The sequence below is a fragment of the Medicago sativa genome, chromosome 1, assembly GCF_051527215.1.
Source record: "Medicago sativa cultivar Bolivia chromosome 1, Bolivia_mono, whole genome shotgun sequence".
NCBI lineage: Eukaryota > Viridiplantae > Streptophyta > Magnoliopsida > Fabales > Fabaceae > Medicago > Medicago sativa.
This window is the reverse complement of record NC_140749.1, coordinates 94,042,703-94,099,731: the sequence shown is the minus strand read 5'-3', so window position 1 is coordinate 94,099,731 and position 57,029 is coordinate 94,042,703. Positions and strand designations below refer to the sequence as shown.

At 34.2% G+C, this 57,029-nt stretch overlaps 4 protein-coding genes across 4 annotated transcripts; 1 reads left to right on the top strand and 3 right to left on the bottom strand.

The window, feature by feature from the left end:
- Window positions 1–1,328: 1,328 nt before the first annotated feature.
- On the top strand, window positions 1,329–2,918 carry LOC146959393 (uncharacterized). The gene is made up of 4 exons (XM_085753664.1): window positions 1,329–1,579; window positions 1,961–2,036; window positions 2,397–2,610; window positions 2,746–2,918. Exons 1-4 carry the CDS (start codon window positions 1,329–1,331, stop codon window positions 2,916–2,918), a joined length of 714 nt encoding a protein of 237 aa, XP_085609790.1.
- Window positions 2,919–10,295: 7,377 nt separating this feature from the next.
- Window positions 10,296–14,133, bottom strand: ITN1 (Ankyrin repeat family protein). Its single transcript, XM_085740933.1, has 4 exons — window positions 13,896–14,133; window positions 13,284–13,793; window positions 12,094–12,503; window positions 10,296–11,427 (listed from the first exon to the last, which is right to left on the bottom strand). The coding sequence occupies exons 1-4, from the start codon at window positions 13,918–13,920 to the stop codon at window positions 10,594–10,596; spliced, it is 1,779 nt and encodes a 592-aa protein (XP_085597059.1). The 5' UTR covers window positions 13,921–14,133; the 3' UTR covers window positions 10,296–10,593.
- Window positions 14,134–16,444: 2,311 nt separating this feature from the next.
- On the bottom strand, window positions 16,445–21,147 carry LOC146959391 (putative protein phosphatase 2C 45). The gene is made up of 8 exons (XM_085740934.1): window positions 20,762–21,147; window positions 19,101–19,243; window positions 18,238–18,336; window positions 17,953–18,102; window positions 17,623–17,709; window positions 17,442–17,533; window positions 17,261–17,332; window positions 16,445–16,843 (listed from the first exon to the last, which is right to left on the bottom strand). The coding sequence occupies exons 1-8, from the start codon at window positions 21,010–21,012 to the stop codon at window positions 16,694–16,696; spliced, it is 1,044 nt and encodes a 347-aa protein (XP_085597060.1). The 5' UTR covers window positions 21,013–21,147; the 3' UTR covers window positions 16,445–16,693.
- Window positions 21,148–43,793: 22,646 nt separating this feature from the next.
- Window positions 43,794–45,622, bottom strand: LOC146959390 (3-ketoacyl-CoA synthase 19-like). Its single transcript, XM_085740930.1, has one exon. The coding sequence runs from the start codon at window positions 45,565–45,567 to the stop codon at window positions 44,113–44,115; it is 1,455 nt and encodes a 484-aa protein (XP_085597056.1). The 5' UTR covers window positions 45,568–45,622; the 3' UTR covers window positions 43,794–44,112.
- Window positions 45,623–57,029: the final 11,407 nt, after the last annotated feature.

Below are 57,029 nucleotides of genomic sequence, written 5' to 3'. Positions count from 1 at the left end.
TTTTAAGATAATATACAATTGAAATACTCCCTCTGTTTCAAAATGAGTGTCGTTTTAGCAAAAAAAAAAATTCAAAATGAATGTCGCTTTCAGTTTCCAATGCAATAATAACTTTTTTCTTTTCAATTGTACCCTTCAATTAATATTATGTTACACTACTTCCAAAGTATTATTTTTTTTCTTTAATGAAAAACAAACCAATAGTTGATTAGGATAATTTGGTAAAATTGCTATGACATTTGACTACTTTATTCCATTCCTTAATATGTGTGCAATTGACTGAAACGACACTCATTTTGAAACGGAGGGAGTATTAAAAGAAAATTCTTCGGTGACAAACATCTTTTTCAGGTGCTTCTTTCTTTATTTATTTTGCTTATGTTTTGGATAAACTAAGTGAAGATGTTACTCCTCCGTCCTATATTAGATGACTTAGTTGATAATGTGTAATATTGACCTGACACACTTTGATAATATTTTTTTTGCTAATATACAAAGATAAATAATATCATATAAGATGTTGTTGGATTCGTCTCGTTAAATATTTATAAAATATTAAATTTTCATAATTTTTTCTAATAGACAATTAAAGATAGTAAAGATAAAAAAAAAAATATGCATTGGTATGTGTGGCACAGTGAACTGTGTCACTTAACATGGGACGAAGGGAGTACATGATGTTTGACAACTTCCGAGCCAATTAAGGAGAAAAGGGGCAAAAGAAAAATTGTGAAATGTATTTGAGATAATACTAATGCCTCCTCCTAACCCACTTAGGTTGGCGTGATAGTGTTGACTTGAATCGTTGAAGTGTGCTCCTCGTCAAAGTTCGAATCTCTCTGACGGTAATTTTAGTGAGCTAGTTCTTAAGAAAAAAAAACTAATGCCTCCTCCAAGTGCTAAATCACAATAACCTCCATGATATTGAAAAGGATTCTTCACAATTTACCAAAGTTTTTCTTTTAAAGAATGTTTATTGTATGCCAAACAAGAGGGAACCTATTTACCAAGCAAAATCAAATACATGTCAATCTCATGATTTTCATTTTTCTTTCATGTATGTTTGAGTTTGCAATTTGTTCATTTGTTTCTTTATTACCTTTATGCTTGTACTTCTATAATCCAGATTAGGTTTATCGTTGGATGAATTGCATTGCTTATATTCAAGTATCTCTTAGTGTAAAGAAATAGGTTTTTTTTGTCCAAACCAAAAATGTGTTCGTTGCTAAAATGCAGGGAGATGGTTTTTCGATGGAGAGGGGTTGAGACAAGGTGATCCATTGTCACCTTTTTCGTTCTTATTGGCGGCGGATGGTTTTAATGTTATGATGGAGGCTATGGTGGTGAATAATATTTTCTCTGGGTATATGGCTGGTACTTTTGCGCCCATTTCTATCTCTCATTTGCAGTTTGCAGATGACACTCTTATTTTGGGTGTAAAGAGCTTGGCTAATGTTCGTGCAATGCGTGCTTTTCTTAATTTGTTTGAAGCTATGTTTGGGTTGAAAGTTAATTTTCATAAGAGCATGTTGGTAGGTGTCAATGACTCCATGTTGAATGAGGTTGTCGCGTTGATGGGGTATAGAGTGGGTGGCTACCTTTTGCATATTTGGGTCTTACAATAGGAGGTGATCCTCGGATGTTGAAATTATGGGATCCATTGTTGGATCGGATAAAGTCCATATTTGTCTGGGTGGAAAAGCAGGTTTTTATCCTTTGGTGGTCGTCTTATTCTTCTAAAGTCTGTCCTGACTTCTATTCCTGTCTATACTCTTTCCTTCTTAAAAGCTCTTTCATGTATCATTTCCTCTATTGAATCTCTTTTTAAAAAAAAAAAAATTGGAAATTGAGGATTTTAGGAAAATGCCTTAGGTGAACTGGAATGCCATTTGTATGGATAAAGAGCATGGGGTTTCGGGGTTAGGAGAATTTGGGAGTTTAATATTGCTCTGATGGGTAGGTGGTGTTGGAGGATGGTTAATGATAGGGGTGGTTTGTGGTTTAGGATGTTGGCAGCTAGATATGGTGTTGATGGGGTAGGTTGAAGGAAGGAGAAAGGGAGGTGTTGGTTTGATGGAGGGATTTGGTTAAACTTCACAATGGAGTTGGTTTAGACATGGGAGGATGGTTTGAGGATAATATTCAGTGTGAGGTCGATTAAGGGGAAAAACACTTTTTTCTGGACGAGTAGGTGGGTTGGGGGTGACCCTTTGTGTGTGAAGTTTCAGAGGTTGTTTGAGTTGGATGACACACGGGGGAGACAGTGGCGGAGATGTTTACTTTAGGGTGGGGTGGGGTGAAGGAGGAGAGTCTGGAGGTGGAGGCGGAGATTGTTGGCTTGGGAGGAGGAACAGGTAGATGAGTGTATGCCGTTAATTTTATCTGTGACTTTACAGGTTGATATTAAGGATCAGTTGCTTTGGATTTCGGTGCCTACCGAAGGATACACTGTTCGCAGTGTGTATACTATGCTTACTACTACAGATGTCCTTCCTGGTTCAGCGGTTTCAGGCATCATATGGAGTAAATTGATCCCTTTGAAGTTGTCTATCTTTGCACAGCGACTTCTTAGGAATTGTCTTCCCACGAAGGATAATTTATTTCGAAGAGGTATTGTATCTTTGGATTCACGACTATGTGTCAGCAGGTGCGGAATTCTGGAATCGGCACAACATTTATTTATGGATTGTTCTTATTTTGGTGTGTTGTGGTATATGGTGTGAGATTAGCTTGGTTTTGATGTAGTGGATCCGCTTACTATTTCTGATCAGATGATACAATTTTGTGACTTGGCTGGTGTTTCTAAATCACGACGTTTTGTTATGTTGCTCATTTGGTTTGCTTATACTTGGGTGATATGGAAGGAAAGGAACAACAAGACTTTTATAGCATTGCAAGCACATTACTTCAGCTCTTAGATAATATTAAGCTACTTTCTTATAGGTGGCTGAAGGCACACAAGTCAGCTGGTGCTTTTAATTATCATAATTTGTGGCTTAGTTCTCTTTTGTGCTTGGGTTTTTCCTAATTCTTGTTGTCCGTTTTGTTTTCCCATGTGTTTTAAACTCATGTTATTTTTGTAACTGTCTTGTTCTACTACTGAACAACTTGTGCTAGGTAGAATGAACATGTTGTGGTGTTAATATATTTCATTTTGACGTTTTAAAAAAATTATTGTTTTCAAAAAATGAAGCTAAATAAAATAAGGGTCATGTTAACGAGTGCCCCGGGGGCACTGGTTAAGGAAACTAAAAAAATGAAGTTTTTAAATGAAAGTAACACTTTTTATGCTTTTGAAGAGTTGACAATACAAGTTCCAATGTAATATTTACTATATTTGACTCCTTAACCAGTGTCCGGGGGCACTAGTTAACATTGCCCATAAAATAAACACAAAGTAGGAAAACACAGGGGAGAAAGATGTGTGTATTATTAAGCTCTTGTTAACGAGTGCTTTCGGGGCACTCTAAACAATTATACTTTAAAAAGGTTAAATATTTCGATTTCCAAAGCATTGATTATACATATTTTCATAAATACTTACTACTTATGGCCTTTAAAAGGGCACTTGTTAACATTTTCCTTATTTATATATGTAATCTAGTTATCATACTATACCATCATATTTATAATACAATGTGTATATATATGATGGGGTGCTGGAGATCTATGATTAGTATTGTATAGGGTGAATACCGAGAAACCAAAAAAAGACAAAGCCAAATATATATTTGTTCTCAACTAAAATATTCACCTAGAAGCTGTCATGAGCCAAATAAAAAAATTAATAAAATACAATTAATATATCATTAAATTTAATAAAAAAATCAATTTTTGATATTAAATAAAACACACATAATTGATCATCTCTCATTTACATGAATTAAATATGACTCACAATCATTTATAGTTATAAAAAACAAAGAATGCATTATTTCTCATTTTTCATGTATTACATATGACAACGAGAGTCATGCATATAATGTGAAAATGAAATAAATACAAAGTAGTTGTGAATTTTAAACTCCATTAATACTATGTATATATTACTTACCAGATAACATCCTCTTTTTAAATAAATAAAAACTAGTATTGCACTTTTTTTTAAACAAAAAAAAAAAGATTTGGATTCTCTCCTGCACTTTCTCTGCCGTTGTCTATCCTGTCATCATCTCAGCCACTTATCTATGTTTTTCTCTCTTTTCAAAACTGTTCTTTTTCATTTATTTATTTGTTATGAATTTTCAGCTGTTGGTTGAAACACATGAGAGATGGCTGAACAATAAAGACGGAAGAGGATCCATTTTAAAAGAAAGAAAAAAAAACTAGTATTGCACTTGTTGGTTCACATGTATCAATTTTTCTCTTAAAAATAAAATTATCACTTTTTCTGTATACATCTTAAATAAATGCGTATGCATATAAAAAGTAGTATAATTATTTAAAAATAATAATATATATGTAAAAAAACAAACAATAATGTACATTAGATTTATTTTTTGGTGGTGGTCGGGGTTGACCTTGCATATATTATGCATTGTCTCTACCAACTAAGCTAAGCTCACAAGGACAATAATGTACATTAGATTAAAATTATTGCAACTATGTTATCTCCACATTAAATTATAAATTGAAATTATTTCATAAAAACATAAAAGAAAAATTCAACTAGTTTTAAATTTTTTGAGGGAATTCAAATCCTTTTAAGTAAATTATTTTGTTTGGATGATAATTTAGAGAATTTTAAAAATGATGAAAATTTACGAAGTATTTTGTCCATGTTAAATTTAAAGAATTTCAAATGACACTTGAAAGTTAGGAATTTTATATACCTTCCTTCTAATAATATTTTTGGCTAGATATTGGAATTCTTACATCGAAGTTAAATTTTTTTGTTACCATATCCATTGAACTAATAAATAAAAATTGAACACAACTTTGGTATAAGAAAACAAATATTTTGAAATTGTATAAAATAAGAAAAATACTTGTAAGGTCACTACCCTAAATAAAACTCATGGTACACATGTAACAATATGTCATTTAAAAATCTCCAAAATATACTTTATTACATTCTATTTTATTTTTAAAATCTCAATTTTGTATGAGTGTGTCTAAATAATTTATATTTGGATTTATGATCACACAAGTGTTACTTATAAAATAAATAATAGAATTACATAAATGTGAAAAAAAAGTTAAATTTTTTGACCAACAATATAATTTTAGGTATCTAACACATGAAATTGAAACAAACCGTTGAAGTTTGAACTGAGAGAGGGAGAGATGAAGAGAACAAAGTTAGAGAAATAAATTAACTAGCTACTGCTATGTCAAATGAAGCATCAACCTCAAGAGCAACCACTTCGATGTTGATTCGTGGGACTCCCATGATGAATTTTGAAGTGGGTAGGCGTCGTTCAAGAGTTATAGAGATGATTGTTGGCTTTGTTATCAAAAAATCCAACCATGTATATTGAAGCGAGTAGGCGTCATTTAAGAGTGATTAAAATAATTTCCATGTCACAATCATCCAAACGTCATCGTAGACGAGATAGCTATAACGGAGAATCCACGTCAAGACCTAAAAAAGGAAGGGACCACTATCATGTGGACTCGTGGGATTCTTAAGGGTTAGAGGCATTTGACAAAGAGATGTGAATCACTTAATCACCAAAAAGAAATTGTATTCATGTAGATTTTGTTTTAAAATAAAAAATGTGATTTTTTCGAAAAACTATTAGAGTGCCTTTATTTTAAGTTATATTCGTGGGTTTTAAGAATAAAATGATATAAATATGCATGTCTATGTTTACTAAATTTTATTTTCGGATATAAAATTATCTTGAAAATAGAAAAACTATCTAAAAGAAAAACGTGGGAACAAAGTTTCCATCAAGACGAGAATAAATTCATGTGTAACTAATTATTAACCTCCTGTTCCCAAAAAATGTTAACTAATAAGTGTCTAATCACTGTTATTTTCCGTAACAATTACCAACTTGTTTTACAAGTAATCTAATTAAAACCCCCCAATTTATATAAATATAGTTTATATAGCAAAACTATGCCAGAAAGTTATTATGCCTGTTTTGCACACATTTTTGTACCTTTTGGACACGACTACAACATTGCGGGATAAAGCAATGAAAGTACACTTGTCAGAAGTCAAGCCATTGCATCACAAAGACATCTGAGAAACCATGATTAACTAGACGAGCTAATCGAAGTGAAGCAAGGAAAAAGAAAGAGTTCCATGGACAAAAGTCAAAGGTGGTTTGCTAGGCGAGATTTGGTCCGTAGGCGAACTAAAGAGGTTTCAAGAAATATCTGAAGATATATGACTTTTTCCTCCAAAGAAGAAAGCTCGATTCGCTAGGTGAGCATCACTGCGCCTAGCGAACTTACTCTTGTAGAATCACTATAAATAGAGATGTAGGTTGTTTCATTCATTTTTATCACTTGAATTATAGACACAATAGACAGAAACATAGAGAGGAAGGCGTGAGGAGCCATAAGAGGGCAAAGGAGCTTGATTCCAAGCTTGTTGATGGTTCTTCAACATTTATCAACCTTCTCTTATTAGTTATGTTCTCCATGGTAACTAAACTCTCTTTTGTGATGTAAATAGCTAGAATTCTATGTAGTTCTGCAAAAAAAAAAAAAATCCTTTTAATATGCTTGGTTGTATATGATTTATGCATTCAATATAATCTTTGGTTTAAATTATGAATGTTGTAACCAACCCGTAAACGTTACCAAGAAACAAATGGTGATAATAAGGTTACTTATCAAATTTCTGTTGGAAAAATCATTGGAATAATGGTAACTAAGCATACTGATGTTAAATTGGTTAATTATATGAATGACGATGAAGAAGTTACTAACAATTTTGAATCAAGTTTTGCTTATGACTTGCAAGGTATTTGTGGGGTGAGTATGATTTCTGTGCTACCAACGGATTTTGCTCATAGGATCTCAGGTTTAGAGGAACTCGAGGAAGAATTTGAAAAGATCAACCATGTATACGGTCCAAGCATGATTGAAAAAAGTTTTAATATATGGTGGGGTTGCTGTGAATCTAATGCCAGAATTTGTGCTAGGGAAATTCAACAAATTTGAAAAGGATTTATTGCACCATGAAATGGTTATCGGGTGATTTTAGTTTGGACCACTTAAAGTTTGGGTCCAAGTTGAACCAGTTTTTTGAACCATTAGATTAAATCAGTCCATCAAATTTTATCATGGTCTTTCCACATCAAATCCCTCTATCTTTGTCTCATCTCATTGTCTCTTTCTCTCAAAGAATCATGCAGCAAAAACTTGTTATTTCAATAATTTTTTTATAATGGGCTATTTGTTTTTTTGTGAAATAAGACATTAATGTAATGTATTTAAAACATTAATGTGAAAAAAACTGAATGGGTGAAAAGAGTTTGAAAGAAAAAAAAGAACTTTTATTAATTTTTATCAAGTTTTTTAGCTCAATTAAGATTTAACTAACTTAATTAATCTTTATTTTAACCTGGGTTTTGATTAACAAGAAGGAAAAAAAATGAAGATAGCACTATCAATTATCATTACTCTTTTGTTTGGTAAAGAAGTGATTAGTGTTTGTTCAATAGTTATTTTTTTTAGGAAAAAAAAATATTAATAACACTAACCTAAGCAGAAGCCAGAAGGCATACACAAATTAGATCAAAACAAATTTACATTAAAACGCTCTTTCACAGTACAAGCAGATAATACAAAAAACCAAAAAACAAAACCACACTTCAGCTGGTAGTGTCAGTGTAATAAAATCTTTGGTGACTAGTGTAAGTAGTTTACTCTAATGGTGAAAGATGAGTTTTTGAACAAAGTTGAATGTGGTGTGGACAGGGACACAAATTCAATAAATCTTTATTTAGCTAAAAAAAAATATGTGTTGATGATTTTCTACTTTCTCTCACTTCCATTTCTAAATTCTGATAGAGACAGGAATGAGAGAGGGGAGAGATTTGGTGTAGATAGACTACCATTAAAATTGATGAGCTGATTTAATCTATGAAACAAAAACTGGTCCAACTTGAACCCAAACTTCAAGTGGTCCAAACTAAATGCACCCTGCAACCTCATACACAACAGAACAAATATGAGGGAAAAGACTTGGGACATAATTCTGGGGTGGCACTTTGGTGCCATTAATAACACCATGCCATTAGATCTCCACCACACACACACACATCCACAATGTTTGGGTGCCATCAATGGCCAGGATGTAATGGCATGGTGCCATTAATGGCACCCAAGTATTTCCCATAATTCTGCCAACAATTGGATCCTTATATGATTCACTCGAGCTTCATTTGCTTGAATTTTGGCCTATATGTGTCCAACCCCAATTAAGAGCGGCTTTCTTGGCCGGAGAAAAAGAAATTGCTTTAATAGCCAATTTTGGTGAACAATCTAACATACCAAAACCTCGAAATAATTAGTTTCAAACGAAGAATTAGAAGACAATAGTAGTGATGTTAATGAAGAACAATCAGACTCGTAAACTTTTCAAAATAAAGATCAAAGAAAATTCTCAAGAGTACGAATCATTTTACCATATTTTTTATAATTCTCTCTTGGGATTTAAAAATGGATGGTCTCATGAAATAGATAAACTCGAAGTCCATGATCCACCTGACAAAGTAGATTGGAAGGCTGAGAAAGGCAAACAAATTAGTGTGTATATACCACTTGTAAATTTACTTGTCTTTGATTGTTGGATAAATTATTCATAATTTTTTAAGGTTAAACTAGATCTCACCTTTATAAAGAAAAAAGAAAAAGAAAAGAATTTTCTCTTATATTCAAGACGGAAGGAAGTGGCTCTCTTTTTAGTTCGGGACGCCAATTTTATTTTATTTTTGTGAAAGGAGTTTTGGACGCCTATTGTAACTCTTGCATCTATATATATATATATATATATATATATATATATATATATATATATATATATATATATATATATATATATAGGGGTTTGCTAGAACACACCCACTAATTTTTATGTGGGAGTGTTTTAGCAAAGCTACACCTTAGGGTGTAATTAACCACTTTTTAGTTATTTACTTGCTAAAACACTCCCACATAAAAACTAGTGGGTGTGTTCTAGCAAATGCCTATAGGATTTGCTAGAACACACCCACTTGTTATTGTTAGAAGGTGTGTTATAGCAACATACACCTTAGGGTGTATTTAACCACTTTTTAGTTATTTACTTGCTAAAACACTCCCACATAAAAACTAGTGGGTGTGTTCTAGCAAATCCCATATATATATATATATATATGCCAATGCCATTAAAAAAAATGTTTAGATGCACACACGATGCCGTTTTTTTTTTTTGTTCAAGGAACACACGATCCAAACCTTAGCCTTCACAACACGGATTATCAACTACAGTAGAAACTCTTTAATTTAATACTCGGTAAATTAATAAACTCTCTAAAATAATAAATTTGTCCGGTCCCGACTTGGGCCAATGTAAAAAATTGAAAAACTCGATAAAATATTAAGATAATAATTTTTCGGGAGATCCCTTTATAATTTTCGGTCCCAAGAAAATCATAAATTAATAATTCATAGAAACTGAAAAAAAAAATATATTAAGACTACATTGAACACATTTGTTCCTCTTGATTATATTTACTGTACTTCAAAAGTCATTATTGATTTCCAATGCATATGAACACAGTAGTTACTAATTTACGTTGAGTCCCAAGGTTCGCTGCAACGTAATTCTAAGAGGCATAAACTAATTTGCCTTTTTGTTTGGTATGTACAGTATAATTACTTAAAAACTCTTTAAATTAATAATTATTAATTTATCGATAAATTAATAACTCTCTAAATTAATAAATTTCTCTGGTCCTAACATTATTAATTTATAGAGTTTTAACTGTATTAATTATTCATTGTTATTATTAACACTATCATTACTAGGTCAGTGGTGTTGATTCGGCACCCTCCAAGACATTTCTTGTAGCAAAATTCTCAGTAACAGACTAGGATAACATGAGCAATGCTATTTATCAAGAAAAAAAACATCAAGAATTCTTCAAGAATAAAGAGTAGCCAATCACAATGCACTATTTGCCACAATTCAAGGAGGTGTGGCTAAAAAATAGGAAGTGGACAAATAAATCATGCAATTAAAACTTGCCACATGTGTCTTGAAAAATTCTTGATGCTATTTTTCTAGATAAATAGCATTTTCCGGATAACATATAGACCAGGAATATTTTTGTGTTACAACACACGAGTTGAGAATTAAAGCAACGTCCGTGTTATTCTTCTCACAAATCGTAACCTGTGATTTATACAAATGCATACTTATGTCATGCTGAAGTGCACAAAACTCAACACTTACAATAGTGATCAAGCTTTCATTCCAATTTGTTATGATCATATAACAACAACAGCAGCTTACAGAAGAACTGTATGTACTATGTGCAGTGTACACTTGCATTACATCTATGTAAACTCTTGAAGTGGTAATTTGAAGAGAGAAAAAAACTCTAAACAACTATTATCCTTTCCAACGTAATTTGGTCTTCAAACTTATAGCGCGTAAATTCGATCAACCTCGGAATTGGAGAACTCTGAATGATGCCATGAGTTGGATCCACTTCTCCTGGCTAGCTGCTTCTCTTTCTTCCTCATGGATCTTGTTCTCTTAGACCTCACTACATAGTAAGTCATAGTGCCAATAACTCCGGATATTATCACTCCTCCAACAACTGTAACCAGAATTGCAGCCCACTCGTTCCTCCGACCGACGACTATGTACGAAGAGGCAATAAATGCCACCGAGGTACAGACAGAAGCCAACCACATGAGCTTGTTAATCACCTCAACTACCCTTTTCTCTGCTTTAGTTTCACCTCTAACAAGGGTAATTTGAACAACCACAACAGCCAAAGATGTAAAAAGCGCAATAGCATTGAATATGAAGAAAATTTTAAAAGCAGAATAACTCGCTACCACTCCTGATCCATCATTGTTATCCCCACCAGGTACGGTGAATATAGCAGCAAAAGCAACTGTAGCAAACAACACAGCCACCACTGTCACCGAGTTTGTGGCATTGTTAATTCCTTCCCTGTGGAGTTTCCTCAGCTCTTTGGATATATTGTGGACATTTTTGTTGGTTCTCTTGGTTTGTTCCAGCTGTGTGTGAACATCTTTCTTAATTTGTGTAACCGTTTTCCTCAGTTCGTCCCTTGGTTGGTTGAGCTCGTTAGCTCTAAGTGCCCCATATCGAGAGAGGATGTCCTTTATATCTGATGACTCTTCAGAGAGAGGAAGATTTTCAGCAATGTCAAGGGCTGTTTTGTGGTCTCGTGTTAATGCATTTACGTTTGTGTCTGGCAGGAGTAACAACTCATTCACTATCTGTCCAAGAAATTGAGAAACAACAATATTAGATTTTTCATTCAAGGAACAATGACATGCTCAAAAGTAACTAGGGGAACAAGTGTTTTTCATGTATAAAAATTAAAAGAAAACAAGAGGCCCAAAACTTCTAGACAAAATTGAAGTTACATCCCTTGTCTCATGTAACATGTTTCATTAGTAATGTGCACGCTACTTAAAAAAATGGTTTACTTATACCAATTTTCAAAGCAAAATAACATGTTGAGACTAAAATATCATTGTACTTCATTTATTATTTGTCCACCTTATACTTGCAACTACTTAAATAAATAAAGGTAACTTTTGAAAAAAGTAATAAATATTGTATTGATATTATAAAATGACAAATAATTTGAGACAAAAATTCAAATGAATTATGAGACACATAATATGAGACAAAGAGAATATAAAATATAATAACAAATTAGCAGCCTCGTTTGCATTTTTTGTAGCATAATTAGCTACCTGTTTTCAATATTGGAGACTTGTTAATCATTCTATAACTAATACTACTGCTACAAATATGGCATATTTAGGTATGTCAAGTGAGCCCGATTTGTTCGAGTAAGTTAATTTGTTTTACTTCATCACTATATGTACTGTATGGTGCTTGACTACTTGTAATGCTGTGCTAATGTTACATACCTCTACTCGCTTTTTCCTGGTTGCCACATGCAATGCTGTGTTGCCAAATTTGTCAGGAAGCATAACAATAGCAGCATCTGCATCAAGAAGCAATTTCACCACGTCACAGCTCTGCCCTTTTACAGCCATATGCAATGCAGTTTGCCCTTTCTTGTCAGTCCTCCGAGCCAATTGAGGGTCTTTGCTGAGCAAGGCTTTCACGATTTCTGTATGGCCCGGACGAGCAGCTAAATGCAAAGCATTTTTTCCATTGGATCTTGCAATTTCCAACAAGCTGCCATCCTTTGACAGAAGTTCATTCACCACTTCGACGTGACCTCTCGTCGCTGCTGTTATAAGTGGAGTGGCGTTGGATGGACCAATAGTTTTGCTTAAGCTTGGGTCATAATCTAGTAAAACCTGAACAATGGCTGCAAATGAAAATTCACAACAGATTACTACAAAGAACAGAAGGCAAAGTACTCACATTTTCAATTACATCAAGACACAAGAACACCATAACCAACAAATTGAAGCTACTCAAAGTCTAACAATTGGAATCCAAATAAGACAACATTGATGTTTGGCAGACTTGTCTACATAGCATTAACTCTACTACGGATTAATAATATTAAAACTCGTGTCATAACATTTCTCTTAAAATTTCCATTAATAGCTTCTTAAAAAAAAGTCCATTAATAGCATCATAATTGAGTTTCTTTATTGGATACCTTAAGCAAGATAAATACTCAATAGTCAGCTCATAACTTAATAAATTACAAATTTAATCAGATATACTTCTGGTGTTCTTCTACTAAAGTTTTTTTTTTTTTTTTTTTTGAAAGGTTCTTCTACTAAAGTTGAAACCAAGAATATGTTCCAAAAAAAAAAAAATACAAAACTCACTCAAACATCCTGATTTTGTCTCCATAACTGATTCTACTTGAAGCTAGAAATTGTAGCTTCTTATTCTAGAATTGATTTTTAAACTCAAATTTATTGTTCAACTCGCTTAGATGAATGTACCCAAACATAAATCGTTTTACCTTCAACTCAATTTTAGCCAAAGTCAATTCATTCAAAATAAATTTTTCTCACCCATTTTTACAAAAAGCAAAATAATGAAATTTCCAAAATCCCAACATCAAAACAAAGGAAAAAGGTAATAAAAACAGAACATCTGACAAGACATTGAATACAAGAAGTCATACCATGATGTCCTTGACTAGCAGCAATATGCAAAGGATCAAAACCAGATCGATTCTTTTTAGAAACAGTTTGAAGAGTTGAATGTTTCAACAACTCCTTAACAACATCAAGATGACCCTTTTCAGCAGCAGTAAACAAAGCAGTTTCACCAAGTTCATTCTCTTCATTCACAACAAGAGCACGAACTTCAGCAATCTCAGCGTTAAGATCAACATCATCATCACCACTCAAAGTACCCATTATTTGAGAATCAATATCAAGAAGGATCTGTCTCACAGCACCAACATCACCTCTTTGAGCTGCTAGATGAAGCTCTGTGTCGTTGTGACGACCCGTTACTTGCTTCACGTACTTCTTCCCTGCTTGATCGATCCGTTTTCCTGAGTTTGAAAGGACTAGAGCCGGCGCCGTCGCGGACGACGGAGATGGCGACGGAGATATTTCGGAAAGTGGGTTCTGTGTTGGTGTCATCATCGTTCCTTTTTCTGAATCTCTTTGAGTTTGAGCTCCACCTGCAATAAACGTAAAAGCGTAGTAAAAAAAAAAAAAAACTGTAAAATTTACAGTTTACAGTGAAGTAAAAAGATGGGGGTGCAGATAGAAGAAGAACCAACCTGGAAGGTTGAAATTGGAGGTCATGATAGAAGAGTAGAGGGGACAGTAATTAGTGATATGTATCTAACTCTACTAAAGTCTAAAGAATCATACTAATAATTAAGGAAGGAAGGAAGGATGAAAGTGAAGGAAGTAGCATGAGTCATAATAAGTGTTGGCTTTGATTGGATTTTTTTGATGATAAAGAGAAAAAGATGAGTGGAAAGAAAGGAAAGAGGGAGGAAATGGGAAAGTCGTGAGAAAGAGGGAGGGGATTGAACATGGACAAATTACATTTTGGATTTTTCCTTTTTTTTTTTTTATAGAAAAAAGAAATGAATTTTACATATTTTTATTTAAATAATCCTTTAAAAATATTTGTATTAAATTTACAGCTAGTAAGAGGTAATCAAAAGAAATGCAATGTTAGTTTAAAGGAAATGTTCTGTTTTTTTTTTTTTTTTTTAACAAATGGGAGAGGTTGGTTATTTAATGGTAACTGTAGTAAGAGAGACTACGTGTGTGTTTGGTTCAACTTTGAATATAATTGATTCTGACAGAATTGATTCTGACAAAATTGATTCTGAGAGAATTGATTTATGTTTGGATACAATTATGTAGAATTGATTAAACAAACTGATTTATGTTTGGATACAATTATGTAGAATTGCTTTTGAATGTATAATTACTAAAATAGACATAGCTAAAGGAGAATTGATAAAGAATGAGAATTGATAAAGGGCAATAAAGGAAAATAATATGTTGTAATAATAAAATATAAAATTTACTGTTTATAATTGATTCTAGAAAAGCTAGAAGCTATGATTTGTAGCATGGAGAATTGCTTTTGGAGGATAAAAGCAATTCTGAAAAGTCAAACCAAACATGTTGTTTTTGGCTAGAATTACTTTTGACACTGTTTATAATTGCTTTTGGCAAGCCAAAAGCTGAACCAAACAGGCCCGTACGCTTGCAGAATTTCACTTAAAAAAATCTAAGATCCGTACGCGGAGTTAATGTGAGAGTTCAGTTTCTAATTTTACCAGCATCTTTTTTAGTAAACTATAAGTAAAACATGATTTTTCTTTATCAGGTCGTTAAATTATATTAAATCCCACTTGGGTTGGTCTAGTGCTATTTATTTGGGATCTGGGAGTGTGTTCCTCTTTGAGATTTAAGGTTCGATTCTCTTCGGTATCAATTTAGGTGGGTTAATTTAGCTTCTTAAAAAAAACTATAATTAACACAAAACACAAAAAAAAATTATAATTATTTATATAACATCTTATTAAAATTAAATATAACATCTTATTAAAATTAAATAATGATAAAAATGAAACTAGGTATATTTTTCATACAAGAAATTAAATATTTTTAAGTTAATTTAAAAAATTAGTAAAAATTACTTAAATTATCCGTTTTATTAGACTTTCTTCAACCGACGACCAACTCATTTATGGCTTGTTTGAACTTGTTAGTGAGTTTGTCCATTGATATAACTAACATTTATAAAAGAGAAATGATATTTTGACAACCACTTTTTGACAACTTTTGGACAACTTTCTCTCTCATACTCACATGATGTTGTTATCCTCTCTCTTCTTTTTTCTCTCTCCATTGTTTTTGACCAATAAGAAGTGAGAAAAGCAAGGTTGTCAACAAAGTTGTCATCAAATGGATGTCAAAATATCATTACTCTTTATAAAATTGTTTGAAAGAACTTATGAAAATAACTTACGATATGTTCATAAGTACTTTCGGCTTATTTTCTCCATGATTGCTTATTGTGTTATAGAAATAGTTTATTTTCAAACGTTTATATGATAAGCAATTAAAACTTTAAAACAAACATTTTTTATGCATTCATTATATTTTTTTACTCTCTCTAATATTTTGTCCCGGGAAAAAAATTGTTCCAAAAATTGATACAATTGTACAAATATCAAATTGGTATCTAGATAGGAATTTACTCGAGTACAGGCAGGCTGCAGCCGTCACAATGAAACTGTATTTTATTTTATTTTTGCAAAAACAAACGTTTTTTTAATGGCAAAAACAAAGGATTGGTTTGAATTTTGACACATGTTCAGTTGAAGAGTTGACCATGGTTCCATCCGACCATCAAACATTATAATGAGAAGAGAAGCAAATCAGAACGATTACATTTTTTTGACAGGAAAGAAGGACAATCAATTTGTATGATTGACGATTGTGAACACCTTTGAATTTAGTTAAAACATTATGAAAGGTTTTATTTATTCTTTCTAAATGATCGAAGAGCACTAAGGAGAGATGTTGATGATTTTTAATTAAAATTGAGAATTAAATAATTCAATAATTTACTGAAAGGACGAATTTAGATTAAACCTCGTATTTTGAATATCCGAGATACGTTTTTATTGTCGATCTCTTCAATTTTATCTTATTTGAACAAAGAAATAAAAAAATAGTAAAATTTATTACTTCCTTGGAGAAAACCAAGCAACAATGATATGGTGTGACTTTACCTAGTGCCTACTAAGGAAGATTGAAACTGTAACAACAACGAAACAAAAAAAGATCACGGACATCAAAGAAAAAAAAATCCTGTAATTTATCTGTTCAGAGGATCACAATAAATAGCTGGATCCGAGATATGGAGCCTTCATGTGTAAAACCAAATGCAGATGATATCTACAAGTATTTCCTTTTTCCAGATAGGAGTAATCAAGAAGACTAAAACAACTTATAAAACTATAATATCAGAACTAAAATAAATTAATAGAAGTAATTCATATGAAAATAAGGTAAGACTTCCCACACATTTGTCATTTCTATTTCAGTTGCCAGAAGTCGCATTAGGATGTGGATCAAATCGAACAACAACACAAGTGATGTTGTCTGAGCTTCCTCGGGTATAAGCTTCTTTAATAAGTTCTCTAGAGGCCACTTCTGCATCAGTGAAATTTTGTACCAAAGACACCGCCTCCTGAAAAGATATATAGTGCATTATTATATGCTCGGGTTTCATCAAATACTTTTGCTTGCCGAAAATGTACCAACACCATGTTGCCGGAGTATAAAATTTAGAATTCATAGAGCTAGAAAATACAAAATAAAATTTCACCAATATTTGTTTATGCGAATGAGTACAACATAAAAAGACATATTATAAGTAAGCATGAAGACCGCCAAGTACAAGAAATATATGTATTAAGCACACTGAGAATGACAAAAAATAAAATAAAACAATGCTGATATGGCAATATTAATATGTAATGGAAAAGACTATCTATTAAAGTTTAAAGAAATATTAGCTATACACTGCTTTAAACATATCATTATTAGGTGAAATTCATGTGGGTCTGACTCCCTATTTGTTGGCCCATAATATAAATAGTCTCACCTCGTTTGATATAACATCCCAAAGACCATCACTAGCAATTATTATAAAATCCACGCCTTCAACTTCTTCCTCCTAAGCCAAAAGAGTATCCAAAGAGGGGATAAATTAGTAGATATAAGATGTATAAAAACATATACACAAAATGGGTAGGCGATCAATCAATCTTAAGATTTTAGCCAACCTGAATTTCTGGGTCAGCAACAACATATGGTCTAAGAAGCTTGTCTCCAAATGCACGGGAAACAGCAAGAATGCCGCCAACCCTCCATGTTCCTGTATAAACCAGCAAATTATTCATTGTTATAATTAATTTATTAAGAACCATAAAAACAAATGGCAACACCCATATAAATGAAATTTACCTGCCCATATTACGAATCCCCCAGCCTGTTCAATCCTTTGACGCTCATCAGACCTATTAGGTTTGTGATCAACAGATAAAGGAACAGCTGCATAACACATTCATTCGTATCATTGAAAAGAAGAAAAACACAAGGATGAAAATAGGAAACTATTATGCTTCTTCAGTTGTTTTGTATATCAGACTAATATAAGCAATTTGTAGCATAACTGCAAAACTGAAGTAAACTAAAGGGATATATGTTGCATATCCCTTTATTGACCGCTGTATTAAAAAAATCCACATTGTGTCCAATCTAATTCTTCCCACACGTAATTGACATGGAACTAACCTAAACCAGCTCTCGATGCAACTACTCGAGAATCACCAACATTTGCAACAAGAATTCGGTCGCCCAACAACACGGCTGTTGATGCCGTGGACCCAGCGTGTCCCATTTCCTCTTTGAGGTAATCAACGTCTGTTTGTTTAAATGCTTCAACTGCCATAAAACAAATAATTAAACATAACAAAAGTTCATATTTAGAACATCCAGGTAGCAGACCAAACCACACAACTATAATGTTATAAGATAATTTCACCATGTCCTATAATTTAACGCAAATGAAGTACATACCAATGGCTGTCTTAGTATCTGTGATAAAGTTGGGGTGGCTACACAAATTCTTGAATAAATTATTTTTCAGATATTCTGCAGTTCGCGAACCTCCATGGCCTAAAAAGATTAAAAAAATTAATTCAAAAAGATGCATGAAAAGGACGTGTCAATATGAAATAATCTACATTCTTTTCAATTTTAGAATGGAATTGAAAGCCATGATCTAATCAAATCTTAAAAGGGTTTGGTATCACTGATTTGCACACTCCCTCTTTGCTGTACAAAGCATTGTGAATTTCTTTCATGTTATAACGATAGTCCGTCAAAAGATTTGCATATACTTATTTTGAGTAATTTGTACGCCCTCCCAATTTTATAGGAATCCTTGTTGAGTTGAGAACCATGAGCCTTGTCTTCCCCATTACACAGAATTCTTTTGCTCCATAAAACCTTAACCAAAACCATCCTACAACTCGTAAGCCTGCTGCTGCCTAATAATTCCAAACGGTGAATATCGTCTACCAAGCTCATTTCTGATGCTCTACTCTATCATCTAAAAAAGTCTAACCTAGTAATTGAACCCAAGCATATTGGAAAAAGCTCTTCTAAAGTGCGTTCATCTATTAAGTTATCAAGGGTATATCAAACATCAAATAGCAGTGCGTAATAAGATCATGGTATACTATAAATTATACCAACAGTGAATACTGAATACACCTTTACTTGTTCGGCTAAGAGACAATCTTACTCTATAGGAGTCTTATCCTGGCAGATTGTCCTATGACGAATAGAATAAACCATAAAAAATTGGGGAAACCAAGAGGAAAATATAGTTAAAGCATTAATATTAAGAGGTACAAAACAAAAACCCTAGGACATACCATCAAAAACACCAAAAAAGCCAACCATCTGACCATCAACCTCTGATACTTTGGTCTCAAAGAAATCCTCCATTGAAGATCTTTTACCCTTAAAACTGGAATATCCATAGCTGATCCTTCCATTCCGACTTCCAGATAGTAAGCTAAAAGTAAAAAAAAAAAAAAAAAATGCAATTTAATCATTTTCAAAATTTCAAAGATTTGAGAGTTGAAGGCCGGTATAAAAACATAAAATGATTGGGTGACATTCGAGGGTTTTGCTGGCTGTCATGCGTGGGATTCAGCAGGTTTAACCATTGCATATAATGCCAATGGGTGCAGCACTACAAACGCTAAAGCTAGACGCGACTCTGAGAATCCTTAAGGAAATAACATTGCACATTTGCATTATTGCCATCAGCTATAGATTTTGGCCTGGAGGTAAGCACTTGATCCAACACGGCAATTTCACATGTCCCAAATTTTTCTTTTAATGGAATTTTATAGAACAGATGATTATGTCATTCAAGATTGTCATGATCGAGTTTCTGACCAAGATCAGGAGGGCGTAGCAAGATTGCAACACACAAAATCACAACTAGGATCGAAATAACCTAATTAAGTAGGATCGAGAGGGAAATAGAAAGATCGCAAAACGTAATTACTTGTGTGTGCGCGTCTACCACACACACACACACACACAGACACACGCGCGTCTACCACACACACACACAGACACACGCATATCGTGCATAAGTTGATAAAATTAAAATATTTAAAAAGTCTAGACCAGACCGCACATGACTCGAGTAAATTCGAGTCCATAAACACTCAGGATAGCACACAATCGTGTGATTTCATGATCCATAAATAATTTTGCTATGATCAAGCATCAATCTTGCACGCGATTCAGATCGGAAGGGGTGAGTAGGATTGCAAAATTGCAAGACTTTACTATTTAAATCTAGATCTTCATAACCTTGAATTGTCATTGTCAGGGACAAGATTATTGTGCAGATCAAATAGCATTTAACAGGGCAGACATTTCCCAAATTACTATATGCTCTGTCGTCTATTTCACTTTAGAACTCACTAAATCGTCTCTTTTCCTAATTTTTACATCACACTTCCCTATTCTGGGTTTCAAGCTACACGTGTCATTTTGCAAGCAAAGAAAGTAAAAATTCACTTTGGTCACTTATTTATTATCCTTTACCTTTTGGTTTGAACGTCGTAGGTTAGAAGACATTTTTCCTAATACACTCCTATTGTGATTATTGTGATTGTGAACATATAGTTTCACAGATATTGGCTTTCTATTCAAAGTATCAATTCTTTAGTTTTTTGACTGACCTGTGAATTAATAGTTACAAAGTCCAAGCATCAAGTGGCTAAAAAAGTTGGTGGGAGGGGAGAAACCAGTGTTACTCATAAGGCAAGTCTTAGAATTATCATTAAATATTCGATCAAGGTAGTTTAAAATCAAGATTTTACACAAAATTCAGAAAACTTATATGTAGCATATAAATTCATGGATATTCATTCATATAAGATAATAAGACAAAGAAAACCTTAAATCACTTGTGTAAATTTAAATTCATAAGCATAGCTTAAAACCTTAAATCACACTTCAAATACTTATATAATATTTAAAATAAAAATAGATGAACAAAAGTAAGTACCTGATACCACCACCACTGAAGAGAGAATCGTGATCTCTAGAAGGCATCACAATAATTGGAGCTGACGGCGGTGAGGGTTGATCTTTATCGGAATATGCGGAGGAGGCTTTTTCTCCGACGGCCGTGGTGGCATGTTTGACGGAGTCGGTGTCTGAGATCATTATAACATCATATCCACTATGGACGAGAAAAGTACTCAAAAGACAAACGACTTCAATATGAACTCTAAGTTTGGTCCAATTGGAACTCATCTCGCAAGAATGTAGGTTCAACTCGGTAAATCTTTACTCGAATTAACCTAAATTTTTTAACTTTTTTTTTGAAGGACTAATTTTTTTTTTCTTAGTTAAAAAGGATTTAATATGAATTTTCACATAAAGATATTCGTATAATTTAAGAAGATAAAGCCTTTTTAAAAGCCCATAATAATAAATTTTAATTTAATTTTTAAGATGTTTTAAAATACAAATCATTCATTAAATTATGTAATCGATTTTGCTTAATATTTAGTTTTCAGTTGATAATAAAGTCAATCGATTTACATACAAAAAATAAAGTTAATTAATTTAATCTTTATTGATATAATATTAACTTTAGATAGATTTTTTATGCAAATGTTTATTATTTTTTTGCTAAGTTACAATAATTATAATCTTTTGATCCTAATAAACGCTTCAAGGCATCTCCCTAATTTAGGCACTTTAAGCCTGTTATAGAGATAATCCATGAGCTTAAGTCTCAAGAGAATATCAAACGATGGAAGGAATGGGTGCTTCTTTGGATGGCATGGAGATTGTGGCAAGTCCCCAATGCCTCTTGTTAAGTCAATGGTGAAGATCAAAGATCATCATGGCCCGTAATCAAACATTAAAGTGTTGCTTTGGTGACATATCTTCGTTATTTTTATCTTTTTTGTGGTTAGTCGAAGACATAAGAATGGGGTCAATGAAGAGGAACCCTTCGAGTATCAATTTGGTTTATGTGTTGGTCATTCTCAAATTCTTTAAACTAAAGCATGGGAAAAGTTATCTATAGAATGTATATCATATAAAATGAAGGATGACTAGGGTAAGACATTGATGAGGGATTAACAATAGAAATAAGATTCCAAGAATCAAACTATAATTGTTTTTCTTGAGGAGAGTCATAAAGTATAGCATGGAAAAAGATATATATATATATATATATATATATATATATATATATATATATATATATATATATATATATATATAGATCATATAAAATGAAGGATGGTCTAGGGTAAGACACCGGTGAGGGATTAACAATAACACAAGGCTCCAAGAATCAAACCATCATTCTTTTTCTTGAAAAGAGTCGTATTGTTATCTCTTCCAACACCATGTCGATAAGATTTTATTAATTTTAATTTTAAAATTAATAGACATCACACATTTTTATAAATGGAATTTTATTTATTTTTTGTGGAGCCTAGAGCATCCATAACTTCAACATCTGGAAGCCTAAGTCAGCTCCAAATATACACATAAGTTATTTTATATTTTTTAAATGACAATACCTAATAAGCATCAAATTTCTACAACCAAGCACAACAAAAATAAAATAAATCAAATGGGTCATACCAATGGGAAAAGTTATGGTGCATAAGTCATTTCCTTATGCATGGTGCATAAGGAAATCACAACCATCAGATTTGATCACACATCTCTTTCCCTTTCCCCTTCACGAATCTGATAAGTGTTTAAAAGTGATATATTTCGCATAGGAGTTTAGGCGTTTTAGTGACTTGTTTTGCAAGATTCTCTATGGAAAACTCCAAATATTGTGTTAATATGTCATTTATGCTTTTGAGCCTTAGTCTACCCTTTTTGTGCAGGAAATTACAAGCAAGGAGCAAGAAATGTCAAAGTTCAAAGAAGCTACGCCATTAGCGTGTCCTACGCTATTGGCGTGATGAAGAAATGCCAAAGGTCAGAGGGATACGCCATTAGCGCACCTGGGGCGTGGATCTGGAGCACTCTTGAAGAGTACGCTAATAGCGTATTCTGAGCTATTAGCGTACAATGTCCAGAGAGCTACGCTATATGCGTACCTGGAGCGTGGAAGCAGAAGCTGGGTTTGAAGAGCTACGCTATTAGCGTATTTCACGCTATTAGCGTAAATGCTCCAGAGAGCCACGCTATTAGCGTGGCTGGAGCGTAGCAGCAGGGCAAGAACAACGTGGCAGGCTCCCATTGGCCAGATTATAGGCCGCCTTACCACGCTATTAGCGTGAGTTGCGCTATTAGCGCAGGTGCAAAAACACAGGCCATTTAAATAACATTTTTACCTCTCTTTTAGGTATTCACTATTCCATTGAAAACATTTTACACATTTCTAGAGAGAGGTTAGAGCTATTTCATAGAGAGAAACACAAAGCAAGTGATTAAGGAGTAGATTCAACCCTAGATTCATTGAGACATCAAGGATCTTGGCATGGAATCTTCATCTTTCCTTCATTCCTTGCATTAGTTTACATGTCTATATGTAACTAACCTTCTTTGTAGTATTGAGGTAACAATCAAGCTATTATGTAATCTTTTGATCTTTTAATATATATGGTTCTAGCTATATGATTCAATATTGTTGTTATTCTTGCTTTTAATGCTTTCAAAGAGATTCAAGATGATTTGGACACAAACTCTTGAATCTAGAACTAGAATAACAATCTATCTTATGTTATATCACTCTTGACAAGTTTGTAAACCTTTGATAATTACTTTTAATCAAGATTTTAATGCTTTCGGATGCTTAACCAGGCTGGACACGGTCGATTAAGTTATCCGATCGACTTTGTTATCGTTTAAGGAATTTGGACACGAATGTTTAAACGATAACCTAGAAATAACGATGTCGCTTTGGACACGAAGGATATTGTAGAAATGATTGTAATAATATTGGTTATAAAGCTAGAGTCTGTTAATCGATCGAGAGATTGCTGCTGTTATGCTTGCTCGTTATCTTATACCGCAAGCGAAATAGTTCGATCCCCTCTCGTTTTTACTTTAGTGTAATTTATGGATATAGTGTTACAAACAAACTTGAATATATCCAAACCCTTAATATGAACGATTGTGTAAATGCTTATGATTAACGTAACTCCCTGTGGAAACGATCCTATATATACTCACGTGTACATAGTTATATGACGTGTAGGAAAAACCAACTACATCAAAATGGCGCCGTTGCCGGGGAGTAACGGAAATTTTTATCATAAGTATTGAAACAATTTTGTCATGTTAAGTCAATTTTGCACAAAATTCTTTCATGCATATACTTATACACTTATGTCATTCATTTTTTTTTTTATGCTAACCACCTGGTATAGTCTTGGTGAACTTTGTTTATGCGAGGTACCGTTGATAAAGGAGACCTACAATTTGATCCAGAAATTGAGAAAACTGCTAGGTTACTTAGAAAGCAAGCAAAGGAAGCTAGGAGATTAGCCAGGCTGGCTCAGCCGGAATCTTTACTTTTTATTCCTTCTCCGTCAGGTTCGGTGCATACTATTTCACTTGGTGATTCTTCACATTCTTCACCACATTCATCTCCGAAGAGTGAAGAAGAAGTAGTCATGGCTCAGGAAAATGATAATGAGAATGCTCTACCTATGTGGATTAGTCCGAGGAGGCTAGCTAATCTTGGCAATCGTCATGCCAAGTCGATTGAGCTGAAGTCGGGGTTGATTAACTTGATTACTCATAACCAGTTTACCGGTATGGATCATGAGGATCCATATAAGCATTTAACCAACTTTTATGTTACCGCCGGTACACTTGGTATGAAAGAAGATGAGGAAGAAGGCGTGTTTGTACAATTGTTCCCTCATTCTTTGATCGGGAAGGCTAAGGAGTGGTATCTTGATCAACCAACTTCTTTGATGGAAAATTGGGGTGAGCTAGAGAAAGCATTTCAAGAACGGTTCTTTCCGGAGGATAGGCATCTTGAGGCTAAAACTTCAATTACAACTTTTGCTCAAGGCCAAAGTGAGACTCTTTGTGAAGCTTGGGAGCGTTATAAATCATTGCTAAGGAATTGTCCAAAGCATGGATTTGATAGCCAAATGCAACTATATCTTTTTCGTCAAGGGCTTCAAGATATGTCCAAGACGATGCTAGATGCAAGTGCTGGAGGTTCTATTGCTATGAAAAACCCAGCTGATGCTGTCAAAATCATCAACCAAATGGCGCTCAACACAAGAAAATCTTCTCACAATCGGAATCCTAATCAAAGGAAAGCCGGTATTCTTGAACTTGAAGCCAATGATGCGGTCTTAGCTCAAAATAAGCTTCTCACTCAACAAGTAGAAGCTATGCAAAAGGAGATGAAAGCTTTGCCTAAACAAATTCTTGAATCTCTCAAGCAAGAAGGAGGAACCGCTCAAGTCTATACTTGTGGACTATGTACGGGGGATCATCCAACCGGCTATTGTCCCGAACCCGGTTCATTTGAAGAGGAAGAGGTCAACTATGTGGGAAACCAACAAAGGCCTAACCAACCACATCAAGCCGGAACCTCACAACAATCCCAAAATCCGGGTACTTCCAATTCTCAAGGAAGGTATCCGGCCAATCAAAACTACCAAAGACCTTGGAGAACACCGTACAACAATAACTATCAATATCCACCATCAAACTACTACCAACAACCTTACAACAATCAATACCAAAATCCACCACCAAATAACCCCCAACAACCGAATAATTCCCAAAGCACCGAGGAGGTCTTGAAACAATTCATGCAAGTGTCCATGGCTAACCAGAAAAACACCGACGCGTCCATCAAAGGCCTTGAAACGCAAGTTGGTCAGTTAGCTCAACAAATGGCTCAAGGTCCTCCGCAAGGTGGAGCTTTCACCGCTAACACTCAACCAAATCCTAAAGAGCACCACAAGGCATAGCAGTCAAAAGCTATAGCTACAAGGAGTGGGAGAATAGTAGGTATAGGGGTAGGTGATGATATTGTTGTTGAAAATAAGGATGATGAAGTTGTCAATGAGGAGGACAAAGAGGAGTTCGAGGAGGATAGTGTAGAGATAGAGGAGGAAGTGTATATAAAGAATAAAGAAGCATTAGTTGAAAAAGAAAAAAATCAAAAAAGAGATCTAGAGTTACAAGAGGAGATGGAGAGGAAGAATAAAGATGTGGGGAGAGATAAAGGGAAGAAACAAGTAGTTGAGAAGCAAGTGGTGGCTCAACGCTTACCATACCCACATGCTCCATCGAAGAAAGACAAAGAGCGGCAATACGCAAGGTTTCTTGAACTCTTCAAGAAGTTACAAATTGATATACCATTCTCGGAAGCCTTGGAGCAAATGCCGGTCTATGCGAAGTTCATGAAAGATATCCTTTCCAAGAAAAGAAGAATCAACGATGAAGAGACGATCCAAATCGATGCCAATTGTAGTGCTATTATTCAAAGAACGTTGCCTAAGAAAGAGCAAGATCCGGGAAGAGTCACTCTACCGGTAGCTATTGGCACAACACGTGTAGGTAAAGCACTACTTGATCTTGGATCAAGCATCAATCTCATGCCTTTGTCCGTTGCCAAAAGAGTTGGTGACCTTTGTATAAAGCGGACTAGGATGATGTTGCAATTGGCCGACAAATCCTTTGCAAAACCACTAGGTATGGCCGAAGATGTTCTTGTAAAAGTGGACAAATTTATTTTTCCGGCTGATTTTGTGGTTATGGATGTCGAAGAAGATGAGGATGTGCCTATCTTAATGGGAAGGAATTTCATGCAAACGGCTCGGATGATGATTGATCTTGATGATAATATCATGAAGGTCAAGGTAAATGATGAAGAGGTTACCTTCAACATCCGAGAAGCTTTGAAGTACTCGAAAGACAAGGGTGCATGTTTCAAAATGGATGCAACCGAAGAAGTCATCTTGACTACTCGGAAGCAAATGCACAATAGAACACCCCTTGAGAGTGCTTTGGTGGACGCACTCAATGCTATTGATGAAGATGAAGCAAGTGCCATTGAAGAGTGTTTGAAGGAGCTAGATTCCTTGAAGGAGGTTCTTCCTAATCAAGCCATACTTGAAGATTTGAAAGAAGAATCCAAGGAAGAAGCCAAAGTTGATGACACCAAGGTAGAATTAAAAGTTTTACCATCTAATTTGAAATATGTTTTTCTTGAGAAAGATGGTACAAAACCGGTGATCATTAGTAGCTCCTTGTCCATCGATGAAGAAACAAAGTTGGTAGAGGTTCTCAAGGCCAACAAGGAAGCGATAGGGTGGAAGTTATCCGACTTGAAAGGGATAAGTCCATCTTATTGTATGCACAAGATCATGATGGAAGAAAACTTTAAGCCGGTAGCACAACCGCAACGCCGCTTGAATCCAAACATGAAAGAGGTGGTGCGAAAGGAAGTAGTAAAGTTACTTGAAGCCGGCATGATCTATCCTATCTCGGATAGTGCTTGGGTAAGCCCGGTTCAAGTAGTTCCCAAGAAAGGAGGAATGACGGTGATCACTAATGATAAAAATGAGTTGATCCCAACTAGAACCGTCACCGGATGGAGGATGTGTATAGATTATAGAAGACTCAATCAAGCAACAAGGAAGGATCACTTCCCCTTGCCCTTCATGGATCAAATGCTTGAAAGACTCTCCGGTCAATCCTTTTATTGCTTCCTAGATGGTTACTCCGGTTACAATCAAATCGCCATGAATCCAGATGATCACGAGAAGACGGCTTTCACTTGCCCCTTTGGTATTTTTGCTTATCGAAGAATGCCATTTGGCTTGTGTAATGCACCCGCAACTTTTCAACGGTGTGTTCAAGCAATCTTCTCCAAACTTATTGGAAAATGCATGGAGGTGTTCATGGATGATTTCTCGGTTTTCGGTTCGTCATTTGATACGTGTTTGAATAGCTTGGATACCGTGCTGAAGCGGTGTATTGAAACTAGCTTGGTGCTCAATTGGGAGAAATGTCACTTCATGGTTACCGAGGGTATTGTCCTTGGTCATAAGATTTCTGCTAAGGGTATTGAGGTAGACCAAGCAAAGGTTGATGTCATAGGAAAGCTTCCTCCACCGGTAAATGTCAAAGGTGTGCGGAGTTTTCTTGGTCATGCCGGGTTCTACCGGAGGTTCATCAAAGACTTCTCAAAGATTGCAAAGCCTATGAGCAACTTGCTCAACAAAGATAAGTCTTTTGTTTTTGATAATGAATGTCTTGATGCATTTGAATCTTTAAAAGAAAAGTTGACCACCGCACCAATAATCATTGCTCCTAATTGGGATTTAAATTTTGAATTAATGTGTGATGCAAGTGATTATGCTGTTGGTGCGGTCTTGGGTCAACGTAAGGACAAAATTTTTCATGCTATTCACTATGCAAGTAAGGTTTTAAATGAGGCACAAATCAATTATGCCACAACTGAAAAAGAGTTACTTGCAATAGTATATGCAATGGAGAAATTTCGTTCTTACTTTGTAGGTTCCAAAATTGTTGTTTATACTGACCATGCAGCTATCAAGTATCTCCTTACTAAGTCCGACTCAAAGCCAAGGCTCATCCGTTGGATGTTGTTGCTTCAAGAGTTTGACTTAGAGATCAAGGATAAGAAAGGCACGGAGAATCTTGTAGCTGATCACCTTTCAAGGTTGACAAACAATGAGGTAACCAAGAATGAACCGGAGGTTCGTGAAGAATTTCCAGATGAACGGTTGCTAGCTATCAATGTGAGACCGTGGTTTGCCGACTTGGTGAACTACAAAGCAACCGGGTTCATTCCGGAAGATTTTGAATGGCAACAACGCAAGAAGTTCCTTCATGATGCTAACCACTATGTGTGGGATGAGCCTTACTTGTTCAAAATTGGAGCGGACAATCTCTTGCGTAGGTGTGTGGATGATGAAGAAGCAAAGAAGATCCTATGGCAATGTCACAATTCCCCCTATGGAGGTCACTTCAACGGGGAGAGAACCGCCACAAAGGTACTTCAATCCGGGTTCTATTGGCCAACTCTATTCAAAGATGCCAACTTACATTGCAAGCATTGTGATGAATGCCAAAGAACCGGATCAATGTCAAAAAGAAATGAGATGCCTCTACAACTCATCCTCGAAGTGGAAGTGTTTGATTGTTGGGGTATAGATTTTGTTGGCCCTTTTCCTTCATCATTTTCAAATGAGTACATCTTGGTAGCTGTTGATTATGTTTCAAAGTGGGTGGAAGCCGTAGCATCGCCTAAAGCCGATAGCAAGACGGTAGTGAAGTTCCTAAAAAAGAATATCTTCACCCGTTTTGGTACACCAAGAGTTCTCATTAGTGATGGAGGGTCACACTTTTGCAACACACAACTTGCCAAGGCCCTAGATCATTATGGAGTCAAGCACAAAGTAGCATCACCGTATCATCCGCAAACGAATGGACAAGCCGAAGTTTCTAACCGGGAGGTCAAACGCATACTTGAGAAGACGGTCTCTACATCTCGGAAGGATTGGTCGGCTAAACTTGATGAAGCTTTGTGGGCATATAGGACTGCATACAAGTCTCCTATAGGCCTCACTCCTTTCCAAATGGTTTATGGCAAATCTTGTCACTTACCGGTCGAGCTCGAACATAAAGCCTTTTGGGCATTGAAGTTCCTAAACTTCGATCAAGAGAAAGCCGGTGAAAGAAGAAAAGTTCAAATGCATGAGCTTGAAGAATTGCGAAATCAAGCTTATGAATCTTCAAAGCTCTACAAAGAAAGGACCAAGAAGTATCATGACAAGAAGATCACTCTGAGACAATTCATGCCGGGACAAATGGTATTACTTTTCAATTCAAGACTGAGGTTGTTTCCGGGCAAATTGAAGTCCAAGTGGTCCGGACCTTTCATGGTTAAAGAGGTCAAACCGTACGGAGCTGTGGAACTTGAGGATCCAGTCACCAAAGCCAACTGGACTGTTAATGGGCAAAGGCTTAAGCCCTACTTCGGTGGTGAAATTGATCGGTGTTTGACGACGATTTCACTAATCGAGCCATGATTTCTTCAAAATGCGTCAAGCTAAGGACGTAAAACAAGCTCTTGCTGGGAGGCACACCCAGTTTTGTAAGTATTTTTATGTTTATTGCATATAGTGGTAGTACATATACATTTACAAGCAGAATGAAAAACTTTGAAAAACTGATCCTGAAGCCTCACGCCATTAGCGTATTTTTCGCTATTAGCGTGAGAGCTCCAGAGAGCCACGCTAATAGCGTGGTTTTGGCGTGAGGGAAAAAAAAATTTGTGGGCCCAAGGGGAGTAACTCCCCTTAACTTCCCACAACCCACTCTTCTTATTCCTTTTACGGTTTCATTCTTCACTTTCTCACTCTCACACACAAAAACTTCTCTCACTCACACACTAACCCTAAAAATCAAAACCCTTTTCTTTTGGGTCAATTGGTTCCAAGCATTCATCTTTGCATCATTCATTCTATTGCTTGCATCTAATCACTGCACTAACAGGTTTGATTCTCTTCCTATCTTTGTTCTTAAATTTGAAAAAACCATGCTTTTGACATGATTAGAGATGGTTAGGTTAGGGTTAGAGTTTTGATTTGTGAATAGAGACTGTTCTTCATTGATAATAGTTGGAAAAGGAACAATAATCACAACCCACATGCAACAAACATTCATCTTTTGATTTTGACCCATTTTGTAAATTTGAAAAATAAGGGTTTTGAATGATTTGTGTGCCAATGTTGTGATTCTGATTCCTTTTCATGATTCTATTGTGTTTTAGAGACATAGGATGAAACCTAGGGTTGAAATATGCTGGATTGTGCTGAGAAATTGCAGGAACAAAGATTTTGAAAATTTGAAAATTGCAGGTACGAAGAGCTACGCTAATAGCGAAAGTTACGCTAATAGCGCAACTTTTCCAGAAAAATTTCGCTATTAGCGTAATCTACGCTAATAGCGAAAGTTTCCCAGAAAAATTTCGCTATTAGCGTGGCAGGCGCTAATAGCGTAGATCTTCCTACTTGCCCAGATTTTCAAAATTTTTGATATTTTTAAATGACCAATTGTAGTTTGTGCTAATTTTTTCTATGTAAAATGTTGGTGTTTCCTGGTTTTGTTGCAGATGGCACCTAAAAATGTTGAGAAAACTACCGGGACTAAGCGTCCTAGAGGCAAAGGTGCCTCTTCCTCTGCTGCACCTGCAATCCCAAACCGTTTCCCCACCCCTGCCCACTCTGCCAGGTTTAAGAAGATGGCACAGTACAAAACCTGGCACGAGAAAACTTTTGACATTCATCCTAGTGGTGAGCATGCTGATATGCTCCACATTTTCACTGGTCGCAAATGGACCAAACTCCTTGTGCCCGCAACCGAGATTAACACCGACCTAATCAGGGAGTTCTATTGTAATGCTGTCCCTGATGCCTCACCCGCTACCTTTGCTGAGACTTTCTCTTGGACTTCTTATGTCCGAGGAAAGCAAATCCCATTTGATAGGGATGCAATCAATGATTTCCTTGAAAATGCCCTAAACCTTGAGCCATCTGAGGACCCCACAATGCCCACCTTGTGTACCTATGCTAAGAGAAACGCTCAAGGAAATTGGAAATATCAGCAAATTGAGCGTGATATAATGAACAAGGGTAGGCTCTTTGTCAAAAATGACAAGGGAGAGATTAGGCATGCACTTACCAAGGAGATGACCGCTACTGCCCGCTTAGTTTTCCAATTCCTTGTCCACAATGCCCTGCCTAGAGCCCATACTTCCGATGCCCCAAAATCCGTTCTACCACTCATCTGGTGCATTATGAAAGAAGTGCCTGTTGATATTGCTCGTATCATAGCCAATGAGATGAAGGCTGTGGCTTTGAAAGTTGCCACCGGTGCTAAGAAGGTGGCATTGTTCTACCCCGGTTTGATTATGGGATTGCTGAAGGCCAATGGAGTGGCCATTACTGGACCTTATGATGAGGATATTGAAGGGGCCATTACTGACACTCATATTCGCACCTGGGAGAAAACAGAGCAGAGGGCAGCCCAATACCATTTCTCTGATGATGAAGGTGGCCCATCTGAGGGTGCTGGTTCTTTTGACTTTTCAGGTTTGCAGACCTTTATGCTGGAGCAGCAGATGCATAACCAGTACGTGAGGAACCAGAATAGCTTCTTGATGGACCAGAATGAAGCAATTTGGAGGAGTAACATGGGCATACACCAGGACCTCTACAATGCTCACATGCATCCGGGAAATGCTGAGTACCCGGTGATGACTCCTGAGCAGTACCAGGCTTATGTTCATTGGCCTGAGGGCAGGCCAAATCCTTATGTGGGGGTGGCTGATGCTGTTGATGATGAGGCGACACCTGATGATGCTGGAGTCATGGGTGATGATGATGATGTGTACCAGGATCTTGACATGGATGATGCTGGAGAGGATGATCAGTGATCTGTTGGATTTTTAGTGATGTTTTTCTTTTTGCTTTATAACTCTATGTTTTTATTTCATGTTGGAACATCTGTTTATTTTGGTTGTATTTTGTACTCTTCAAGCACTGTGGTTTTTAGTGCTTGATTTGTTACTTTGTTACTTTGTTACTTTTTATATGGCTTAATAACTTAGCTTTTTGGTTTAATAACTTATGCTTTGGATGAAATTTTTGTTTACATCTTGCTTGTGTCTCTCAAAAGAAAATTGCTCATGAACAATAAATCTTAAAGTGCTCCATGGAGCCATGTTTGAGCAAAAGCAGGTGAGTGATAATGATATTACTTGTGATAAAGCGTAAGGCCAAGGTATTGGTTTCCTGTTATTCTAGGTTTTTAATAAGAATTTGAAACTTGTACTTTGCACAAAATATATATCATTTAATTTTTTTTCATAGACATAAATATTTTTGAACCACTTAGTACTTAACATAAATGTGAGGTAGCTTCAATCTGTTGTATATATGCTGGAGACCGATAATCACTGTCTAACTTGTTTTAGTTATGTTAAATCTGATAATTATTTTGAATTGTTTGAAAGCATGGAAAGGATCAAGGCACTTTTTGAATTGAGAGTAACCTACTTGACCACATAAAGCCTACCTGTGAGAAGAGCGAGTATCTGATACCCCAATCTGAGCCTAATGAATCAAGTCCTCAAACATGAACTGTCAATATTCATAAGCACAATGCTTGTTGAATTTGCCTGAAATTTTTCAAAAATCCAGTTCATGGTTGAATCTTATAGGACTTTGATATTTTTACTTTGTTGAACCCTTAACCTTTTTGTACTTTGTCCCTTGCCTTAGGATAGGGGAACATTCAATTAGAGTTTTTGTTGTATTCAAGTTGGGGAGAAAAAGGAGGCATTATATGTTAAGTTATGGTGAAGCTGTAAAATAACCTGACAACATTGAATCAAAGAAAAAATTGTACATTTGAAAAAAGAAAAGAAAAGAAAAGAAAAAGAAAGAGAAAAATCAAAAATAGAATAAGTTGTCAAGGTTATAAGTTTGATTGTTAATCACCAAAGGTTTTAATTCTTGGTAGGGAAGTATTTGGATTTCAAGTTGTGATACAAAAAAAATGTTCCTCTTTGATAGGCTCTCTGATCAATTGCCCCACATATGACATTTCTTTTGTAGCCCGGCCAAGTTATAACCCTTGCAAGACCTTTTGATCCATGCTTTTATGCTTTTTGAGACGATATTTGGATGGACACCTAACTTAAATAGGATGTTAGCATGATTGTTGGATGTGTGTTCATTACCTCATTCATTGTTATCTTTATATTGCATTTACTTTCAAAGAAGTGTGTTAGGTGTGGTTCATAGATAGTTATGTTTATGTCTTGAAGTTTATGATGTATAGTTTGTGCTTAGGACATTAGTCGCATTCTTAGTTTGAACCTAGAGTAGCGGAGGACTTCATGCTTGTCCACGCGATCATTTTTGAATCACCATTTGTGTATTTTTGTTTTGAATTGTTTGACACCATGTTGAAAACCTTGTCCAAAGCCTTGTTAGTTTCCTTTTCAATTGATTTGTTTGAGGACAAACAAAAAGCCAAGTTGGGGAGAGTTTGATAAGTGTTTAAAAGTGATATATTTCGCATAGGAGTTTAGGCGTTTTAGTGACTTGTTTTGCAAGATTCTCTATGGAAAACTCCAAATATTGTGTTAATATGTCATTTATGCTTTTGAGCCTTAGTCTACCCTTTTTGTGCAGGAAATTACAAGCAAGGAGCAAGAAATGTCAAAGTTCAAAGAAGCTACGCCATTAGCGTGTCCTACGCTATTGGCGTGATGAAGAAATGCCAAAGGTCAGAGGGATACGCCATTAGCGCACCTGGGGCGTGGATCTGGAGCACTCTTGAAGAGTACGCTAATAGCGTATTCTGAGCTATTAGCGTACAATGTCCAGAGAGCTACGCTATATGCGTACCTGGAGCGTGGAAGCAGAAGCTGGGTTTGAAGAGCTACGCTATTAGCGTATTTCACGCTATTAGCGTAAATGCTCCAGAGAGCCACGCTATTAGCGTGGCTGGAGCGTAGCAGCAGGGCAAGAACAACGTGGCAGGCTCCCATTGGCCAGATTATAGGCCGCCTTACCACGCTATTAGCGTGAGTTGCGCTATTAGCGCAGGTGCAAAAACACAGGCCATTTAAATAACATTTTTACCTCTCTTTTAGGTATTCACTATTCCATTGAAAACATTTTACACATTTCTAGAGAGAGGTTAGAGCTATTTCATAGAGAGAAACACAAAGCAAGTGATTAAGGAGTAGATTCAACCCTAGATTCATTGAGACATCAAGGATCTTGGCATGGAATCTTCATCTTTCCTTCATTCCTTGCATTAGTTTACATGTCTATATGTAACTAACCTTCTTTGTAGTATTGAGGTAACAATCAAGCTATTATGTAATCTTTTGATCTTTTAATATATATGGTTCTAGCTATATGATTCAATATTGTTGTTATTCTTGCTTTTAATGCTTTCAAAGAGATTCAAGATGATTTGGACACAAACTCTTGAATCTAGAACTAGAATAACAATCTATCTTATGTTATATCACTCTTGACAAGTTTGTAAACCTTTGATAATTACTTTTAATCAAGATTTTAATGCTTTCGGATGCTTAACCAGGCTGGACACGGTCGATTAAGTTATCCGATCGACTTTGTTATCGTTTAAGGAATTTGGACACGAATGTTTAAACGATAACCTAGAAATAACGATGTCGCTTTGGACACGAAGGATATTGTAGAAATGATTGTAATAATATTGGTTATAAAGCTAGAGTCTGTTAATCGATCGAGAGATTGCTGCTGTTATGCTTGCTCGTTATCTTATACCGCAAGCGAAATAGTTCGATCCCCTCTCGTTTTTACTTTAGTGTAATTTATGGATATAGTGTTACAAACAAACTTGAATATATCCAAACCCTTAATATGAACGATTGTGTAAATGCTTATGATTAACGTAACTCCCTGTGGAAACGATCCTATATATACTCACGTGTACATAGTTATATGACGTGTAGGAAAAACCAACTACATCAGAATCCGGCGCGATCACACCTCTCATTACTCCGATCCGGTTGAATCTGTCTTCCGCCTTCCGTTCTCGGTTTCTGTGCAAGTCGGAATTGTGTTGTTTTCGCTTCAGATTTGATCTTGTTTTGTAATAAATCGTTGCTGGAATTTTTGTGTTGAAACAATGTTGTTGTTGAAAGAAAACGAATCTGAAAACGAGTTATTGAAAGGAGAGTTCAAGTAATTTGTGATGTTTGAATGGTGTAAATTCGGTTTTGTGTTTATGTGTTCATATGTATTGCGTTTCTGGAAAACTGTTCTTGATGGTATTCATAGTGTTATTGACAATTTTTGGAAAAAGTTGACGTTTGATCCATAAATTGTAAGAGAGAGAGAAAGAATTTAGGGTTTGTGCACCTCTGTCTTCTCCGATTCAGCGGATTCGTCTCCTCTGTCTTCTCCGACGAAGGTTTCTTGCTGTGAATTGATGAAAAAGAAAATTCAAAACCATTAAGTACATCTAATGGTTTTGGAGTACAACTCACAGAAACCATTTCCACAGCAAAATGGTTTTGGAGTACAACTCACAGAAACCATACCCATAGCAAAACCATTAGACAATTATTTTGGTTTCTCATAGAAGACTATCAAAATCATTAAACGATAATTATGGTTTCAATAATAATTTCAGTGTATAACATCTTAATCATTATTCAAAACCATCTAACAATAATAATTTCATTAAAAACCATTACACAATTATCTGGGTTTCACATATATGACTATCAAAACCATTAAACCATACTTATGGTTTCAGTAATCCATGACCATCAATTCCTTTATTTTTTCCGGAGAGTTATTAGTGACTATTTGTGTTGCCGTTACGTACGGAGTTTCACGAATTCTTAGGCGCCTTGGAATTCTTAAAATTCTTAGAATGCTTTTTACACTTTTTCCCCCTAGTTGAAAATGTGCTTAATGGGTGAACAATATAATATGTTTGAAACAGTAGCGTTAATTTTTGATAATTGGTGCTAAAAATCAAAATTTGAAGAAAACGTAAGATATTGTAGATTTCACTATTTCAATGTGGTGTGTTATGGCTCTGCTATTTCTCCCTCCATCTTTTCCAAGAAAAATACGGACTTTGTATTCATCTTATTTCCAGGAAAATTATGGACTTCGTATATCAAAGAAAATACCAAAGCCAGAGAACTCAGACATGTCAGAACAAAATAATTGCTCTAAAAAGTTCAAGAATATGAGTATCTGGACTTTGTATTCACTGGTTTTCGCATGTTGTCATATGTACTTATTTATTTAATATGATTGTCCTCTTTGTTCTGCTTTGCCTATTATAATTTGTAAGAGATGAACAAAGAAAGAATGAAATAATTAACGAAAATGATGCTAGGTTTCTGCCTTTCACGAAGGTTGTTGCCTTGAAATATGTTTTTGGTTTCTCTTGGGGGTGTATGACAAAATGGGTTGGGGTGTACGAAGCAATTATGTTGGGCTACCAGTTAATGGGCTGAGATTTATGCACGGTGCATAAGGATTTCCTTATGCACCATAACCACTCCCCATACCAATAACTCTATTTCGTTATATTTTCATTAACATCCATATATTTTTAAATGTAGTCCCCAAAAAAGTGAAGAGAGAACTCCCCCCCCCCCCCCCCCCCCCCCCCCCCCCCCGCTCCATAAACACCATTCATCATTCTCTATAATCCCCGAAAATTTATAGTCCCCAATAAATGTGCCTATTTAGGTTAGTGTTAATAAGGCAATCAAAACTGAAACGGACGTTGAACCGACGTAGGCACGGATTTAAGGTTCAAAAGTCCAACAAGAAGAAACAAATATAAAGTATAAATAATGTTTTGTAGTCTTAGGTTTTATTATTTTTCTTTTTGTTACAAATCTAAAAACAAAACAACAAGAAGAAAAGAAAAAACAAAACAAACTGAGACCTAGGAAATCAAAGTTTTCATAGAGTCTTCAGAGAGAAAGTCCATGACGCCAATTGAATGAAGTAACGGACCAAGAACTCTTGTGAACCAAGTTTTCATAGAGCTTTAGGTTTTGTTATTTTATGCATGTAAAAAAATGAGAATAAGTTCATGTGATGAGAATAAGTTTCCATGAAGATGAGAATAAGTTTATGTTTAACTACCTATTATAATCTCTATTTTTAAGGTTCTTGAGAATAATATAATATTAACCAAAAATCTTTTTTCTAAATACATTGGAATAAAATTCACACCTTTATATTTCAAAAAATGTCATTCCTAAAATTAAATTTGATAAACATGAAACAAACACACCCGTAATGTTTCCTTCAAAAGAAATAACACTTAGTGTGTATGTTTCTTTTTGAAACTAAAAGGAGAAAATAAAGACGCAACAAAGGTGCAACGAAACAGCTCCCAATATGTTGTATGTAGGGATGACAAAAATCTGCACCCGTGGATATCCGTGGATAAAATCTATCACGGACACGGAGCGGATACCTTAATAGATATTCATGGATAAAATAAACAGATATTTCAACTATCTGATAAATACGGATGCATATATCATGGTATTCACACTATTAAACTGAGTAAATTACACAAATAACCTTAATACTTTTTAACTTTCTGAGCCAAAAACCTCGATACTATGAGTGTTATTAGTAAGTACACGAACTTTATTTTTATTAAATTAAATGTAACACACTTTATTTATGTTTTTGTTGAGTCAAAGATCTTTGTTTATATTGTAGATGTAGGATATTATTTTTGCTGAAAAAATGGCATATGATGAACTTTTGTTTTTAATTTTTTTTTAAAAATGTTATCCATGGATATATGTATAAACCCATAAATATGTTAAAAAAATCTGTAGATTACCCGCTAAACGAATATCTGCACGAATATAAATAGAGTACATAATTCATATTTATCTAACGGAACTGACACGCATATCACGTTGTTTGTGTCCATAGATATCCATTTAGATCCTATATGTATATATGTTCAATAAATTATTAGTAGTATTTGCCAAAACTGGCATTTCATTGAAGAATAATGTCACCTACCCATAAAAAATAAAATTAAAAACATTCAGAAAAAATGTCACCTACCAAAATGTGTATATTTAAAGATCCTCAAGTTTGAATAGCTAATTTGCGTCTTTTATTACCAGTTGACTAAAAACACTACTACATGCACCACTATTATAAAAAACTACTGCCTGCACCATTATTATAAGATTCACTTTTGATATTTCTTTATAAAAATAATATCATATTTTATTTACAATTGTATTTGATCTAGGAAAAATAAACGATGTTATGGAAATCATTATAAATTCGTTTTATCTAATTTCTTGTGAACAATGATGAAGATGATTTCTTTCAAAAAAAAAAATGATGAAGATGATTGATTGGACATACCAGGTAAATTAAAATGCTCATACTATCGAATATCTCAAAGACATCCGTTAAGAATTTAAAAAATAAAGCAATTATAAAAAAGTTCATTTTAAATGTTTTAATATTGTCCTTGCAGTACCAACTCAATCGTGCTTAGAAGACTTATAAATAAATATCTAATAGATGAAATCTTATATTGGACAATAAAAAAAAACGACCCAAAAAATTGACAAAAATTTGATGTGTAAATACAATTTCGTTTAAAAGATGATGTGATTTTGTGTTGTTGTTAATTTCATATCTCAAATCACACCAATAAATTTAAATATATGAAGAACAAAAGTAAGTAGCAATCAAATTCAAAGTAGTCTCAAACAAGAACGACAAGAACAACAAAACCACAAGTTAAATAAGAACAAAAGACACTACAAAAAAAAAAAAGAACAAAAGATAAAGAGAGTAACAAAAAAGAAAAATACTAAATTTGTTCATCCAATTCGACCGACCTACGGAGAGAGAAGAGAAAACTCTTCACTTCACTATCAATGTATTTCTCACAAGATATACAAAATAATTAAAAGAAATTAAATTCAATAAACTCTCTAAAAACAAACATAATTTATACTAATTTCCAAATCTCTTTCCATAACAAGAAACTCAATACTCACCCAATTGTTCACGATTGTTTCCAACTCAAAAATCTCTTACCCAAATATCTTCAACTCTTCCTCCCTAAAAGTTTTCTCATTTAATTTCATGATCCCAATCGCATCACGATTTTGGCCGCAGCATCAGTATCAAATTGAGTCAATATTTCAACAAACCCCTCTTTTACCCTTGTGAACAAAAGTACAGTACCAAATAATTTATAATTATACGGCAGTTTTGATCTCACTGGGCAAAGTAGTGTAGTACACGAAGCACCAAGTAAAGGGAAAATACTTCCATGCCATAGCTTGTGTGTCATTGGTGCCATTGGAAAAATCCTGACCGTTGATGTGTGTGGATGTGTGTGGGGATGTGTGTGTGATGTGTGTGTGTGGTCGAGATGCAAGCTATGGCATCAATGACACACAAGCTATGACACCAAAGTGGAGTCCCAAGTAAAGCCAATAAAGTGTCCCGTTATAATAAGTCATGGCATGTGAAGTTTTTAACACATACTACCAGGGGCGGATCCAGACAATTAGTATACGCGGGGCTAAAATTTTGAAGAAACAATAATGCAGATTATATTAAAAATAAGAAGAGTTTTTTTTTCTATCATGTGCAAATTTGCACATATTAAGAAATTTAAAATGGTAAGTTTGTCTTATAACTTGTGTTTTTTATATTAAATATATAACTTTTAATAAACAAATGGTGTTTTTCAATGAAAAGTTGTTTCATTTGCGCGTACGGTGCATCATATCAGGCACATCAATATCTTGCTAATTGCAAATTTTAATAACTTTAGATATATAAGTTCTTCTCATCCCTCATTCCTCATTTCTTATAATTATTTTTTGATATCATTAACAAGTGACAAAACATTCAAAAAATCTTATTTTTAACATGTGTTTTATTTATTAAAAAAAATAAAAAATTCATTTCATGTGGTGCTTTAGCTCCACATATCTCTCAAGTGCATCCGCCCCTGCATACTACTCCATATATATTAGTATGCTTAAATGGTCACGTCCTGAGAATACATGTCACAATATATAGTGACCTAGAGAGAAAAGCTAGCCATTTTATCATTAATGATAGTATACATAATTCAATAGGAAAAAGAAAGATCCGGCCAATGCAGTAAACATGCCAGAGAGGGCCAGACAACCTTTTTTCATGGGGCCATTCATACAAATAACAATTTCTATTATTTTCTTTATGGCCATTATGGCTAAGGACAATGGAACCATTGAATGCTTCTACCCTCTTTTCGTAAACCCAGTAATGACGTTATTTTGGTGCACGCACCACCTCAGTCCTCACCTCATGTACAATCAATGAAAGGCATTCTGCATGAAACTGATCTTGGTGTTTTTCATGTTTCAAACAGTTCATAAACTAATTTTAAGGTCAAACAAAAATGTTCTAGTTAAATTTTATGACCGTTGAAGCCAAATGCATATGATCATTTAAAAATATCTAAATATAATGATTTTTTATTTGGCAAAATATACAATTGATGATAAATAATTTAATTATGATAGATAAAAATGAAAAATCACGGTTTCTGTGTAACTCAGTTGGCAGAGTCAGCCGATGAGGCTCTTTTTACTTGAAGAACAAGTAGAAAAAAAAATTGATTAATAATTTCATACCTTTATTATTTTCATAATTAGTCTCTTTTAATATATTTTCTTTGAATATTTTAATTTTAAATTAAAATATTAACAATAATTTTATATTAATATAATAATAAATATAATAAATTCAGAATATAATATATATGCAATTGCCATAAATTTGATATGGAAGAAATTTGTGTCTATGTATGCAGGGTCGGTGTTAGATTTCTGAATTTTCTACTCTTTATGAGGAATGCTAGGGACACTCTCTCTAACACTCACTCTCTTATTGGGTGAAATTAATGTATGTCCCACCACTTTAAGTGGAACCCATTTCCAATGTGTGAGACCCACCTTGGTTTAAACCAATGAGAAAATGAGTGTTTGAGAGAGTGTTGAAAAGAGAGTGTTGCTAGCACTATTCTTCTACTTATTTATCTTATGGCAAATTTCTAGCCACTAGGCATTGAAAAACCAATAGGCAAAAAATGTTATGAATTTAATTTAATTAATATGTATCATTAGTACGAAAACACACACACACACATACTCCTTCCGGTCACTATTATAAGCAAAATTTCACTTTTTAGATACATTAAATAATTAATCTATCTAGACTTTATTATAGACTAGATACATTAATTATTCAATGTATCAAAAAAGTCAAATTTTGCTTATATTAGTGACCGGAGGGAGTATGACATATCATATGAGGACTATCTTATATGAGAATGGTGAGAATATTTATCAACCATTAGATCAGAAATAAATGGTTGAGATGAAAAAGTCACGGTTTAAAACACATGTTCCTCTCCTTATTATATCAATTCTATTGAACACTATTCATCTTCTTCAATTGAACCCATAAATTATGCCTTCATGTGAAACGTCTATTTTTAAAAACACAATCAATCATCAATATATATCATAAAAGAAATATCCCTGATTGAATTTCAATTGAAATTTCGTATCTGGATGCTACAAAGGGGAATTTTTGTGTGTGTTGCAACTTCATCTTTCAAAACAACCATTAAACAGAAGAGCCCTTATACATGTACCACCTTAGGTGGTATACACCCTTTAACACCCACACACAATTGTGACATGTGTCAAAAACATTGAAAGAAGAGATGAAAGGGGGTGATGATGTGATGTGAAATTACTAAAATACCCCTGACACATTGGGTGTACATGGGAGGTGTATAAAAAAGGGTGTCTACCTATCTTTTTCCTAAACAAAAAGCCAATTTCAATCTTTCATCGTGATGAAACAAACAAACAATTAGCAGTGATTTCATCTTTCAAATATATTTCAATTTGTAGTCCTATGGTGTTGAATTGATTATTTGGTTTTTTTTATAGATTTTTTGTTTATGGAGGTTCCAAAATTAATATTGAAATAAAAAATCAATTTGACATGTATTTATCTAAAAATTTTGGGAATCAATTTATGAAGGTTGACGAGAGAGAGGCATGATACGACGCCAGGTATAAATGTACTTACACCACATCTCATCCTTATAATCAAATGAATCTAACCCGTTGTCAAATTAAATAAGCGAGGCACGTGCTATTATTAGTCTTCTTTCTCTTCTCCAATAAATACAGCCTAACCTAATTGTTTAGATCGAAGCAACCCATTGCTACTCATACCAGCAAACTTTAATTTAATATCGTTGAATTTTCGAAATATTTGTGAGAAGAATATCTACTCATATCTAAGAAGGCAGTGAAACATTTCGATTTGAAGTTTTTTTTTTTTTATGGTGGAAAAGTAAAAAATAAAAATTCCATATTCTGAAATAAAAAATAGCAGGGGGTTACATAAATTTGATGTAAACGAGAAATTGGCCCATAAGAAAGGTATTGAATTGATGTTGATAACCATGAATGAGGTTCAACAAATCTAAAATTGACGTATGAATTAATTGTAACATATGGCTGGCATCAAGAAGGAGTTCAAGCGGTCTCAAATGGTAATTATAAATCTAACAATCGGAGGAATGAAAGTGAATAATCGGGCAAAGGTTTCTGCAAGCCTGGCTAGTGATGAGGTTGCGGCACCGCTAAGGGAGACAACGAAGTGCACGTGCCTGGCATTGGAGAATTTTGTTAGAGGAATACTAACAACACTCACTTTCAGCACTCTCTACTCTCTACTACTCATTCTTTTATTTGTTGAAATTAATGTATGTCCCAGCACTTTACGTGGGTTCAATTTTTAAAACGTAGGACCCACATTGATTTAAACTAATTAGAAAATGACTATTAAAAAGAGTGTTTAAAAGAGAGTGTTGCTAACACTACTATTATATCACGTTTTTATGATATCTCTATAATTATCTGAGTTAAAAGAAATATATTGTACAAAAAAAAACATACACACACATAGGAATGGTTTTTCGATGTAGCACATGTAGTGATACAAACACATAGCTTCTCCTTCTATTTCCTTTTGATGGAAGAATTTTTTTTTCTCTATTAAGAGGGGAGAAGTACAGCCCATGCCTGGTCTATTTTGGTAATTTCATTCTTCTTTCTACTTCTCAAACATATATTGCATCTAAAAGTAAATGATTAGTTCTCATTCTAAAATTTCAAATAAAAAACCATTTGCATGTTTTTTTTGTTACCATTGGTGTTTGTGAGTGTTGTAAATCTCAAAGTATCAAAATTGTTTTCTTATCAAAAAGCAAAAGAGAAACCAATTACATGCCAATAGTATTTAGTACACAGGAAATTGAAAAAAAACACCAGGTAAGTAAAACAAAATGTGACAGTAAGACACAGCTATACAAAAAATTATATTTAACCAATATATACACCAAAATGGTATACGTACATATTAATGACATGAACTTTATTTCATCAAATAATAGCACAATACATAGGGTTTTGAAGTTACACTTGCTTTTCTCCTCCTTTAATCAAATAATACAAGACAAGACTATATGTTTAAACATGGACAAGAACAAATGTTTTGAAAAGTTGTAAACATAACTCAACTTCCCTAAAACTTGTATATGTAGTTTGAGTTTATCAATCAATTCTTTTTTTCCCTTTTCTCCCATTACACAATTTGTAATTAATAAATTAACCAAGCTAGCTAGCTATATCTTTGTGTATGATGACAATGAATCCCATACTGCATCTCCTAATTAGTTAAACACCATAGTACTAAAATCCAACCTCACAAAGCTAAGATATTCATCATTAATCCAATTATACTTTTCCTTAAAAGGATTATTGAGTGTATCTGGAGGATAACTCTCAATACAATCTTTCCAAACATTAGTATCAGACAAATCCTTCATAACTTCCCAAACACAATTATTACACTTAAACCCAGCTCCAAGACTAATCATCAAAATCCTATCACCTTTCTTAAGCCTCTTTTTTGCTTCCATATAACCTAAAACATACCATAATCCACCAGCAGAAGTATTACCCCAACGATGAAGTGCCATCCTAGCTGGCTCAAGATCATATTCATTCAATGTTAAACCCTTACCAACCCCATCAATAACTGCCCTGCCACCAGGATGAACACAAAAATGTTCTATTCCACTTTTCAAATTCAAACCCCCTCCCAACATATTAAATTTCGGTTTTATAACCATTTTACCAAGGTTCAAAAACAAAATAAAAATATTTCCAAATTCAACTTTTTTCATACTATTGCGTAATGAAATTATGAAAAACCTGACCAGTTCCCAAAATGGGAGAATCTTTGGGACCATAGACTGTAAATTTACTGTCAAAGCTTTTGCAGCAGATTTAACAAGACTTTTGGTTAGTCTAAAACCTGCAAACCCTTCTTCATCTTCCACTTGTATGCAACAATTGTAAGCTTCATCATCAGCACCGTACTGTGTTCTTTCCATGTGTTTCAGTTTCAAGATGGCTCTATCTTTCAGTTCTGTTTTGTTTGTGAAAAGCATGGAACAACCACCTGCTCGAAAAAGACAGTTAGAAAGCATCATTTTTTTGTCTTTTCCACAGTACCAATGAGAGCCAAGATCTTCTGTGCTCACAACAATTCCAAGGGAATTTTCATATGTTTTGAAAAGCTGTTGAACAAGATCAATAGCAACAACACTTGCACTACACCCCATTCCTGCAAGATTGAAGACTTTTACGTCTTCTCTCATTTTATATCTGTTTATTATTCTTGCTGTGAGTGAAGGTGCTGGTGAAAACAATGAAACATTGACAACAAGAATGTCTATTTCTGAAGGAGAGAAACATGTTTTTTTGAAGAGGTTGTCAAGTGTATCAAACATAATTTCATCTATCTCTTCATATGTGTCTTTAAGAGTTGGACATGTTTCTCTTCCTTCAAGAACGTTTCTTGGACAGTATGTGTTCTCACCGATTCCTGAACTAACCATGGTTTTAAGGAGGAATCTAAATTCCTCAAGACCTAGGTTTTTGTTTCTCATGACAATTTTTGCACATGAATCTGTGTTGAGTTTTGTGTATTCTTTTGGTCTGAAACACTCATAGGCTAACATGTAACATGATTGGCTTCTACGTTTAAGAATCAACTTGAAAAGTTTTAAAATGGAATAGAATAAAGAAAAGAGAAAGAAAATCTGTAAGAAATATTCCATGACTTGGAATATTAAGGAAATATTATTTAGGAGGGGAGAATATTTGTTGTGATTTGTTTCAACTTTCAAGTGCAAATGTCTCTTTATATATGCATGGTTGCATTACACACTCATATCTTTTGTGTGTGCAAGTTGCAAATGGATAGGTTTTACAAGTTGCAAAGTATTCCCTACAGACAACCCGAACCACTAGACCATACTATACTATATTGAATTCTCATAATTAGTCTATCATTCTAAAATACAATATAATATAAAAAAAACAAAATGTTCCTTACTTTTAGCAGTATGTTTATGGATAAAACTTATGTAGAGTTATTGTCAATGTTTCTCACACAAAGAGAAAGTTTTCGATTTCAAACCAATGTATAAAAACATTTATAGAATACATTTTTTGAGACGGTATTAGTATATTTTTAGGTGGTATATGACTCTTGAGAAATTTGTTCCTAGTACTTAACATCTTGTATCTAATCTTAATTTTCTTTTAGTAGTAGTTTTTTATCAGATAAAATTTTACGTGCAAATATAAAAGTATAAAATTTGATTATATAAATAAAATGTGAAAACTTTACCAAAAACAGTGAGTACAGTGGGAAAACAGATCGTATGTATACTTTTCTATTTATTCATTCATATAGATCAGATCAAACATAGTTGAACATCTTTATTTTATCTTTATTTTTCTTCCAATCACATGTTCAGCCTAAAACATTTATCAAAATTACTCTATTCCTATATTCAGGTGTCTAACAAACATTTTCATTATCGAACGTCTTTGCGAAAATGAGACTTATTCTTGTTCAGTTATGATTTATGCTGTATGAACAGGATTATCGTTGGAGTAGGTCATAGTTATTAATTCTAGGTGGACCAACCACAAGAAGAGAAACAATACACTAAATTTTCATCTTTCAGTCATTTACTTTTTGATTCATAATTCAACCAACGTCTCTATTGGACTGAGCAACTTTAATGACTCTCTATGGTCATTCACTCATTTGAAACTATAGCTAGCTAGCTCATGTATGGATTCCCCAATATATACCACTACTGCAAAAACTAAAACTAGAAACACAAAATAAAACAAATTTCATATACTAACAAAAAAGGAACTTGGATTTCTTCAGAGCTATTTTTTTTAAGAAGTGAAAATGAAATATATTAATCAGAAATTTAGTCTCTCAAATATAAGATGCGTCATAAAAGAGTTAAAAAAAAGTATCGTTTACATCAAGTTATCAACAAGAAATTAAGCGTTACAGCTATAGAGCGCACGCTAAAAAAACACAAAAAGAGAGTGAAACTAATTATGAACTGTCAAACATATACAAAAGGAGATTAAGCCGCCACATGTGGTAATTAAATGCAAAATCAGGAATTTATCTTCAGCCACCCAAAGGATTGTAGCTTAATTTTGTCCACAAGCTGATTAACAGAAAGCTCCTTTTGTTGGAAAACTCTAGCATTCCTGTCTCGTCAAATAGTTCAAACACAAGAAAGTCAATTAGATCAAATAAAAAGCAGAACAAATGTTCTTTGAGAAGCCACCTTGTGATCGAAATTGAAGAATGTTATTCATGACATGAGCTGGCTTTATTGAAACCATCCAAGCCGATTGTAAATTTCGTACTAAATTTGACCAAAAAAGTGGCATGTCAAAAACAAATGATCAAGATCCTCTTGTGAGTCGCATACACCTGAACAAACACACGAATTCTTCAGAGGTATTTATTTTTCACGAGGGATGTAATGTAAACCACAAACCTCCCACCTTGTGTTGAACATACTTGTGTGCATTCTCTCTCATTTTTGTTTTTTTTGTTTAAAAGGCTTTTATCCCAAAAGAGTAAGTGGACAATTGCAACTTTAAATCGGAACTCCAACATATCAAATATCTTTGTAGTCTTTTATCATTTGAGTTATATTTACAAAACTTCACCGAACGGATTTTATAGACCGTTATTTTAAGATTACACTTATCCTATCATTTCATATAGAAAAATGCTAAGCAATAAATCTATAATTAAATCACTTACCAAAAAATAACAATATGGTACGGCTAAGCTCACATGATAGGAGGAGAATGGCTGGGAAGAAAGAAGATTGAATGCATTTGTAAGGGTACGTTCTGAATCAATGAATAGGGTGTTATTGTTACACGACATGAAAGAATTGGGACCGGTTTACACGGTTAATGTTCTCGAGCTCTACATTTTTTTGGTTCTGAAGTTTTGCATAAGTTATTATAATGCTGGTTTTATTGTAAATGAAATCTAAGTAACTAAATATAAATATGGGTCTTGGCATTGTTTTTATTTTATTCTAATAATTTTTTATCCTTTTAAAAACAGATATTGTACGGTATCCGTTTTTCTGTACGGTATCTGTTTATTCTAGTAGTTTTTTTCCTTCTTCAAAAACAATTTGTAGTTCTTTTTTTCTTTTCACAATTCGTAAATTCATCCTTTGACAGGATTGTGATGTTTGTGATGCTTAACGTTCCATAGGCTATAAGCAAGTTTTTTTTTTTTTTTGTGCCAAAAAAATTAGATAAATTAAGTTGCGAGAGCTTAATAAGGTTAAAGTAGACCTCATAAGAGTCTTCCACCGATAGTGAAAATCGAACCTACGACATTGCAGCTAAACCTACAATTTTCAACTGAACCAACCTTAATCAGGCTATAGAAATATGGGACATATTTTTCTTCAAATTTTTTTGTCACCATTAGTTTTACAATTTTCTGCAGCGACAATCACCTTTCATACACACACAAAAAAGTACTAGTACAGTTTCATTCCATATCAAAGTTATAATATACTACAAGTTTAATGTTTGAAATGAATTAGTCTCCTCTATCGTTATTGAGAAAATTCAACTGGGTCCATATCAACTGGTCATTAACCCGAAGACAAATTCAAAAAATAGGACCAAATTAAGATGTATGCATTGGAAACGATAACCACTAAAAGGAAAAGCTTGTTATAAAATGTTTATAAAAAAAAAAAAAAAAAACTTATTTATAATATAATTTATTTGAAAATATATTCACATCATTTTCAATTACGATGCGAATTGCCCTGCCCTAAAAAACACGTAGAGGCCTATAAATATAACTTTCTGTTGTCATCATCTTAAATTATTAGTGAACCAGACCTACATTTAGCAACCCTTTGAAATCTAATTTTTCATCACTGGCCACCAAATATTTTTCAATGACCTAATTAATTCTGCATGGGCAGAACGAAGAAAATGTTAATCCATGACTCTTTTAGTACTGGACAGTGGTCCCATATATTTTAATAGGTGAATTTGATAGGTTTTGAATGTCTAATGAGTAGATTAGTGCATGCAGTTAAAAAATTTCAAAACAGTTGAGAAACTGGTGAAGTAATTAACATACAAAAATCATGTCTATAAAAAAAAAAAAAAGGTGTTGACTTAGCTTTGACTTAATTTAAACATAAAACAGACGAAATCTCAAAGAAGTGGAGGGAAGTGCTTACCGAAAATGAAATATGTTTAATTGATACCCAAACACCTAATAGACATCTTGAGAGAGAAAAAAAAATAAAGTGATGTTATAGATGTGATATGATAATAATGGAGATAGAAGGAAAATGAAGATGTGAAAGAGTGTTACGAAATTTTGGTTTAAAAGAAAAGGGAGGATAGTAGTCTCTTTAAACTTGCATTAGAACATGTAAGATATACATGTCAATCATGATAGGAATAAAGCCCACAACATAGTATACAAAACTGGTTATATTGTATTTTTGTGAGCCAAAAAATTTCACTATATTTTTAAAAATTCATTCAACTTAATTTTTATCAGCGTAAAGTTAAACACATATTTAAACTTTTTTTTATCATTGATTTTCATGTCTAATGTCTCATGTCAAATCTATTGCTCCTCGTGTGGTGTTTGGGAAATATGTAACTTGACTTGATATCAATAGGATATGAAAACTCTTCATCAAGCATTGTGATTTTTCTTGGATCTTCCTATAATAGTATGTCTTTTGACTTGATTTCGAGGCTCGACTCAATTAGTTTTTTTTTGTCAATAAATATAATGGTTATTTTTTTTTTGGTCAAAAATGGTTAAAAATTTACTTAAGTTGAATAATTGAAGTGTCTAAAGTTTGAATCTCAACCTCTACATATATATTTTTAAAGAATTGAAGTCGGCGACCAATTAATCATCTTTAGATCAATCCATATATGTTTCTTTTTTAATAAGCAAAATTCAATATAGCTACACTTAGCTAATTTGTTGAGTTATTGATTTATGTGCATTTAAGAATTTGTCGTTCATTATTGAACAAACCGGTGACAAAGAAAAGTATAAAGGGCTGAACTGAGTGTATTATTTGTTTTTTTTTTTATTTATGAACAAATAATATTTGTTTCTTTTATGAACAAATAATATGACACGCATGTGGTTTTGAAATGCACCACATGTTGCCCTATCTATCTTCATTCATTGCAAATCAAGTTTTTTTTGTGTAAACCGGGTATCCTCCGCGCATAATATGACACGCATGTGGTTTTGAAATGCACCACATGTTGCCCTATCTATCTTCATTCATTGCAAATCAAGTTTTTTTGTGTAAACCGGGTATCCTCCGCGCGCAACTGCAAAGACTAATCCCTCGAGCATTGTGGGACCCAAATGGGCGGCAGGCTCTCCCTAAGAGTTTAACGCTGCTGCATGCCCACGACTGGATTCGAACCCAGAACCTTGCATATTTTATGCATTGTCCATACTTTCAAACTCATGTATGTCAAAATTTGACATGAACACATTTTCACAAGTTTAGTTGAACTCAATTATATTTTCGCATCAAGATTGAATATTTTCCTATTTTAAAATCTTTGCCACCAAAATCAAATGTTTGATCCTATAAAACAAGTCACGGGTTCATACCGGTCAGGGTTTTTATAGAAATTTAAATGTAGTTCCTTTTGTAAAAGCCATTTAAGTCAAAAAAAAAGTCTTTCACATTTTGATTTGGGGCGTCATATCCTTAACCTAATCTTTTTAATTAGAAATAAAATATTTCCACAACACTACCACCCCATTCCTCGCCTTTATTCTCTAGTACTATCTTTACATGCATATAGTGTTTTGGTTAGATATTGCTTTTAAGGTAACGGTAAAGCCATCTGAAAATGTAATTTCACTCACTTTGATATTTTATTCCTTTAAAAAATTCAATCTGATTCAATCAAGTTTTGTGTGATTTTACACTTCAAACTCTTGTATTTTTTTTTTTTGTGGTGGCCGATATTCGAACCCCGAACCTTGCATATTTTATGCATTGTCCATACCAACTGAACTAAGCTCACTTCAAACTCATGTATGTCAAAATTTGATATGAACACATTTTCACAAAAATTGATTGAAAAATCCTATAAAAAATCATTTAGAAACTTTTTTCCTTTAAAAAGTTGTGTGATTTTTAATTTTGTAAAGCAATTTAGAGTTTAGATGTGAACACACATCCTTTCCATTTAAAGTATCATATTTGAATGATTCTTTTAGTGATTGTTCATGTGCAATGCAAGTTGCAAACAATAGACCTGCAAAAAATATTCAACCCAATTTGAACAGTACGAATATTCTTCTACTTGGATTTTAATTCATCATCGTTCAAACTATTACACCTACTCTTGGAGTATTAAATTTGTGATGGATCCATATTTAGATGGAGATGGTCGGTGTCTTTTCTCCATGAATTTTCCAGAGGATCCACAACCCCTTATATTTAGATGAAGTGTTATTTTCGGTTCTAGATCAATTTGATTTAAAAACGACTTCAATCATATATCTAAGAAATTAATGCTTTTACTTAACCCCGTGTGTAGGTGCAAGACTATTCGCTTCATTTAGGGTGTGTTTGGGAAGAGGGTTTAGGAGGGGAAGGAAGGGGAGGGCTTACATTTCTTTTTTAATTTAAAGACATTATAAAATGATTTTTAAAAAATTGAATTAACAACATGATAAATGATCATATAATACTTCAAAAACACTTAATTTATCTTAAAAAGACATTTTACATTGTTCGTAATTTAAAAAATAAAAGTGAGCCCTCCCCTCCCTTCCCCTCCTAAACCCTCTTCCCAAACACACCCTTAGTTTCGTGCATATGTGTGTTTGTTGCTTCTACACGTATTCTCTAACTGATTTTAACAAAAATATACACCTTCCAGTCACTATTATAAGCAAAAAACTACATTTTACATTCATTCAATTAATGATGTATGTAGTCTTTATTATAGACCACATACATCATTTAATGAATGAATCTAAAATGTTGATTTTTGCTTATAATAGTGACCGGAGGGTGTAGTCAATTTTTTAAGTAAAGCTAAGAGGCAAGTAAAGTTTTATCAAACTCATTTACCATTTAAGTTTAATTACATGATTAATTTTCTACCTATCTTCTTTGTGTAAGGATCCGATTGTTACATAAGGAGAATTCTTGATATGTACTTTAGTTTTGATGCTAATCCTCTAAGTAAAATTAATTCTTTTAAAATTTATTTAATTTTAAATAAAATCATACAAAAATATGACATAATATTTCATAATTGGATCCAACCAAACTTCATGAATATTGATGTGTTCACCTATTTTTAAATAATCCCTTTTCATCAATTCAATACAGATTTATTTTTAAGCAAATAATCCAAAAATGTTGTTCAATACAGATTTTTTTTAAGCAAATAATCCAAAAATAATTTATAAACAGACACAAAATAATTTGTCTTTCTTCTTTTTTTTTTGAAGGATTTTTGTCTTTCTTCTTAAAAAGTGCCATGTAAATAATCTAAATTATTGAATATCATAATATATTTCATATAATTAATAACAGACGGTTAATCATCTTGTCAAAAAAAAAAAAAGGTTAATCATTTTTCTTTTGTTTGCATATTACCATCTTATCCATCATAAATGATTTTTTTTTTAGAACCCATCATAAATGATACTATTGTATAATCAAAGTTTGACACACGATACGTCAGTGGCGCGTATTTTATTTTTATTTCTTTTAACTGTTTTTTCTTTTTTTGAAGAAATTTCTTTTAACTGTTAACAAGCTGTTGAAACTATTTCCCCAAAAAAATACTGTTGAAACTAATAATCTGGATGGATTCTAAGGTGGTAGTTGATATGGTGACTTCCAAAAGGATCAGTCAAATTACATACTACATTGTGGCTGGGAGTACATTCTACTGACGTATATATAGTTAGTGGACGTAAAAATCAATCGCCAATAACAGGCAATTCTTAGTTCTTAGGTGCGATGTTTTGTGTTTGGGGTGAAACTATGCATGCATGTAATTAACACCACGTCATAATTTGCAAGCATAGAGACTTGACGAAGTTTTTAAGACATTTACTATAGAAAGACTTAAGTGTTGGAATATTTTAATATTTAATTATATTCCAATGACATTATGTGGGCAAATATCTTTATAATAATTATATTAGCTATTTATCAATTTGGAGCCTTAATTGATTAGTGATCAAATTAAGTAATAAGACTTATTAGATTTCTAATTGGATAATTAATTAAATATTTAATTAGTTGATATGGACTCTATGAGTGGATGTCGGGATGACCCATTAACGGAATAATAGGAAACCCTAATGGTCATCCAATATAAAAGAGGCTATGGTCCCCAATACACCGGACACGGCAAAACATTCTCTTATCCCCATCTGAAGAGAACTTGAGGCATAAAGGTACCGGTTGAGGAAGAACCAAATTAGCCGCCGCTAACCCCTTCTGTTTGTTTCAGATCACTCTCTTTTATCGTTGTTGTTGAGAGGACTGCCTCGAAAGCTTTATCCAGGTATTACTAATACCCTAATTCTTAATATCCTTGGTAAATCAAACATGTCGTAGATCCGATCATAATCATGTTCAATGTTTTGTTTGCTTCCGCTATTGATTCATAATTGTTGAACATGTTTTATGAAATCTGTTTTTATTATTTAGACCTAAATTTCCAACAAGTGGTATCAGAGCGGTCTTCATGTTTGATTTGTTGAGTTATTTGAATTAGTGTCTCTTCCCGAATGATATGAACCCTAAATTGAATGAACGAATTTAGGATTTGATTTTCACGGCCTAATTTTATAAATTTTTACGACTTAAGTTTTATAGAAAAAGGCATCGAGTTTTGTCTTGTTTTCTTTTGTTCGTATTATATAATTATTTTAAATATATGGATATCGCCTTTGTGTGGTTTGTATGTTAATTTTGCATCATAGACGCAACGAATGTTTTCACCGTTGATTTTTCTTCTATGAGCGTGAATATTATAAGTCAAAAGAATCTATGCTTGCCTTGGTTCTCCAGTTTGACGAATTTGAAGGTGAGAAAAACACAAGAAGGGGGGTTGAATTGTGTTTTGAAAAATTCTTCGTTTCTCCTAAACAACTGAATACACTGATCAGAAGCTAAGTGAGACAGCTTCTGAAGTGATGATCAGAATCTAGATGCAGCGGAATAAAATAGAGAGAGAAGAAGAACGACACAAAGCAATTATACTGGTTCCTTCCACAAACCGGAAGTAGTCCAGTCCCCCTTGCACTTCCAAGGAGATTTCACTAAGAGTAATATCTGATTACAATTGCTCAAGCACACAAGCAAGAGACTTCCTTTGCTCAAGCACACAAGCTAGAGACTTCCTTTGCTCAAGAACACAATCAAGAGACTTCCTGCTCAAGCACAATTGCAAGAGACTTCCTAACTAAACAAAATTACACAGAAAATTGTTTAAGGTTGAACACTTGATATACAATCAGAGGTGCTCACAATACAAATCAGATACAGACTCAAAGGACTTAAGAATTTCTAAGATATGACTTGAGAAACAGAAATTCTAAGTGAATGCAGAACAATTTCAGCAGAGGTTTTGGCACTTGTAAAAATGTTGTGAGTCTTTCGTTCAGCGTTCTTGCATTACCAAAACTCTAAGTCTTCACTCCTTTATATAGAGGTGTGAAAGAGACGTTGTGAAATTGCCAGCACACCAAAGAGTCGTTGTTGAAGCTTGATCTTTCACCAATGATATTTTGCCTGATTTGGTTGTTGTCCTATGAAGAACCAATTTGAAATCCATTCCTTATCCAAAGGAACATCTATGCAGGCGAAGCCGTATTCTGGAGCTGTTTTCTTGTCTTGTAGCGTGGACACAAAACAGAGTAGTGGAGAACGTGGTTGTACAATTCGTACAATCGTACAATGTCAACGCTTTCGTCCAAATTGCAAGCACATGCCTTCAAACACCTTTGAAATGACCGTTGCAATGTTCCACTAATTTTCTGCTGTGTTTTCGAATCCAATAGACAGCTTTTGCAGTGTAGATTCTTCAATCTTTGAATCTTTCTGCAAATCCAGTTGATCTTCAGCTTCTGGTGAAATGACTTCTGATGAGGCAGCTTCTGATGATGCAGCTTCTGATGAAGCAACTACTGCAGCTTCTGATGGTGCAGCTTCTTCAGCTTCTGATGATGCAGCTCTTGATAATGTGGCTTCTGGACCTCTTGTCTTCAGGAGCACTATTCTTCAGGAGCGCTATTTCTTCAGGAGCAGCTTGACTTCAGGAGCGCTTTTTACTTTCAGGAGCGTATTGCCTTCAGAATCACCTAAGCTTCATTTTCTTTTGCTCTTTATTTGCTCGTTCAGAACCAATTAATGATGTAACTTTTTATTTGTGGTCCTGTACACTTGAACAAATATTAGCTAGTCCAATTTACAATTTTTAATACCTTGTTATCATCAAAACTCTTTAAGGTTCATTGTTAAACACATTTTGTTCCAACAATCTCCCCCTTTTTGATGATGACAAACAATAGTATTTAAAATTGATCAATTGTTGTTAATCTAATTAACAAGTTGACCTTGGGGTTCTGAGGTTTGTAAGCTCAGAGTCTGAGGTTTGTAAGCTCTAACTCCCCCTGAGTCTGATAGTTTTTAAGGCGAGGTTTGTAAGCTCCCCCTAAGTTCTATCCAGGTTAATTAAATTCATTTTTCGCACAATAATATCAGAGCTTAAAAAAAATAATTGAAAGAATTGACTTATAGATAAGAAGAATGGTTCAATTAATTATTATTTGAAATTTGATACTCCCCCTTTTTGATACACCGATAAAAAAGGATAGAAATTTTCAAAATTTTCAAACATTAATTAATGGGGCTCAGAGCCTTTAAATACTATCACATATACTCCCCCTTTTGTCATTAGCAAAAAGACATAAACAAAAAGAAGAGATGAGAAAAACATAAGATTAAAGGTTCAGAGCATAATTTAAATCATTTTAAAACAAATTAACCATCTTCAAAGATTAAATGAACAGTCATAGCAAGTAATAACATACAAGGTATAAACAGTTAAAGATTTTCAGAAGCAGGAAAAATTCAGAAGCATCTAATATCAGAAGCGAAGGAAATCAGAAGCAGAAATGAACATAGAGTATCAAAAGCCTAAAAAGACAGAAAAATAAGCTAAAAATGTGCAACTATGGGTTTGGCTTATTTCTCTAAAATCTTCTTCAGAAGCTCTTGAACATCAGCATATTTCTTGTCCATATCTCTTCTGTAGTTGTCTTCTCTGACCTTGGCTTCTTGCATGTCAGCTTCCAACTTTGATATCTTCAGCTTCTGCTCTATTAGTTCTGTTTCCAGCCTCTCTTTTTCTTCTTTGAGCACCTTGTTCTCCTGAGCTAGAGCCAGGTTAGGTGCATTAATCTTCTCTAGGATCTCAGAAGGAATACTCAGATGCAGTTCCTTAGGCAGGAATTCATCAGGTGTTTTGCCTCTGATACTGAGTGGAGTCTTCACCCAAGTACCAAGAACTTCAACATCTCCAGTATTCTCTTCTATGCCATTCAACCAATCTTCCAGCTTCTGCTTGGCTTGCTCTTGAGCCTCAATACAGGAATCATGCAGCGCTGAAATTAGGTTGACGACCCTTTCCTTGATCCTTCTTCATTGCTTCTGATAGCTTATTGTATGACCCAGGTCATTTCTACTTGCTATCAGTCTGAGAACTTCAGAAGCAATATCTTCCCACACATCCTTTAGAACTTGAGAATCCAGGTATATGGTGGGAGGTGAAGGTTGTTTAGAGGGTTTTGGAGGGGCTAGGGAAATAATTGGTAGGTTTGGTGATGATTGGTCATTTGTAGTTACGGATTGGCTGGTTGATGGTTGATCAGGAGTGGGGTCAACTACCATATCAGAGATATGATCATTTTGATCATCCTCAGAAGTTAGCTCAGGAACAATGTGTTCAGGAGCGGCAGTTTCAGGTTCAGGTTCAGGAGTGGGTTGAGTAACTGGTTGTTCAGGAACAGAATGTTCAGGAACGGTCTTTTGAAGAGTGACTTGTTCAGGAACAGTTGGTTGTTGTTGTGGGGGTGATGAAGTTGTAGGGGGTG

Bases quoted from the DNA above. Each gene is read 5' to 3' on its own strand.
- LOC146959393 (XM_085753664.1), top strand. From the start codon at position 1,329: ATGGAGGCTATGGTGGTGAATAATATTTTCTCTGGGTATATGGCTGGT. The intron at 2,037-2,396 runs GTAGGTTGAAGG...GTGACTTTACAG, and splicing joins CTAGATATGGTGTTGATGGG to GTTGATATTAAGGATCAGTT. The intron at 2,611-2,745 runs GTATTGTATCTT...GTTTTGATGTAG, and splicing joins GGATAATTTATTTCGAAGAG to TGGATCCGCTTACTATTTCT.
- LOC146959390 (XM_085740930.1), bottom strand. From the start codon at position 45,567: ATGGAATATTTCTTACAGATTTTCTTTCTCTTTTCTTTATTCTATTCC.
- ITN1 (XM_085740933.1), bottom strand. From the start codon at position 13,920: ATGACCTCCAATTTCAACCTTCCAG. The intron at 12,504-13,283 runs GTATGACTTCTT...TTTCATTTGCAG, and splicing joins TGCTAGTCAAGGACATCATG to CCATTGTTCAGGTTTTACTA. The intron at 11,428-12,093 runs GTATGTAACATT...TTTCTTGGACAG, and splicing joins CCAGGAAAAAGCGAGTAGAG to ATAGTGAATGAGTTGTTACT.
- LOC146959391 (XM_085740934.1), bottom strand. From the start codon at position 21,012: ATGAGTTCCAATTGGACCAAACTTAGAGTTCATATTGAAGTCGTTTGT. The intron at 19,244-20,761 runs GTACTTACTTTT...TTTTACTTTTAG, and splicing joins TTCAGTGGTGGTGGTATCAG to CTTACTATCTGGAAGTCGGA. The intron at 17,333-17,441 runs GTTGGCTAAAAT...CTTTTGGCTTAG, and splicing joins TTGCTGACCCAGAAATTCAG to GAGGAAGAAGTTGAAGGCGT.